Source organism: Corythoichthys intestinalis, chromosome 13 (genome assembly GCF_030265065.1).
Source record: "Corythoichthys intestinalis isolate RoL2023-P3 chromosome 13, ASM3026506v1, whole genome shotgun sequence".
Lineage (NCBI taxonomy): Eukaryota > Metazoa > Chordata > Actinopteri > Syngnathiformes > Syngnathidae > Corythoichthys > Corythoichthys intestinalis.
The window spans coordinates 20,596,348-20,668,436 of NC_080407.1; the positions used below are offsets into that span (position 1 = coordinate 20,596,348).

Consider the following 72,089-nt stretch of genomic DNA (forward strand, 5'->3'; position numbering starts at 1 on the left):
TCGTAGTAACAGAACGACTATAATCTCATCGTCCTCTTTTCTTTATTTTGCCCTTACACTTTGTCGTACAAATCGGACATTGATGATTAAAATTGTTTGAGCTTTTAATCACTCCAACCCCCGTCGATGGAAAATCTCTCGACTCTGCTTCAAATTTTAAAGTGCTTGTACTTCACTGTGCTTGTTAATTAAAACTGGCAGTGACATGTGCATTTACGTCTTTTTTCTTTTTCTTTTTTTAGTTGAACCCTTTAACACCTAAGCCTATTTTTTCCCCCAAATCTACATACCTTTGATGTTGCCTTTATATTTCAAAGAAAAAAAATCTAAATTGCCATATTGGGTCCCTTTTTAAGACACCATAACTATCCAAACTATTGTTTTCATCAACCACTTATAATCAACATGTTGGACCCAAAAAGACAACAAAAAAAATCAAAACATTTTTGTCAAAATTTGTAATATTGATGTCCAATTGACAACCAAACATGCTTGACGAAACGTTTTTAAGCGTGATATTCATTCAACTTGTTAGGATAAAACATTCAACAGAAAAAAATGAGGCTGAATAGTTTTATATTTGAAAATTCAACAAAAAAAGCGTATGGTCAAAGGCAAGCGTGCAAAATAGTGGCTACATACAGTACAGTGGGGAGAACAAGTACTTGATACACTGCCAATGGGTTTTATTGGCAGTGTATCAAATACTTTTTCTCCCCACTGTATATATATGTGTATATATATATATAAATATATATTATACACAGTATGTAATACATTATATATTTATATATAAACTACAATATTAAATTTCTTAGATACTTTTCCTTTCAATGTGCAAAACAGGCCATAAAATGAAAACTATATTCAATTTTTAGTCTTTGATTCCTCCGAAGCCTTGGTAGAACTTCCAGTGGCAGTTCCACTCTGGGTGGAGACACAGGCCCACATTGCATGTCTCACACATCCAGCTAGTGCTCCTCTGCAGATTTGGCGCCCCATGCTGGCTCTCTACGATTTCGGTCTATCACCACACTGGAATCTCCACAGTCCTCTCCAGGACATACAGTAGGTCAGGTAGAAGACAAGTACTTATTTCATTGTCATTTCACAGCACATAAACAGTATATCTATTCCTCATCACGACACAAACTGTAGCAAAGTAGTAGCAGGGGTGAGAGTGGCTAGAAATTTCTTGCCGGAACTCCCTGACATTAAGGTCGCCACGGAGCCAGAATCTTTTTTTTTATCGGGGGGGGGATCAAACCTAGGAAAACCACTTAAATGCAAATAAAACAGCTTTTGGCACAGTTATTCCTATAACACAAACACATGTTCATTCAAAATTGTATTTTTTTTTTCAATGGTTTACAAAAACTTAACAGAACAAGCAGTAACCCCACCCCCAAATCTGATGTTTCCCCACACATTCGCTAAATGCAAAACCTCAATTTTAACGACTTAAGAACATTGGATGTTCATTAAAATAGCGTACCGTACGTAACACGTCACCTTTGCTCATTAAAATTCATGACCTTAGCAACTGTTGTTGGGGCAAGTGTCAAACATGCATTTGTCTCTCAAGCTAGAAGTTGCATGTTGTTTTTGTTGTTATACAATATTTTACGATAGTATTCTTTCCTACATACCCTTATGATATTGGTCAGTTTTTTAAAAAAAAAAGTTGTCTTTGTAATTTTTTGTTTTATGAATTGTCTATAAAGCATATATATCTTCTTACAAGCGTTTTGTAATCCCTTCGTGAACCATAGTCGATCTTTGTACTTTTGTTTTCTGCTGTACCGTTGTATTTGAGAGTTTTTATCATATAATGATGTGAATATATTAAATGTTTCATATACACAATCAATGTCAATTCCATTACATACATTTTCCCAATTCTGTGCCAATACATTCTTTTTAAATGAGTTCCTCACTTGCCTGTACTTGACATTCTGCTCTGGCAAATTTCACAGCTGGGTGTCGTTATAAACTGTAAAAACTGGTAGGTGATAACTAACATCATTAATTAACAGTCCGCTTACTGTATTAATGTACTTTAAATGTCATTGGTCAATGTATTATCTATTAAAGGAGCACTGTGGGTTGTGGTTTGACTCGTTTTGGTGATTTTTGGATACAAAGTCATACTGTACATGGAATTGATAAATTCACCAACCGACTGGTGCTTGTTCGAGTTGAGCGAATCAATATTGAAATCCCCACAAATGAACACAACTTTTTGAATGGCTTTTGAAAACATTTCTCCTAGAGAGCCGGGTGCTCTATAGACCCTACTCACCTACGTCACAAAATGACGTGGCGCTGTATCCGGCCGCCATATTGTCCGTCATTTTTTAGCCCTATTCTCAATGGTTTCAATTAGTCGTGCAATTTATAGAGCAATTCATGGAAGCCCCGGTGTTATCTGACGCTGTAAACTCATTGGATGCGTTGCATAAAAGGCGTTATGTGGAAAAGCTTCAGTTTATCCATTCGCCAGATCCATATTTGATGCCTAAATCGATGTTTTTCGACCTGCTGTCTTCGCCGTCTCTGCCTGACATCTGCTACCCTGATATTTACAACTATCTTGTCCACACAAAATCAGCCTATTCTCACGAAAGTTTGAAAAACTGTTAAGAGCTTGGAGGCTTATAGATACTTCATTGCTGGTTGGGTGAAACAGGTCTTCGTCCACGAAAATTCGGCAGGAATCTATCTTGTGCTCGGGAAGGTGAGTTAGGAAATTTTCAATTTAAAATCTTTTGTTCTTGCTAACATCCACTGTCAAGTCTAATGTATTTCATGTCATTTGTCAATGGAGCTAGGGCTTTTAATGTTTATATGATTTAGCGATAGCACTCTCACTACATACATATATAATATGTAATAAATATGAAGTGCGATAGCACTACTCCAGATTGTCCCTAGTTGAATTTTTTTTTTGGCTTTTGACCTCAATAGTGAAATTGTAAATTAATTGTATGACAACTGTCTGATTATCCCCTTATAATTATATATTTTCAGGTAGTTCATTCACAACGTCTGAGTGTATGTTGTCGGCGATTAGCCTAGCAATGATCTTAATTGTGGTTGTCAGCCCAAAACCCTCTAAATATATATTCAATGCATCTTACCAGATATAAAATGACTACTGCATAATCTGTGGTAATCGTTTGGAGCCCAGTTTTCTCGTCGAATTGCAGCAGCCCATCTCGCTCTCCTCTCCGGGTCTCTCGGTTTCCGGTAGAACTTCAAGTCTCTCCGTCTATCTTCTCTGTTATTGCAACCGATCGCCACACAGCACACACGCCTTCACCATTTTGATTATTAATGTTAACGAGCAGAAAAACGCCATAATAAGAGGAATTTACGTAGCGGTAATGCATCAACAGTGACGAGTTGACGGACAATATGGCGCGGGGGCGTGGTTGTGACATCATGTGAGTAGGGTCTATATACTGTATATAACTGATTATGACATTAAACTTTCGGTTTAAACCGTTAAATTCATAACCATCCAGTTCAAAATCCATTCCTTTATCTGCTTAGATCCATGTTTCAGATATGGCAATTATTTTGAATGGTTTTATAAAGTGATTCAGATATTCTCTCATATTACTGAAGTTAGAATACATACGTCTGCTGTATTACTGATAATCTAATGTTCATTTTAATGTTAGAGTTGTACTGTTCCTCCATGTAATAGCCGCAGTTGATGTTAGTATTAAAAAAGAAATTATCGTCTGGATCTATATACTCCAGATCTAGTGATTTATGTTTGGTATATAGAAATGATCTGAGCTCGAGTTACCCATGATCAGCAATCCTTTGGAATACATTCCTGTTGTCTCTAGATGGTGATGGGTGTGTCATGATGGTGTGTGTCTTCATACCTCACAGTCCAGGTTGCTCATTCATACCTGACCCCTTCCATAATCCAGACGACTAATGTTTTGGCTCTTTCTGGTGTCCCATTTAGTTGATGAATATTTTACAGTTTGACGTCCATGTGTGCTTAATTTTCCCTTGTATTTTCATTAGTCGTGCTTTTCTAGCGATATCAGCGTTTTGCTTAGTCAAATGCTCGTTCATGAACGCGTTGGTTCCCTTCAGCTTCCTTCCTTATTTTAACAGTGCTGTTTTGTGCTTTCTGTGGACAAACCTGATGATAACACCTCGTTTGTCGTTGTCGTCTCTCCGGGGTAGAAGGTGGCTGGCCTCGATGTTATTCCAACCCATCTCAATCCCTTTGGACTAGAAAAATACAGCTACCTGTTGCTCAAAAGAGCCGACCTCCTGCTCGCTGGGCTCCCCAACGATATCGGTCACAGCCCGGGCGTATGACCACAGCTTGATCCGGAGCTGGGCTACGATCACATCGTTGATCATTGTTTGCTGCTCCAATTCTGTCACTCGTCCCTCCAACTGCGCCAGACGCTGGTCTTTCTCGGCATTCTGGATTCAGGGAGCCTTCACCTCAACCAGGTTAAGGATGGATTTCCACTGTAGCTTAATCACAGAGATCTCCTTTGATAGGAAGTCAAGAGATTTCTTTATATCGCTGCCCTTTTTGACAGTCAGTGCCTTCTTTGGGCCCATTTTGCTAGGTGACACTGATTAGCTTCAACGTAGCCGTCGGCTAACTTTTAGTTCCAACTTCCATGCAAAAAAACCCGAACAAAGCTGGCGAAAACGTGACATCAAACTCCTGAAATTCCTTCAAGGATTTTAAAAAGTCACAAGAAATTTTCGATTCTAATTGCAAAGATCTGCTTTCACAAACTGTCAAACGACTCTCAAGCTACTGTCAAATTACGATAAATTGGAAAACTAAGGTGTGCCCCAAACCCAAAAAGAGGGCATTACTATTCTTCACTGGTTTGGGTCCGAAGCTCAAATGACTTCAGAGACATTGAAGATTGAAGCTAATAATTAATTTAAAAAAAAAAAAAAAACATTTAAAAATTATGTACAGTACAGTACTTTGACACTCTACTGGTTTGGGGTCAAAAGGTAAAGTGACCTCAGATGCAGAGCTATTGAAGTTTGAAGCTAGTCAGTCAATTAAAAAATGGAGATACATTGGAAAACTACGAGGTGTGCCTTGATCTCCAAGTGCAGTGCTTTGAACCTGCACTGGTTTGTGGTCAAATGGCCTCAGAGCTATTGAAGTTTGAAGCTAGTCAATTAATTTAAAAACTCTTTTAAAAAATTATGAATGAATAAATTAGAAAACTATAAGGTGTGCCTTGATCTCCAAGTACAGTACTCTGAAGCTCAGGGTGTCAAATGAATGGAACCATTTTGTGTGGCCATTGCACATGCAAAGAAGGTTGGTCTGAATTAGATTATTTCTTACAAAGAATATTTCCAGATTCTGACTTCTTTACAGAAGCAGTGCAAAAGTTGAAATTTTCTATCAATCAGCTATTTTACACGAACTACTGGCAAATAGGTGTACATATGCCCAGAAAAACTACTGTCAGATACCACACAGCCCTTGGAATCAGGGGAGTGAAGAAACAGTCACAACAACATGGAACAATTTTGTTATGCTGTGCTTTACTAGTACACTGTACTTACAAATACGCTGTTATTTAGTTGTTTCATTTAAACACTGTTTAATTGTGTGAATTTGCAAATAAAGAACGTTTGTGAAGATGAGTACGCGCTTATATTTTACAGTATTGACATATTGGAGTGAAAAGTTTCTTGATGACTGCGGACGCTTTTTTTCCCCACCACCGCCCATTTCTTGCCTGCTGCCATATTTCTGAAGCATATACAGGTCACGTTTTTTAGCAGGGGACTTTGTGTGGGCACGTAATCAGGTGATGGTGGATCCTGGCTCTTCTTTCCTTGTAAAATAAATCAGTTCTGTGAAGTTTTTTTCAGTAACTGTATGCAAAATTTTGCTCACCCAGAGTCATACCAGCATGTGTAACTGAATGAAATAATGGTAAAAGCAAATAGGTCCGCTGAATTCATGCAAAGACCCCTATACAGGTTGTTTCATAAAACAAATATCAATTGCTAAACACCAATAACCATTTTTAAAATGCGCTGACACTAGCAACTTGCTAGAACTACAGCTGTCTTTGCAGTACAGTACACGCAGTGTTTTTGTCGTCCGTCGTGGCGGCGGGGGCGTGTTGACGAAGAGCGTGACGTCAACATGCGAAAGGGCAAGGGGGACATCCGGTGACGTCAATACGGTCAGTGACAGCGGCGTGGGAGGGTTTTCCCGAAAGATCCGTCCAAGTCGCGGTACTGGGGGCGCTCCTCTGATTCCGGTGAATGGGGGGATACTGCGAGTAAGGGGAGATGAGCAAACTGGCCGTGGCCGTGAAAGCATTTCCAAACGCACGTCCCACGCTGCACAGAGCGGGGCAGACGAACCACTTGCCTTTCACATGTGGATGGAAAGCGTTGTAAGTGATTGTGTGGCACTCGGTCCGTTCGGCGTTGCAACGTTAAGGTCTGATCTCGCTCGGTGTGTTGTCATGTCAATTCTTCCAATGCAGCGTCCGTCCGCTAAGCGTCCTGTCGTCATCATGAAACTCAATTATATCATAGGATTGGGTCATCAATGTCTAGTTATAATCACATCAGTTCAAGAAAATACTGCAAAGGTAAATTTGCATTAATGTATCTTTAATTATTGACTAAGCATCTTACAAGATTTTATACACCCAATAGTAAAACTGATAAAGTGAACCACATGATTCACATGAAATACAATTTACACAGATGCTTCAATTGTTTACTTTCACGCTTGCTTCAGACGTGACTTGACGTCTCCGCTCAGTCAATGGCAGCCAGGGGCGTCACTAACTTTTAAGAACGGGGGAGGGCTTAGCCCCCAGGAGTTACATAGGATGTAGAGTGCCTTGCAAAAGTATTCGGCCACATTTCAGGCTTCAAACATAAAGATATAAAATTTTAATTTTTTGTCAAGAATCAACAACAAGTGGGACACAATCGTGAAGTGGAACAAAATTTATTGGATAATTTAAACTTTTTTAACAAATAAAAAACTGAAAAGTGGGGCGTGCAATATTATTCGGCCCCCTTGCGTTAATACTTTGTAGCGCCACCTTTTGCTCCAATTACAGTTGCAAGTCGCTTGGGGTATGTTTCTATCAGTTTTGCACATCGAGAGACTGACATTCTTGCCCGTTCTTCCTTGCAAAACAGCTCGAGCTCAGTGAGGTTGGATGGAGAGTGTTTGTGAACAGCAGTCTTCAGCTCTTTCCACAGATTCTCGATTGGATTCAGGTCTGGACTTTGACTTGGCCATTCTAACACCTGGATACGTTTATTTTTGAACCATTCCATTGTAGATTTGGCTTTATGTTTTGGATCATTGTCCTGTTGGAAGATAAATCTCCGTCCCAGTCTCAGGTCTTGTGCAGATACCAACAGGTTTTCTTCCAGAATGTTCCTGTATTTGGCTGCATCCATCTTCCCGTCAATTTTAACCATCTTCCCTGTCCCTGCTGAAGAAAAGCAGGCCCAAACCATGATGCTGCCACCACCATGTTTGACAGTGGGGATGGTGTGTTCAGGGTGATGAGCTGTGTTGCTTTTACGCCAAACATATCGTTTTACATTGTGGCCAAAAAGTTCAATTTTGCTTTCATCTGACCAGAGCACCTTCTTCCACATGTTTGGTGTGTCTCCCAGGTGGCTTGTGGCAAACTTTAAACGAGACTTTTTATGGATATCTTTGAGAAATGGCTTTCTTCTTGCCACTCTTCCATAAAGGCTAGATTTGTGCAGTGTACGACTGATTGTTGTCCTATGGACAGACTCTCCCTCAGCTGTAGATCTCTGCACTTCATCCAGAGTGATCATGGGCCTCTTGGCTGCATCTCTGATCAGTTTTCTTCTTGTTTAAGAAGAAAGTTTGGAAGGACGGCCGGGTCTTGGTAGATTTGCAGTGGTCTGATGCTCCTTCCATTTCAATATGATGGCTTGCACAGTGCTCCTTGAGATGTTTAAAGCTTGGGAAATCTTTTTGTATCCAAATCCGGCTTTAAACTTCTCCACAACAGTATCTCGGACCTGCCTGGTGTGTTCCTTGGTTTTCATAATGCTCTCTGCACTTTAAACAGAACCCTGAGACTATCACAGAGCAGGTGCATTTATACGGAGACTTGATTACACACAGGTGGATTCTATTTATCATCATCGGTCATTTAGGACAACATTGGATCATTCAGAGATCCTCACTGAACTTCTGGAGTGAGTTTGCTGCACTGAAAGTAAAGGGACCGAATAATATTGCACGCCCCACTTTTCAGTTTTTTATTTGTAAAAAAAGTTTAAATCATCCAATAAATGTTGTTCCACTTCACGATTGTGTCCCACTTGTTGATTCTTGACAAAAAAATTAAATTTCATATCTTTGTTTGAAGCCTGAAATGTGGCGAAAGGTTGCAAGATTCAAGGGGGCCGAATACTTTTGCAAGGCACTGTATTTCCATTTATTCTCATATCCATATATTTAACCAGTCATATAACCTTTTCCCACACTAACATTTCCCACACACGCAATTCCTTCCTTCCTCACAACAGAACATCTGGCCACAGTACGTCTTTGTGAGGTCCGAGGTCGTACACGGACATCTTCAACTCCCTAAATTAAGCCTCAGATGTTTATGCACGGTCTTATGTAGGGAGGCGGGACAAGGCTGCCCATTTTTCACTGTTTGTTACGTAAATATAAACTGTATGATATCGAGGGTCGAGAGACTTCTACTCGAGACACCTCGGCAGACTCCCTTTCCCACTCCGGATTTGTGTGTCGTCGTCTCCTGTTCGTTAAAAGAATTAACCTGTAAAAAGGAAAATCGACTCGCTTTTCCTTCAATTGATCATATATAAATGCTTTTTCATGGGAATTGAATTAATCCACAACTTTTAAAGCAACAATTTGATGTTGGACTATTTCTGCAGAAATACTGTCATCTCTGCAGAGGTTTTATGAACTTACATGTAACTAGAGCTCTCCATGATCATTTTGTTTTAAACAGAGCATCGGAATCAGGTGAAAAAGATGGCGCTCTCAAAATGTATATGTATTACTAATCACTTCTCAATTTGGTCAACGGGTGATGTCTTTGTCAAGAATTGGGCTTTGATACAACAAATATAAATAAAGATTTATAATTATAAGATTCTTACGAGTCCAAGTATGTGTGTTGAAACAGCCTTTATTGTGAACATTTTCCAGAAATGGAAAAACATGTTTCAAACAAGGAGACTTTATTCTCCTACCAGTGCAAAATTTCAGAACTATTCTCAATACAATAAATTAACATTAACAATTGGTCTACTGACGACATAGCAATACTAACCGCGGGTCCACCCAAATAAGGCAAATTATCCCAAAAAATAACAATAAAAAGGGATGAGAGGCATTTAGTTCCACTGCACAACAAACAGAAAAATACTAAGTTTTTTTAAATAAGTAGAATAACTAGGTTGCCTGGTTCATCCAACCATCCAACATAAATTTAATCTCTAATGTCGTGTTACGTCAGTTATGTATTGTTACACTGGGGGGAGATAAAATTACTAGTTTGAAGTCTTCTAGGACCCCATGATACTGAGCTCAAAGGCTCACCAAGATAATTATGCATGAATTCTAAAAATTCTTAAAAAGTATCTTTAAGGAGCACAAAGTCCATGAATTATGCTTAATTTTTAAGGGGGGGGGGGGGGGGGGGGCGTAACAAAACCTTTACCGCTTTCCTGTTTCAATATACAAAATGTCAGTGTAACAAGAGGTCTTGTCTTGATCATACTCAAGAGTGGAGTGGTGCCAATGGGGATTAGCAGTCTTTTTTTCCCCCCTTCGTTCTTGACATTTCTTCAATGTGACAATGAGGTAAGTATGCAGGCTTTGTAAATTTGAGGGGGGGCTGATGACACCAAAATGAATACGCGAAAACAAAAAATAAAAGGCCAGGTGGAGCCCAGCAATAACAACAATTGAAAAGTAAAGTCACGTCTGTTAATATTAAGTCTGCACAGACACATTCTCATGTTCAAAGGATGTCCATTTCTAAATAATTACTAGCAAGGATGTTGTCAAACTCGACGGAATATTAGTACGACTGAGTATTAGGGCCAAATAACGAGGGGAAAAAAGGACTGCGTGATTCAAGCCGTACTGTTACTACAAGAAAAAAAAAGTCGTACAATTACTACGAGAAGAAAAGTATTATTATGTAAGGCCAATGTAGCTGAATAAACTTCACCCAAAACCCAAACTGTGTCATTTGTTTTGGCGTCCTGCCCTTGGCCAATGTCTGTTTCTCTAATGGCTGTTTGGGTTGAAAAAGAGGGTTGGGATTTTTCTTCCCAATTTGCTCTCCCAGTCTCAGAAATTCCTCTTGGTTTTTTAAATCTTGATTTCAGATGCATATTCTGAAACAAAATTAACACAAATTATTGTCAGCAGTAGTTTAAGGTCATGAGTTGGTAAAACATTTTATCTGAATTAAATGTCATGAACACAATATAGATTAGGATTTCCTGCAAAAAATATATATGTAAGTGTAAGGTTATTAGAGTATCTTCAACCTTCCATCAGTCTTTGCGATGCACCACAACAAACACGCTTGTGAGTGAATGAAAAAGAATGTGAAGAAGATGGCCTGTGCCATTTGGTTATCAGCATGCTTGACTTATTACAAAAAAAACCATGGCAACTGTGAACTTTTCCATTCCAATAGCGCCTTATTCAATGCGACCCCTGTAGGTGTCAGGTGGTGGTGACCATGTTATGAACAGACAACATTTTCATCACAAAACATATAATCTGCAAAGTTAAATACAGAAATGATTCCGAGTGTTTTATTTATTTAGATATTTTTAAAAAAAAAAAAAAGAAGAAGAAAATTAGATACCAAAACTTGCTACAGGAATTTAAAAAAAATTCTTGTTGTAAGAACACGACTTTACTGCCATAGTGCTTTGTTTTTCTTCATTTTTCTTTATTTGGCCCTCATACTCTGTCAATCACGAGTCGAAATAAAAAGAAAATTATATTTGCATTTACCCCCACACAAAAAAACTAATTTCTGAGCCAGTATTTTTTTCAAATTATTTTTGCAATATTGAACAATGCATTCTAAATTTTCACATTTATTTAATGACAATATTTATGAATAATTTTGAATTTTTGGAATTTGGGGTCTGCGGTTTCAAATATTAAATGTGAAAAGTGTAGTTATGTGAAAAGTGTAGTTTGAATGGGAGATTAAAATATAAATAATGCCAATCGGCGAGAGAACCAAGGGAAAGACGTAGATGGCAAGAAATAATAAAAAACACAAAATTGCAAAGGCCAAACAAAAATGCAATCACAAAAATAAAGTGCACCACGAATACGAACGTAACCTCCAACCCTAACCTAACCTGCGTGCATAATCTGATGGAGCTAGCATGGTTGACAGGCAAAAGTCATTGGCCACTGCTTTTCACACCAACACACACGTGTCTCTTCATCCGATCCCTCTGAGCAAATCTTTGACCACAAACTGAACAGGAAAAAGGTTTCTCGCCAGTGTGAAGTCTTGTGTGTGCTTGCAAGTATTGCTTTTGAGCAGACATGTCCAAAGTCCGGCCCGGGGGCCAAATGCGGCCCGTGGTCAAATTTCATCCGGCCCCTAGCCTCTGCCATAAAATCAATAATGTCTGGCCTGCACACAGACTTAATAAATTGGCCAGCATATTAAGTAGCTTACACACGAAATGCTGCTCCTCATTTACCCACTAAAAGGCAGCAGCACTTTAACCCTTTATTGCCTAATGTATCACATTTGATACACCTAAAATTTAAGGATTTTGAGACTAATTTAGAATTTTGACATTTCTTTTTGGGGAAAAAAAATGATGGATGCAAGTCAACTCATGCATCTGCAGTTTCCATGAGAAAAAAACATGATTTAGCATGGGTTATAGATATTAGAGCGCTTATTACCAGTGTTGTTAATAACGGCGTTACAATATAACGGCGTTACTAACGGCGTTATTTTTTTCAGTAGTGGGTAATCTAATTAATTACTTTTCTCATCTTGGCAACGCCGTTACTGTTACTGAGGACGGAAAGGCATGCGTTACTATGCGTTACTATATTGGTTGAAAAGTCTGAGGGAGACGGACTCACCGAGACGACATAGCAGAGCAGGAGTAGGGAGGGGGCAAGAAAGTTGTGACGCCGAGCAAACGCGATGCTAGGTAGCTCCAATAATACATGTTGTAGCCGATAGCTAGTACAAACTACGCCCGCATGTTATGGTAGATATGGTAGAAATCACATATACTGTATATAGATATAACTAGATGCAAAATGACAGACACGGCACTAGATGCGTTAGTAAACAGCCGCCATCTTAAACCAGTAGACTTTTTAGGACGGCTCTGCTGTAGTGAACCTTCCTAGCGAACCTAAGTAACTTTTTATCTAAAATACTTCTAAATCGGCAAAATCTTGACTTGAATCTATCTTTAAATGATGAAACAGTTTTAAAACTTTCATATGTCGAAAGTAGAGAGAAGGGAACTAATGCAATAATGGGAGCAATTTTAACAACTTTTAACAGTTGATTCAGGGTAAAGGGTAAATTAGGGTAAAGAATTAGGCTCGGCCCAATTGTACCAAAAACCTTCACAAAAAACTTCACATAGTGTGGCCAATGGTTTTTTTTGTTGTTTTTTTTATTTTTGAGGAAAAACAAAGTAATTATCACCAATTACTTTGTAAAGTAACTAATTACTCTTACATTCAGGTAATTGAGTTACTAACGCAATTACTTTTTGGGAGAAGTAATTTGTAACTATAATTAATTACTTTTTTTCAGTAAGATTAACAAAACTGCTTATTACACATATTCATTTTGACTTTTCTTTTTACAAATTTGAGAAAAAGGTTTCATTAGGACCTTATTTTTCAAATTTTGGGATTCTCTGATAATTGCTTCATGTTGCGGGTATTTAAGGGCTAAGCAACACTACCCCATGTGACCCATTACTTCCATTTTCTAAAATAGCGAAAATCAACAAAAAAAAGAAAGTTGACTGTGACGGCCGACGCTTCAAGGACAGGTGGAAATTGGACTATTTCTTCACTAAAATACGCAACAACTGTGTCTGCCTCATTTGCAAAGAGACCGTTGCTGTTTTTAAAGATTTCAATGTTAGGCGATAATACCAAACAAGACTATCTGACATGTACGACAAGATGGAAGGGAAGATACGCAGCGAGAAATTGAAGCAACTTGAAGCTAGTTTGATTTCACAGCAGCAGTATTTCGCAAATGCCCGAGAGTCGAAAGAGAACGCCACAAAGGCTAGTTGCCAGATTGTTGAAATTATTCATTAAAAAAAATAATAAAGCAAATGTGCCACACTGAATGGCTGGCTAAAATTTGCTTAAATATATTGTTCTACGTAAACGACGTCAGCCAAGGTCGGCCCCCCACATTTTTACCACACCAACTCTGGCCCCCTTTGCAAAAAGTTTGGACACTCTTGCTTTTGAGCGAATCTTTGACCACAAACTGAGCGGGAAGAAGGGTTTTCGCCAGTGTGGGTTCTTGTGTGTCGTTTTAAGGTCCTCTTGCAACTAAATCTTTGTCCACAAACTGAGCAGGAAAAAGGTTTTTCGCCAGTGTGGGTTCTTGTGTGTTCTTTCAAGTATGACTTGTGAGCGAATCTTTGACCACAAACTGAACAGGGAAAAGGTTTTTCGCCAGTGTGGGTTCTTTTGTGAATCTGTAAATGTTGCTTTCGGGAGAATCCTTGATCACAAACTGAGCAGGAAAAAGGTTTTTCGCCAGTGTGGGCTCTTGTGTGTCGTTTTAAGTTGCTCTTGTCACTGAATCTTTGACCACAAACCGGGCAGGCAAAAGGTTTTTCGCCAGTGTGGGTTCTTTCGTGACTTTGTAAGAGTTGCTTTTGAGAGAATCCTTGACCACAAATTGAGCAGGAAAAAGGATTTTCGCCAGTGTGGGTTCTTGTGTGTCGTTTTAAGGATCCCTTGTCACTGAATCTTTGACCACAAACTGAGCAGGGAAAAGGTTTTTCACCAGTGTGGGTTCTTTCGTGACTTTGTAAGTGTTGCTTTCGAGAGAATCCTTGATCACAAACTGAGCAGGAAAAAGGTTTTTCGCCAGTGTGGGCTCTTGTGTGTCGTTTTAAGATGCTCTTGTGACTGAATCGTTGATCACAAACTAAGCAGGAAAAAGGTTTTTCACCAGTGTGGGTTCTTTCGTGACTTTGTAAGTTTTGCTTTTGAGCGAATCTTTGACCACAAACTGAGCAGGCATAAGGTTTTTCGCCAGTGTGGGTTCTTTCGTGGGATATCAAGTGGGTTTTGTGCCTGAATCTTTTCTCACAAATTGAGCAGGCAAAAGGCTTTTCACCAGTGTGGCTCCTTATATGCATTCGACAAGTATACTTATTAGCAAAGGTTTTCCCACATTGAGAGCATTTGCAGAGTTTGTCGTCACTGTGAGATGTTTTATGACCATCATCATTGTAAGGTGAGTGTGACGTGTCGGCATCTGTGTCTGATATAGCGATGAAAATGTCTGCTTGCAATCCTTCTGTTGAGCTGCTGCCGCTTGGAGTCTCCGCCCCTCTGCCGGCCTCACTCTGACCGTCTTCACTCTTCAAGGGATCACCAGTCCACCTGGTGATATGCTCCTCCTCCTCTTTACCATATGGCAGCTCCTCCTCCTCCTTTTTGATTGGAAGTTGCTTCTGTTGACAGGGCTCTGTCACCTCCTCCTGTTTGATTTGGGGGAGCTCAACATCCTCTGTTACACCAGGAGATTGTAGCTCAGCACCAAGATATTTTCTGAAACCTGCAAGACACAAGAAAACCGATATATTTTATGGACCACCACCGTTTCATCTTTTCTTTGTGCAAAACTTGGAGAAGATGAGTATATATAATATATATTAATTAGAAAATATGGTATATATTAATTAGTATATATAATATTCATCAAAAAACAAAAGTGAAGAAGAGACACAAGAGACATTGTTTCGCATAGAGATGCGACCGAAAATTTGGTGTCCAATGTTATAATTGTTGTCATAAGTTTGTCCATGAATGATCAACGAAGTGATAAGAACAATCATCCAATCTCATCTACCTCCCATCTACGTCGTGCAGAATCCATTTTTGGAGATTCCGTTGGTTCCTGACTTGATTTCGCAGTTTTAACTTCATCAACACTTTGCTAACTTCAACTGCAACTGATGAGGTTTTTTTTCCTAAACCGGAAGTTTGAGGCAGACACTGTCCAAGATGGCGTCGCCCATATTTCGTTCAGGAAACTTGTCTATAGTTTTTTTTTGTGTGTAAATATTGGATCAGAATTAGCTGCAGGAATTCCGGCCCAGGAGCCTGACCAATACTATGAAAGAAAAATAGACAAACACTTCAAGCACTGTCAAAATATCCAAAATTGTTGTATAATGGTCTGGTCACAATGTAATGACATTTATTGACAATTTTTTATGCTGTTCTTGGAGAATTGGTTTATATATATTGAGAACTATTATTCATGAGCCAACTCTGTTGGTCTACTTGGTTGTCTATCGGTTTAGTTGTTTTCGTCTTCTTGTTGTTTCTTTCTTTCCTGTCTATTCATTGTGTGGATTTAAAGTCAAAGGACAGGAGTATCCCACGAAATAAGACTGCTGGACGATGAGCTCAGGGGTGGGATGAAATTAGTTTTTCCTTCTTCCAGTCTCTGTCGAGCGCAAATAATTATTTTGAGTTATATTGTATTTCTATTTCTTTTGCATGCTTGAAATAAAAAGCTTCATCATCATCAAAGCGATATTTCGATTCTTGGTGAGAGCATATCGATAACCTTTTGGGCTACAAAGTTATCACAATATATCGCCATTTTGATATATTTTCACTAGAGGTGGGAATCTTTGGGCACTTCACGATTCGATTACGATTCAGAGAATACGATTCTATTATAAATCGATTATTCATGCACAACGCCTCCCTGCAGCCCAGCTATTAGCTGCTTTTATTGTTTCGTACATTAGTTACAAAAATAGTACAAAAGTCCTCTCGGGCTTAAAAAAACTACTATTTAAGTATCAAGTTAACTGTTCAAAACAGTAAATAAAATACTCAAGTCCCCATTCTGTATCAGCAGCTTTAAACTACATTTAATTAATTTAATGTTGTCAATTAACCATTAAAGTTGTTAAAATTGCTCCCGTTATTGCATTAGTTCCTTTCTGTCTACTTTCGACATGTGAAAGCTTTAAAATTGCTTCATCATTTAAAGATATATTCTCGTCAAGATTTTGCCGATTTAGGAGTATTTTCAATAAAAAGTTAATTAGGTTCGCTACAACAGAGCCTTCCTGAGAAGTCTACTGCTTTAAGATGGCAACGGTTTGCTAACGCCACCAAGTCTGTCATTTCGCATCTAGTTCTATATACATGTGATATCTACCGTAGCATTATGCGGGTGTAATTTGTAGCAACGTGGGCTTGTAGTAGGGCTGCAGCTATCCAATATTTTAGTAATCGAGTAATCGACTGAAAATTCTATCGATTAATCGAGTAATCGGATAAAACAAATATATTTTTAGGTGAAGAGCAATTATACATATACATGAGAAAACAAGACATTTCATCTAATCTTGAACCATTTTCAGTCAATCAATGTCTTTATTTTCGATGTATATTGTTGAAAACAGCCAACAATTGCATCTCAGATGTAACTAGAATTTTAAAAAAAAGACTAATTCACTGCTTTCACTCAAAAAACGTTTAGATCTTATTTTAAAAAAAAAAAATATATATATATATATATATCTTACCTAAAAATGCCGTTACGCTTGATAACACACATCACTTAAAAGTTAGGATTTTTTCCCCCACGTGTTTCAATTGAATTTCTCTTTGTGTCAAGCCATTTTTAAGTTCTAGTTAAGTTTTAAGTTAGTCTAAACTGTAAGTCCTGATAGGATTTTGAGTTTTTGCAGTGTTCAAAATAAATGTATGATACAGGCTGTATTGGAGCACATTAGGGACCAGTGCTACTTGGTGTTTTATCCAGCAATGACTACTGAGCTAAAATTTATAGTTAGCATGATTAAGTTTTTATTTTACACCCTCATCACTCCACAATGCTGTTATGTTAAAGCCTGTATGTAAGACACGTTAGCCACGCATCGACAGTGGTCATAATTAATTGAAACCTAGCCCTCCGCAGGGCTAACGTTATGTGAGGTAGTAGCGACAGTAACGTTAATCTTATTTATTAGCGCTTAGCGCCCTTTATTAGCGCTTAGCACTGTACTGCTTTAAGATGGCGGCTGTTTACAAACGCTGCCAAGACACGGCCGAGTCTGTCATTTGCATCTAGTTCAACATACATGTGATCTCTATGAGACGCATCAGACGCTGTTACCAATGTAGCATTGTGCGGGCTAGTATTTAGCAACGTCGGCGTTGTTTGTGGCGGCTGTCGGCTGCAGTAAGTTCCCCCCCCCCCCCCCCCCCTTCTTCCTCTCCGCACGTGACAGCGCGTTGTCCCGCATTAAAAGTAGTCCAAGCAAAACGTGATGCTTAGAGCTGTCAAAATAAACGATTACTCGAGGTGAATAAAATTACTCGGATCAGTTTTTAAACTCGAGTTACTCGAGTTGCTCGAGTACTCGTTTCAGCAAATAATCGCAAATAATCTACGAATCAGAAATTTCACATACCTTTAACTGTCACATCCCTATGAATAAATGGTCCATTTGATTTGGTGTGGTTGTTTGCGCTACTCAGTGTGTCTGTTCCACACTTGTAATTGCGCGTAATATATCTACCTCATGTAATTACTTCAAACAAAGCAAATTTGTTTACATAGAAAGAAATCTTTCTATCTGCAAACAACAGTCAAGTCAATGCCATGGCGCAAACCTTACGTCGGTTCACTAGTCAATTGCACGGATACTAAGAAAGCAAATCCACTGTATTAGACTGAAAGACATTTTCGTACTTATGAGAAGGATTCCTTTCTCATTTTAAGAAAAAAAAAATGCCTGGGATGACCTTTAATGGGAACGGACTCTTCCTCCTCCTTGATGTATGGCGACTCTTCCTCCTCCGCCTTGACGCAAGAAGACTCCTGGTGCTCAAGACGATGGGCTTGGCTGACACATTGATCTGCAAGATGGCAAACAAATCTTATTTCTTCATTTGTAAACTTGTGTCCCCAAAGTTGTTTTCTGTTGGAGAAAATTCCTCCTCGCCCATTTTTTTGTTTATTCGTGTTTTGTTGTCATCCAATCCAACACAAATAAATTTAAAGTGCTTGACATTATATCAAAATCAGGAAGACATCAACAAAAACAGTCTCATAAAATAAATTAAAAAGGAATAAAAGCATAAAAGAGCCCAAGCCTAACCCTGTTGCAGGGTTCTTGCACTATTTTAAAAGTCAAATTGAATGCTTTTTTAGACCTTCAAAATATAATTGAAGACCAAAACATGTCGCAACAATTTGGGATGAAGAAAAGAACTCATTTTATTTCACTCTAAACACAGAGGTGCTGGAGGGTTACTCCTCTCATGTGTGACTCGACGGCTTTGTATGGAGGTCCAGATGAGCAAATATTCAATGATTGAATATGTCATTAAAATGCTTGTATTTCAATATTTTTTGAGAATGAATGAGAATGCTTTATTTTGGACATGAGAAAAATAAAATAAACAAACAAACAAAATAAAACCAAAAAATCAGACAAACAACAGCAACAATATTTAAGACAATAATAATAATAAATATTAGAATTTATTCATTGTGTCCAAAAAGGAGTAGGATGAAGCATTTGCTTATTAGAACCTACCCCCCTTTTCTATTCCTCAATAATATCAGTCCGCCCTATATAATTAGGCCTCATATCAACAAAGAAATAATCCAACCATATACATAAGATGCAAGATAAAATAAAAATAAATGAAATAAAAAGTAGCAGCCAATAACAGATACTGTATGTGAAAAACCCCTATATTAAAACCCTTCCTCTTCCCTCTACCCTGTGAAAACCATGTGTTTGTACCACTTCCTAAACTGGGTCATGCTTGGACATTGCTTGAGCCCCTCATCTAACTTATTCCACAGCCTTACTCCACGAACAGAAACACAAAACCTTTTTAATAGGGATGTCCCGATCCAGGTTTTTGCACTTCCGATCCGATACTGATATTGTTTTGCACTTCCGATCCGATAACGATACTGGCCGATACCGATACCGGCCTATCTGAGCATGTATTAAAGTTTAAAGTTATTTAGCCTCCTTACTTAGTTGTCAGACTCATGTTGAAAAGGGTTTTAGTACTCTTGATAACAACTAGCCAGCTGAATTAGGTGAGTTTGAATAACACAACGGTTGGTAACAAGAAACTGACCTCTTTATTCAGTGACAAACACAAAACATAATAAATAACAAACAGAAATGGCATTGTCAGTCAGTAAAACGTGCAAATAACATTGTAAACTGTCTTGAAAAAGCAAAACACAAACAACCTCAGAGGAAAATCCCACAAACCCCCCAAGCTATTAGATGTTTTTAATGTTTCGTGCATTAGTTACAATAATTGTATAAAAAGTCTCTCAGGTTTAGATAAACGACTATTTCAGTATCAAGTTAACATTTTAAAACAGTAAATAAAATACTCAAGTCCCCATTCTGTATCAGCAGCTTTAAACTACATTCAATATATTTAATTTTGCGAATCAACTGTTAAAGTTGTTAAAATTCCTCCCGTTATTCCATAATTTCCTTTCTGTCTACTTTCGACATGTGAAAGTTTTAAAACTGTTTTGAAGATATTCAAGTCAAGATTTTGCCGATTTAGGAGTATTTTAGATAAAAAGTTAATTAGGTTCGCTTGGAAGGTTTACAAAAGCCTACTAGGGAAGTCTCCTACTTTAAGATGGCGGCTGTTTACTAACGCATCTAGTTTTCCATACTTCAATGTTTCTAACGCCGTCGAGTCTTGTACGTTTGCATCTAGTTCTATATACATATGATATCTATTATCTTCAGTAAAACGATGTTGACGTATTTTGTAGCGGCTGTCAGCAGCAGTCAAGTATTCTTGTGTTTTTTTTTTTAATCCAGTGGCATTAGTTGAGCTAAAGCCGTGAGTTGAGCATTGGCATTACCCGGGTCTATGAAAAGCATGATGTTTACTCTCGGGACGCAATGCGGTGCGTTTCTCATTGCGTCCCAAAGACCGAGCTGTGTATTAGTTCCGCTTTACTTGACATATTTCAATAATCAGAATTTGGATGTTTGTGAATCGTTCTCGAATCTTCCACGGCCAAATCGCTCAAGGATGTAATGACGGCTGGGCATGTTGTACCGTGGTTCTAAGCGTTGGATGGTGCGTCTTTACTCAGCAGAGATAATGGCTCGTCATCCAGAATGAATTCTTCGGCAATGACTCTTAGTATTCCTTGGGCTTTGGGACTGTCAAGTGCCAGTTTGTCACGCATAGCAAAAGTTTCTGCCAGTGTTAGTTACGTAGGACCTTTCTTTTGATCTTCAGTTGTCTTAACATACTCCTGATATTGTTTGTGGTGGTATTTCGCTCAATGCTTGATTAGGTTGGTTTTATTAAAACTTCTTACAGCTTTACCACCACGCTTGACTTGATTGTGGCATATGTTGCACTCTGCCTCGTCTTTGTCGTCCTTTAAGGTGAAATGATCCCACACAGCTGACATTTTTACCGATAAAGTCTCTCGGTAAATTGGGAGACGGTAATGTAGTGTGTTGAAGGTGTGCCGTATAATGCGGACCGGATTTTAAGGAAACCGAAGCAAAAACTGGAATGGATTATGTAAATCCGTGCGCTGGAAAACCTGGACTGGACTTTAAAAAAAAACTGGATCGGAAGTCTGGATCGGAATTTTTCCGTGTAGGCCGATCTGATACCGATGTTCATTTTTTTGCCCATATCGGCGTTAATCCGATCCAAATATCGGATCGGGACATGTCTACTCTCAATCCACTTAAAGTGGAAGAATAAACAGGAAGTGAGTCAAAAAGGCCCCAAAATGAACAACAATTGACCTAAAATGCCCCCAAATTAAGCTAATTGGTTGCCATTGATTGCTCTAGATGTCTGATCAGTTTAAAGTGTGAGGGATGGCAGCGAATGAACATTCGTTCACACTCCCAGTTCAAATGGATGACGTCTACCAGTGATAAACACACAGCCGAGGATGAGAATAGCTTTTTTTCATGTTTATTAGTTGTTTTGTAGAACGATTTCCTGAACAATGCATCAATAGTTGTTGTATCGCCATTTCGTGAGATCATCGTTATCGTGAGCTTTACATCGTAAATAGTATCGTTTAATGAGGGAGCAAGAGGTTCCCACCCCGATTCATAATTTGAATTATTTTAAACAAGAATAACAAAGAAAAAATGCTTGTCTTTATTAAAGGCTTCACTGAGTGCCTGACAACAGCCTCTCACTTGAATAAATTGCAACAGACTGGTGTGAAACAAATTAAACGATGATTGGCACATTTGAAGCCTTCGATTGTAAAGCTACCGAAACGTCTCTCGCTAGGTCAAAGCTACAAACCTAACCAAACCCATACCAGTAACTTTGTTTTCTTCGATGAGGGAAAACGTTGGAGTGTTTCACCTCCTGCAGCCATCATGTAGCCCAGCTGACACGCTGAGCAACAACCGGAGTGGGAGGGGAGGGGTGAGCCCTACCTGCAGCTGCGAGGAATTTCTCCCTGCATTTTTGGGACACAAAGAATAGCTAATACTGGAGGAATGGTATGACGGAAAGTCTTAGTGATTTTGAAACTGTGACGCTTTCATACCGCGTTATGCCTTCAAGCCGGTACCCGGCACATGTTTATATACCGCAATTTTTTGTAAACCATGGAGGCAAACAGTACAGACGAGACATTTCTGCAACTCGTTTTACACATGGGAGCGTTTGTAAACCTTACCCTTGAATACTTCCTGAGTACAAAATGCTCAATTGCTGGAAGATGGGCTACAAAACGACAAAGACTGCAAAAAAATTATGTTAGGCGGCAGTTTGGAATAACGTCAGTCTGGTGGGACATGGACGGCAGACAGTTTCAGCCCCCAAGTATCAATTTTGCGAGAGGAAACAATGAAATGCATGATGATGACAATGGCTTCTTGGTGCATTACCTCAAGAAGCCTCAATACATACGGCAGTGATGAAGACGTTGGAATCATCCGAGATGGGCCACCTGATTACTACAGATGGGTAGTCCTTACTCCTGCTAACTATGAAATTACAAAAAGGGGGGACTTCTCTTCAAGATGTAGTTGTTGATTTTGTTTCCCTGATTTAAAAAAAAAAAACTTCCCCTGCACCAAAATTACCTAATTATCTCCCCTTTTTTTATTTTAATGAATTTTCTGTTGCAAAATGTGACTTGAAGTGTTTGTTATTTAATATGTACTTGTACGGATGTCCAAAACTTGTTTTTAAAATGAGAAACTCGATTTTTAGCTTACATGATTTGACCAACTTTTAGGGTGTCAAAAATTCCCTCCTGCTCAGAAAAAAATTGATCCTGTATCTTAAATTTTCCAATGATGTATTACACATACATGTTGACATTTTTTAAATATGGTTGAATTGGGGGTCTCAGAACAGAAACTCAAGCCACATGAGTGTTTTCTGTCATGTATTCGTCTTTCACACAATCATGGTGCACATGCTTGTTTTGCAGACGATTACATGCGCTTCCGTTTCTAAAGTTTACAACAGTGTTGCACCTTAAACACGCGCTGATGTGTCGATGTCAAAATGAATCAGTCATATTTCGTAAAACAACAAGGATTGTACACACTATCGCATAAAGACTAAACGGATTGAACGAATGCCAACAAATGACAGTTCTGGCTTCTTCTTCAGACAGAGCCCGGCACTCCCCTCAAGCTGTGTAATGTGATACTCACAGAACACGGAGTGTGATGTGAAATCGTCACTCTCTGATGGTCGAGCGATGAGGTTGTCTGCTTGGGATCCTTCTTTTGAACTGCTGTTGCTGCCATTCTGAGGCTCCGTCCCTCTGCTGGGCTCACTCACACCGCCATCTTCACCCTTAAAGGGCTCATCAGTCCAAATGGGGATGTCCACCACCTCCACTTTAACATATGGAGGGTCCTCCTCCTCCTTTTTGAGGGGATGAGGTTGCTGCTGCTCCTCAATGTGGGGGTTCACCACTCTAATGAAATACTCCTCCTGCTCCTCTTTAATGCGGATGAATTCTTCCTCCACCTTCTTGATGTATGGCGACTCTTCCTCCATGCGAGGAGACTCCTGGCGTTCAGGACGATGCGCTTGACTGACATCTGTAAGACAAAGGCTATAATCACACATGGGCCAAATTTTATGTCTTCATTTGCCATAATAGGTCCCCCCAAAAATTTACTGCTTCAGAAGTAAACCTCTGTGATGATTTTGTATTTATTTGTATCTTGTTGTCATCCACTACGACCCAATGTAATAGAGCCGTCTAGACTTGAAGTTGTTGGGATAGTCGATGAAGTAAATGTGTTGACAAGCACAATATCTCGTCGACGGTTCAAAGCAAGTCAAAAATAAATAAAATACATGCGTGGAAAGTTGAGAATGTCAGATGCTCGGGATGCAAGCGAGGAAAGCGGCACAAAGCCAAAAAAGCAGACCACAGTGGCCAAAGCGTGGACTTAATTCAACGGATAAAAGGAGGGTGTCACTGTTGTGTGCAGTCTCTCGTAAATCCAGATTAGGGATGGGCGATATGGCCTTAGGTAAAAAAGAACGACGAGAATAAAGTTGTACTATTGCTACGAGGAAAAAAAGTCATTATTACGTAGGGGTAATGCAGCTGTAAACTGCTACACACTTTACCTTAGCTGGGAGCTACGACAAAGCATTAGATTATACATCTTTCAATTGATCATCATTTGATGGAGATGAGTCAAAATATTCAGGATTTCCTTTTTTGTAAAACCAATTCTAAAACACAAGATGCCTTCAATATTGTTGATTTTAACGGAGATGGCATGGCACTACGTAAAGCACGTAGCTGCTTATTCAGCTACGTAATAATTTTTCTGTTGTCATTCTTGTGTTGAGGTGGAAAAGGGAGAAAAATTGGTAAAAAGTAACTGATAGATTACTTTTAAAGTAACTTAGTTACTTTGATAATGAAGTAATCCGTAAAGCAACTAGATTACTTTTTTGAGGCGTAATCAGTAAATGAATTAATTTGTCAAGTAATCTGTGACAACACTGCATGTGATATTCACAGCATTGTTATCGCCAACCAGACCAAAATTTGGAGACAAATGAATCCTGCAGTTCGAAAGGGATGAGAGTTCCTTCATTACCCGCAGCCAGACCGGTTGTACAGGTTCACACCAGAGCCCGAAACCCGATATGGGCAAAAAAATGCACATCGGTATCAGATCGGCCGACACGGAAAAATTCCGATCCAGACTTCCGAGTTGTTTTTTTTTTGAAAGTCCGGTCCGGGTTTTCCAGTTTGGAGGTAGATTTGTGTCTTTATTATTCAATCCAAAAAAAAGTTGCTTCAATCAAATAAAAAGTTGCTTCAATCAAAATATATATTTTCAATCGAAGAAAACGTCTCTTCAATCAAAAAAAAAAAGTGTTTTAATGCAAAAATAAATTTGAAACTCAAAAAAATATATTTGAAAACTAATTTTCTTTGATTGAAATTTTTTTTTTTTAATTTAAGTCAAGTTTTTTTTTGATTGAAACACCATTTTTGATTGAAGTCATGTCATTTTGCGTTTGGACCACATTTTGGCTAGGACATTTGTGTCTTTATTATTCAATCAAAAATTAAGTCGCTTCAAACAAAAAATATATATATTTTGAAAAGAAAATCACTTCAATCAAAAATTTTAAAAATATTCAATCGTAGAAAAAAAGGTTTGAATGTGAAAAATATTTGAGACTCAGAAATTCGCATTTGAACACTTTATTTTTCATTTAAACCGTTTTCTTTGATTGAAGCAATCCTTTTTGTGTTTGAGCCTTATTAGGGGAAGGACATTTGTGTCAAAATCATTCAATCGCAATAAAAGTTGCTTTAATCAAAAAACTATTTTTAATCAAAGAAAAAAATCATTTGCAAAAATATTTTTTTTTGAAAATATATTTTTTTATTTGAATTTTTTTTTTTTTTTTTTTTGAAGTATCACTTTTTTTGAAAAGCAAAACGTTTTAAACTTTTTTTTTCAAAGTGGAAAAAGTTTTGAACACACTTTTTTTTTTGAAGTGGGAAAAGTTTTGAAGGCACTTTTTTTTCCGATTGAATCATTTTGACACAAAGATTCAACTTCAACGCTCGTTCCGGTGTGTTTGAGTGGCAGCTGATTGCGCCAATGGCATAAAAGTATGAAGCAAGAATAATGGCCACCAGGGCTCCATCCAGCCATCGGAGTCTCCTGGAATCCAAGCCGAATATATACCCTACCCACCGACGTCACAAAACCACGTGCTCGCTGTGTGGTTCCGCCCACTTGTCCGTCATTTTTTTCTCTGTATTAGCATTGTTTTCAATTGATCGAGGAATTTAAAATGCATTTCATGGAAGACCCGGTGCTTTCTGATGCCGTAAACTCACTGGATGTGTTGCATAAAAGGCGTTATGTGGAAAAGCTTCGTTCTATACAGTCGCCAGATCCATATTTGATGCCCAAATCGATGTTTTTCGACCCACTGTCTTCGCCCTGTCTGCCTGACATCTGCGACGCTGATATTTACAATTATCTTGTCCACACAAAATCAGCCTATTCTCACGAAAATTTGAAAAACTTCAAGAGCTTGGAGGCTTATAAATACTTCGTTGCTGGTTGGGTGAAACAGGTCCTCGTCCACGAAAATTCGGCAGGAATCTATCTTGTGCTTGGAAAGGTGAGTTACGAAATTTTCAATTCAAAATCTTTTGTTATTGCTAACATCCACTGTCAAGTCTAATGTATTTCATGTCGTTTGTCAATGGAGTTAAGGCTTTTAATGTTTATATGGTTTAGCGATAGCACTCTCACTACATACATACGTGTATGTTGTCGGCGATTAGCCTAGCAATGATCTTAATTGTGGTTATTTGTCAGCCCCGTAGACGAGGCCAGTTTCTTTCACTTGGTACCAGCTAAATATTATTCAAAAAATAACGATGGTGGAAGAAAGGGAAGTCACAAACATCTTGAATTTGAAACTATGTCGTACTACGTCGTATGTTGTCGGCGATTAGCCTCGCAATGATCTTAATTGTGGTTATTTGTCAGCCCCGTAGACGAGGCCAGTTTCTTTCACTTGGTACCAGCTAAATATTATTCAAAAAATAACGATGGTGGAAGAAAGGGAAGTCACAAACATCTTGAATTTGAAACTATGTCGTACTACGTCGGCGATTAGCCTCGCAATGATCTTAATTGTGGTTATTTGTCAGCCCAAAACCCTCTAAGTATATCTTAAATGCATCTTACCGGATATAAAATGACTACTACATAGTCTGTGGTGATTTTTTGGTGCCCAGTTTTCACGTCGAATTGCAGCCGTCCATTTCGCTCTCCTCTTTGGATCCCTCGGAATACGGTAAAACCATCTTCTCTGTTAGTGCAACCAATAGCCACACACGCCTTCACCATTTTGATTATTAATGTTAAGGAGCAGAAAAACACGCCGTAAATAGGAGAAATGTACGTAGCCGTAACAGGTTAACACTATGTTTTGACGGACAAGTGGGCGGTACCATTCAGGAGAGCGGAGTTGTGACGTCACGTGGGTAGGGTCTATAGGGCACCGGTACAGGGGTGTGACATCGGCATTTCACCGGAGTACGGTGCCCTGCTGCTTAATGTGATTCAACACTGCGAACTTCACCCGCTGCCCTGACGTGACAGTTGGCAATTCGTTCCAACCGGAGTGTCCGCGACGCGCCGGTACAAGAGTGGTCGGCGAGTGGCCCGACACTAGCCTGCCCAGTTAGCGAGTGGACTACCGGCGAGTCGCCGGCGTCCACGCCTGGAGCCCCGTCGCTTCAACTTTGAATGAGTGTCGTGTCATTTGCGGACCGTCCACTCGACAGCCGGCCTCCGCACCTGGTGTGTGATATCGGGGTCCGACCAGTGTGCCGCGACAGGGCAACATGCCGTTGCGGGTACTCCGGTGAAATGCCGATGTCACACGCCTGTACCGGTGCCCTATATTCGGCTTAGACTCCAACAGACTCCGATGGCTGGATGGAGCCCTGGTGGCCATTATGCTTGCTTCATACTTTTATGTAATTGGCGTAGCCACCTGCCAATCAAACACACCTGAACTAGCATTGAAGTTGAATCTTTGTGTCAAAATGATTCAATCGAAAAAAAGTGCCTTGAAAACTTTTTCCACTTCAAAAAAAAAATAAATGTGTGTTCAAAACTTTTTCCACTTTGGAAAAAAAAAAAAAAAGAGTTTAAAACTTTTTGCTTTTCAAAAAAAGTGACACTTCAATAAAAATATATATTTCAAATAAAAAATATATTTAAAAAAAAAACGTTTTTGCAAATGATTTTTTTAAAAATTAAAAATAGTTTTTTGATTAAAGCAACTTTTATTGCGATTGAATGATTTTGACACAAATGTCCTACCCCTAATATGGCTCAAACACAAAAAGGATTGCTTCAATCAAAGAAAACAGTTTGAATGAAAAATAAAGTGTTCAAATGCGAATTTCTGAGTCTCAAATATTTTTTCACATTCAAACCTTTTTTTTACGATTGATTTTTTTTTTTTTAAATTTGATTGAAGTGATTTTTCTTTTGAAAATATATATTTTTTTGTTTGAAGCAATTTATTTTTTGATTGAATGATAAAGACACAAATGTCCTAGCCAAAATGTGGTCCAAACGGAAAATTACATGACTTCAATCAAAAATGGTGTTTCAATTAAAAAAAACTTGACTTTAATCAAAAAAATAAAATTCAATCAAAGAAAAATAGTTTTCAAATATATTTTTTTGAGTTTCAAATTTATTTTTGCATTCAAACACATTTTTTTTGATTGAAGTGACGTTTTCTTCGATTGAAAATATATATTTTGATTGAAGCAACTTATTATTTGATTGAAGCAACTTTTTTTTTGATTGAATAATAAAGACACAAATCTACCTCCATATTCCAGCGCACCGATTTACATAATCCATTCCAGTTTTTGCTTCGGTTTCCCTAAAATCCGGTCCGCATTATATGGCACACCTTCAACAAACTACATTACCGTCTCCCAATTTACCGAGAGACTTTACCGGTAAAAATGTCAGCTGTGTGGGATCATTTCACCTTAAAGGACGACAAAGACGAAAAGGCAGAGTGCAACATATGCCACAATAAAGTCAAGCGTGGTGGTAAAGCTGTAAGAAGTTTTAATAAAACCAACCTAATCAAGCATTTAGCGAAATACCGCTACAAACAATATAAGGGGTATGTTGAGAAAACCGGAGACAAAAATAAAGGTCCTACGCAACTAACACTGGCAGAAACCTTTGCTATGCGTGACAAACTGGCACTCGACAGTCCCAAAGCCCAGGGATTAACAAGAGTCATTGCCGAAGAATTCATTCTGGATGACGAGCCATTATCTCTCATGAGTAAAGACGCACCATCCACCACTTAGACCCACGGTACAACATGCCCAGCCGTCATTACATCCTTGAGCGATTCGGCCGTGGAAGATTCGAGAACGATTCACAAACATCCAAATTCCGATTAATGAAATATGTCAAGTAAAGCGGAACTAATACACAGCGCGGTCTTCGGGACGCAATGAGAAACTGACCGCATTGCTTCCCGAAAGTAAACATAATGCTTGTCATAGACCCGGGTAATGCCAATGCTCTACTCACGGCTTTAGCTCAACTCATGCAGCTGGATAAAAAAACACAAGAATATCTGACTGCTGCTGACAGCCGCTACGAACTACGTCAACGTCGTTTTACTGGAGATAATAGATATCATATGTATATAGAACTAGATGCAAAACGACAGACTCGACTGCGTTAGCAACTTTGAAGTATTGAAAACTAGATGCGTTAGTAAACAGCCGCCATCTTAAAGCAGAAGACTTCCCTAGTAGGCTGTTGTGAACCTTCCAAGCCAACCTAATTAACTTTTTATCTAAAATACTCCTAAATCGGCAAAATCTTGACTTGAATCTATCTTCAAAACAGTTTTAAAACATTCACATGTCGAAAGTAGACAGAAGGGAAATTATGGAATAACGGGAGCAATTTCAACAACTTTAACAGTTGATTCGCAAAATTAAATGAATTGAATGTAGTTTAAAGCTGCTGATACAGAATGAGGACTTAAGTATTTTATTTACTGTTTTAAAATGTTAAAAGCATCTAATAGCTTGGGGGTTTTGTGGGATTTTAACTGAGGTTGTTTGTGTGTTTCGCTTTTTTAAGACAGTTTACAATATTATTTGTAGAGCTGTCCTGACTAGTCGACATTGTCGACGTCATCGATGACGTAAATGTGTCGACCGGCAAAACATACCGTCGACGGGTAATGACGGGTTAAAAAAAATACATGCGGATAAACTTTACAATGGCGGACGCTCGACATGCAAGCGATGAAAGCAGCATATAGCCAAAAAAGCGGGCCAGAGTAGCCATATTTGAATGAAAATATGGAGGGTGCCACTGTGTGCGCTCTTTGCCGAGCTGAGCTCGCATACCATGGTAGCACATCGGCAATGAACGAACACTTGAAGCGCCGTCACCCAGGTGTGATAATGGAAGACGAGAAGGCAAGGCAAGGCAAGGCAAGGCAAATTTATTTATATAGCACAATTCAACACAAAGCAATTCAAAGTGCTTTACATCACATGAAGATCATAAAAATCAGAAGAAACACCAAGCTAGCGGAACATAAGTCCATACAACTTTCTGATGATTTTTTTTTATTGAAGCTGCCTTTATGTGCATCGTATCGACGTGCATCATTAAGTTTTTTTTCCCTGACGTACTTTACGTTTTTAATCTACTATGCTGCTGCTTCCGAAAGCTGTAGCTCTCGACATCTCTGCATAGCATGCAGATTGTATTTATTAGGATCATGGAAGCTCCCACTTGGGGAAAAAAAACAAACAATATATATATATATATATATATATATATATATATATATACATACACATACAGTGCCTTGCAAAAGTATTCGGCCCCCTTGAACCTTGCAACCTTTCGCCACATTTCAGGCTTCAAACATAAAGATATAAAATTTTAATTTTTTTGTCAAGAATCAACAACAAGTGGGACACAATCGTGAAGTGGAACAAAATTTATTGGATAATTTAAACTTTTTTAACAAATAAAAAACTGAAAAGTGGGGGGTGCAATATTATTCGGCCCCCTTGCGTTAATACTTTGTAGCGCCACCTTTTGCTCCAATTACAGCTGCAAGTCGCTTGGGGTATGTTTCTATCAGTTTTGCACATCGAGAGACTGACATTCTTGCCCATTCTTCCTTGCAAAACAGCTCGAGCTCAGTGAGGTTGGATGGAGAGTGTTTGTGAACAGCAGTCTTCAGCTCTTTCCACAGATTCTCGATTGGATTCAGGTCTGGACTTTGACTTGGCCATTCTATCACCTGGATACGTTTATTTTTGAACCATTCCATTGTAGATTTGGCTTTATGTTTTGGATCATTGTCCTGTTGAGAGATAAATCTCCGTCCCAGTCTCAGGTCTTGTGCAGATACCAACAGGTTTTCTTCCAGAATGTTCCTGTATTTGGGTGCATCCATCTTCCCGTCAATTTTAACCATCTTCCCTGTCCCTGCTGAAGAAAAGCAGGCCCAAACCATGATGCTGCCACCACCATGTTTGACAGTGGGGATGGTGTGTTCAGGGTGATGAGCTGTGTTGCTTTTACGCCAAACATATCGTTTTGCATTGTGGCCAAAAAGTTCCATTTTGGTTTCATCTGACCAGAGCACCTTCTTCCACATGTTTGGTGTGTCTCCCAGGTAGCTTGTGGCAAACTTTAAACGAGACTTTTTATGGCTATCTTTGAGAAATGGCTTTCTTCTTGCCACTCTTCCATAAAGGCCAGATTTGTGCAGTGTACGACTGATTGTTGTCCTATGGACAGACTCTCCCACCTCAACTGTAGATCTCTGCAGTTCATCCAGAGTGATCATGGGCCTCTTGGCTGCATCTCTGATCAGTTTTCTCCTTGTTTGAGAAGAAAGTTTGGAAAGATGGCCGGGTCTTGGTAGATTTGCAGTGGTCTGATGCTCCTTCCATTTCAATATGATGGCTTGCACAGTGCTCCTTGAGATGTTTAAAGCTTGGGAAATCTTTTTGTATCCAAATCCGGCTTTAAACTTCTCCACAACACTATCTGGGACCTGCCTGGTGTGTTCATAATGCTCTCTGCACTTTAAACAGAACCCTGAGACTATCACAGAGCAGGTGCATTTATACGGAGACTTGATTACACACAGGTGGATTCTATTTATCATCATCGGTCATTTAGGACAACATTGGATCATTCAGAGATCCTCACTGAACTTCTGGAGTGAGTTTGCTGCACTGAAAGTAAAGGGGCCGAATATAATTGCACGCCCCACTTTTTAGTTTTTTATTTGTTAAAAAAGTTTAAATTATCCAATAAATGTTGTTCCACTTCACGTTTGTGTCCCAATTGTTGTTGATTCTTGACAAAAAAATTAAATTTCATATCTTTATGTTTGAAGCCTGAAATGTGGCGAAAGGTTGCAAGATTCAAGGGGGTCGAATACTGGAAACACAGCACTGGCCTGCTTACTATAATCCATGACTGCACTAATGTTAGTTACTTTATATTATAAAGTATTATTGTGTATATACGTACATATAGTAGTATAATATAAAATTAATACTATATATTTAATTGTTGTTACTATGATTATGTGTGTCTTTCATTCAAAATAATTGTGGTAATATTTCAGTTTGACTTCTGCTTTATCTATTTTCAGGTTCAAACAAACAAAAGTTGAATAGTTTTTCCCCTCCCCAAAAAATGCAGCATGCACACCGGAAAGAGCATCTGAGCTCACTCAAAGTATTATGAAAATGATTATCCGGGACATGAGGCCCATTGCAATTGTGGAGGGTGATGGATTCCGAGAAATGATTAAAACCTTTCACCCAGGCTACCCGGTGCCTTCCAGACACAACTTCATCGTCATGATCGAAGAAAAATATAAAGCTACTCTTGAAACAGTAAGAGCTGGAATAAAAAATGCCAACACAAAAATCACACTCACCACTGACTGCTGGACAAGTGTCGCCACAGAGGCGTGCTTGGGCGTAACTTGCCATTTTCTTAATGAGGAATGGAGGTTTATGTCATACATCCTTGCCACCATGCCACTGGAGGAGCGCCATGAAGCTGAAAATATTGCTTCTTGGTTAGAAAAGGCAGTGGAAAAGACGGGCATCTCCTTCAGTAGTGATATTCTGGCTGTTGTTCATGACAATGCTGCCAATATTGTGGCAGCACTGCGGATCCTTAATGGGCGGCATGGAGTTGCCTCACACAGGTGCGCTGGCCATAAACTTCAATTGGTGGTAGGACATGCCCTAAAGAAAGATTCCCAAATAAATAAGACTATTGGGGTTGCAAGGTCACTTTCGAGCACTTCAAGAAAAGTGAGCTAGCCAGCAGCACACTAAAGAGTAAACAAAAGTCCATGGGTGTTAGAGAGAACAGACTAATTCAAGATGTCTCCACCCGTTGGAATAGTACATATTACATGGTGAGTCGCCTTCTGGAGCAGCAGTGGCCGGTGACTGCAGTCCTGTCAGACCCAGACATCACAAAAAGGGGAAAGCATTTCTTGGATTTGAAGGGTGTCCAGTGGGCCCTTCTGGAGGAACTTGAGGTAGCTCTCAAACCTTTTGAAGAAGCCACAACCTATCTAAGTGCAGAGAGCTATGTGACAGTCTCCACACTACCTCGACTAATTAGGGGTCTCCAGAAATCAACACAGAATAGATCCTTTGAGAATGCTGCAGAAGAGCAGATAGCTTCAAGGTGGACCAGAGAAACCACATTCAATGAGGAGGGTGGTCCAAATGTGTGTGTCCTTGCTACTGCACTTGACCCCAGGTTTGTGTACTTCGACTTTATAGTGTTATTACGTTGTATGTATATAACCTTATCTACCCTTTGTTATTATCAGTACTACCATCTGCGTATTTTCCTCTCTCTCGCTCTTTTTTTCTTCCCCCTTTTAAGTGTTTAGCCTCTTTGTTCATGGAACCTGGAAAATGTTTCAACATATTTACTAATGTTGTGTTTTATTTGTTTTCATTAAAGGTACTGCAAGCTTAGTTTCCTGTCACCGAGTGAGATCCAAAAAGTGCAAGCTGATCTTTTTGTTCTTGCACGCGAAGCAAGAAAAAGGCAGAGGGAACGGCTTCAGGCACATAAGGAGCTGGGTGCCTCAAGCTCAGCCAGTGATCAGCCAGGAGAAAAGGTGCCAATCAACGGTAAGAAGTCTCTGTTGGACACACTAATGGACTCTGACTCAGAACACAGCTGCAATGACGATGATGATGGCCAAGAACATGAGGGGGTAATGTTGAGAAAGGAGATACAGATGTACTTTGAACAGTCACATAAAAAGAAGTCATTCACCCCACTGCAGTGGTGGAGAGACAATGAAGCAAAGTTCCCAAACCTTGCTCTCCTGGCCAGATCATACCAGGCAGTGCCTGCAACATCAACACCATCTGAGCGTCTTTTCTCAGCTGCTGGGAACATCGTTACAAAAAAAAGGGCAAGCTTGACACCTGAGCATGTAGACATGCTCACCTTCCTTCATTTTAACATTTAGAACACTGTAGACATACCCCCAAAAAAGAATTGTTTTTTGACTCATGTTGAAAAGGTGAAGTCACAGTGTTTCAGTTTACATTTTTTTGCACTAGTTAATGCCAGCAGCATTTGATCTTACTGTTTTTGATTTATTATTGATATTTATGTCTATTATTTATACGTCATGTACACATGCTCACCTTCCTTCAAATTTAACATTTAGAACAATGTAGACATACCCCAAAAAGAGAATTGTTTTGACTCATGTTGAAAAGGTGAAGTCACAGTGTTTCCGTTTACATTTTTTTGCACTAGTTAATACCAGCAGCATTTGACCTCATTGTTTTTTATTTATTATTGATATTTATGTTTATTATTTATACGTCAATAAAGAATTTAAGTGTTCCAAAAAGTTTTTTTGTGAATTAATAAGCTTCAACAAAAATTTCATGACTAAATTAGTAAAAAAAAATAAAAAATAGATATTATATTATATTAGTCGACTAATCGTAAAAATAGTCGGCTGACTAATCGGGAGAAAATTAGTCGTTTGGGACAGCCCTAATTATTTGCACGTTTTACTGACTGACTATGCCATTTCTGTTTGTTATTTATAATGTTTTTCTTTTGTCACTGAATAAACAGGTCCGTTTCTTGTTACCAACCGTTGTGTTATTCAAACTCACCTAATTCAGCTGGCTAGTTGTTATCAAGAGTACTAAAACCCTTTTCAAAATGAGTCTGACAACTAAGTAAGGAGGCTAAATAACTTTAAACTTTAATACATGCTCAGATAGGCCAATATCGGTATCGGCATCGGATCGGAAGTGCAAAACAATATCGGTATCGGATCGGAGGTGCAAAAACCTGGTTCGGGACATCCCTAGTTCACACTGCCAAATAGGATGCAAATATGTATCTGGAGTATTCTCCTTACAGTTTGGACATTTACTGGATTGGGAAAAACCCATTTTGTACGAATTAAATTAAGTTCTATGCCATCTATGCAGTATTTTAAAATGGATAAATTGTAGATTGCTATTCGTAGTCGAGGTAAATGTATTTTTACAGATTTGTGTCCAGCAACTTTTATCGGATGTCACTGAAAAGTCGTTTCTCCATTTACCGATTGGTAAACATGTAGAATTGTTACATGAGAATATTTTAATTCAAGTATTCTACATCACATTAAAATTAGAAAGAGACAAACAAAAACAGTGACGATCGCAGCACTAATCAGACATTTTGTGTCTTTAAACAATTCGAATTGCAATGTATAGTATTTGCGAGTCAAAAGTTAACTTACTCACCTGACATTTTGGGACTTGATGTTTGCTTGCTCGGCGACGTGTTTATCCGAGGCGCGTTGTTTCTCTTTGTTAGCTGCTAAACTAGGATAGGCTAACAAAGCAGGCCTCGAAGTTTCAACGTGCACCCAAACGACTCGAAGCAGTAGCGAGATTGAACGGATTCCTGTCCCAAAATATCTGACACCTTTCAGTCGTTTACATTGCGTAGTGGGGCTAAGTGGATTGTCTTCAAAGCACCGCTTTTCCAAAGCAATCGAGAAGTTGGAGAGAAGCAATCGGACGGCGACTCCAGCCACTCACATCCACGACGTCATGACGCATGACGCGCACGTACACCACACCGCTTGCTTTTTTGTTGTTGTTGTTGTTGTGTCCCTCGTACTTTTCATTGTCCAACGGAGCCCCTAGTTTGCATGTCGATAGAAATTAAACACGCCGAGTTTTGGCCTAAAGAAAACTTATTCTTCTTCAATTGTTCCTATGAATGCAACGTTAAGCTGCAACCACCTCAACATGTTTCATAATATAATGAATATATAGACCGTTAAATATTATTGTATTTCTTGAAATAAAAATAATACCGCCACAGGGCGGTGCTGAACGCACTGAATGATTCCTGTGAAGAACTACACCTCCCATGATCCTTATAGACCCTACCCACCGACGTCACAAAATCACGTGATCGCTGTATTGTTCCGCCCCATTGTCCGTCATTTTGTGTCTGTATTATCAATGGTCTCAATTGATCGAGCAATTTATAATGCATTTCATGGAAGACCCGGTGCTTTCGGATGCCGTAAACTCACTAGATGCGTTGCATAAAAGGCGTTATGTGGAAAAGCTTCAGTTTATCCATTCGCCAGATCCATATTTGATGCCTAAATCGATGTTTTTCGACCCGCTGTCTTCGCCGTCTTTGCCTGACATCTGCTAGCTACCCTGATATTTACAACTACAGTGATACCTCAGCTCACGAACATAATTGGTTCCCAGAAAGTGTGTGTAAGGCGAAAAGTTCGTCTTCTGAACATTTATTTCCCATAAGAAACCATTAAAATGAGAATAATCAGTTCCCAGGTCCCCATAAAACATAATTTTCTACTAAATAAGCATAAGAAACCATTAAAATGAGAATAATCCGTTCCCAGGTCCCCATAAAACATAATTTTCTACTAAATAAGCCTTAAAACTACACAAAAATATACCTTATTTTATGTATAATAAATGTGCTATTGTATTATAATTAAAGAAATAAACTGTACTGTATAATAAAGTCGTTTTATTTACCTTTGTGATGGTAGTTGATGGCTTGATGGAATGGAGTGGGAGGAGGAGGGAGGGAGGGAGGGAGTTACCGTAGACTCCAGTGCTGTGTCCCCCACATGCTTTTGGTTGTTAATATAAGTGCCCACAAAAAGCCATCCGACGCCTCTGGGTGTTTGTATGCACGCCGCCACATTTCTGGAGAGGAAATCGGGCGAACCGAAGACAACCGACGACAACGAGCCAACGTGACTCGCCGGTCCACTTCTCACTACGGTGGGAAGCTGAAAGCACCGCCAATTACCAGTCGAGGGAGAATTGGTAACACGAGTCACCTTCCATAAGGACTGTAGGTAACTCTTTTTCGGTCCCATAATAGCAAAAGTACACTCAATATGGTCCAAAATGTCTATCAAACACAAACCACGTCCACACTCAACGAAAGGGAGGGGACGAACTGGGACGCCATGAGCGTGCGTCAGCTTCTCATGGCGCTGTTCGACCGCGTGGTTTGGTTCGTCCGCCGAAAACTAGTTCGTCAGCAGAGACTATATGCTCGCGAATTTAGTGTTCTTGAGGCGAAAAGTTTGTGAGCTTAAGCGTTCGTGAGCTGAGGTATCACTGTATCTTGTCCACACAAAATCAGACTATTCTCACGAAAGTTTGAAAAACTTTAAGAGCTTGGAGGCTTACAAATACTTCGTTGCTGGTTGGGTGAAACAGGTCCTCGTCCACGAAAATTCGGCAGGAATCTATCTTGTGCTTGGAAAGGTGAGTTACGAAATTTTTAATTAAAAATCTTTTGTTCTTGCAAACATCCACTGTCAAGTCTAATGTATTTCATGTCATTTGTCAATGGAGCTAGGGCTTTTAATGTTTATATGGTTTAGCGATAGCACTCTCACTACATACATACGTGTATGTTGTCGGCGATTAGCCTAGCAATGATCTTAATTGTGGTTGTCAGCCCAAAACCCTCTAAATATATATTAACCCTTTAACACCTAAGCCTATTTTGGCCGAATTTGCATGCATTTGATGTTGCCTTTATATTTCAAAGAAAAAAATGTTCACAATGGCCAAGTCGGGTCCCTTTTTTCAGGACACCTTGAACTTCATGTCCAAACTGTTGTTTTCTTCACTGACCAATTATAATCCGCATTTTGGACCCAAAAAGACAACAAAATCCCAAAATATTTTTTCAAAATTTGTAATGTTGGTGTCCCATTGACAACCAAACATGCTCGACCAACCGTTTTGAAGCTTGATAATATTTATTCAACTTGTTAGGATAAACATTCAATAGAAAAAAATAAGATTGAATAGTTTTATGTTTGATTATTCAACACAAACAGCGGGTATGGTCATAGGCGTTTTTGGCCTTCACACATACTATGGTCAAAACAGGTTATATACAGTGCAAAATAGTGAGAAAAAAATTATATATATCATCTAACACAAAAAAGGTTTGGAGGATATCTCTTTGTGAAGTTAGGTATTACACCCATCACCTTATCTAAAGTATACGTACATGCAATCAAGATTCTCGAACACACATCTATATAAAAATTGAAAAGATTCATAGAGAGGAAAAAAATATATATAACATTGAAAAAAAGTATTTTCAAAAATATTGACAAGTAGTTCAGTTCAATTCAATTTTTTCAGGCATGCGACCCAATAAAGTTTTTTTTTTTTTTTTTTTTGCGCACTCAATAAAGTTTGTTTTGAGCAGGTCACTGAGCTGCGTCACATACAACGTCACACAGCCTACTCTTCTGCCGTTTGAGCGCTGCTGTCACTTCTACTCGCCGAGACGCCGACTAATCCGAGGAAAACAACGACAAATGCAGCTAATCCTATTCCATGAGTTGATGAAAAAATGCATTAGGTTGCGCTAAATTTAGTTTTCAAATCATTCTGCACGTTTCAAAGTCGCTCGCGCAATCCAACCGGTGTTCATGCCCCCTTTTCCTTAGTTGGCGCCTAGCTCGGCAATTTATTAAAAATGTTCACATTTGGTTCGTCCTTCCTGACATCACAACGGATCTTGGGATATGTAGTCTTTTGTGCTGCTTTCGGTTTTGAAAAAGGACAAGAAATAATGGAAATATGGAGATAGATACATGGTACATGCAGCGTTTTAATGCATAGTTATGAGTGCAATAAAACTATAAAACTCAAATGACATTATCTCCCGTTTTTCTTGGTCGATTGACTTCAAATAAAAACTGGCGTGGACATCAACTTCCGCACTTTCAAATGAGAACCATCCAGCGGCACGTGGGTGACGTAATTACAGCGTGACGAAGCTTCAAAGACGACATGCATAAACGCGTCGCTAACGACACGTTTGGTGTTAAAGGGTTAAATGCATCTTACCAGATATAAAATGACTACTACATAATCTGTGATAATCGTTTGGAGCCCAGTTTTCTGGTCGAATTGCAGCAGCCCATCTAGCTCTCCTCTCCGGGTCTCTCGGAATCCGGTAGAACTTCAAGTCTCTCCGTCTATCTTCTCTGTTATTGCAACCGACCGCCACACACACCTTCACCATTTTGATTATTAATGTTAACGAGCAGAAAAACACGCCGCAAATAGGAGGACTGTATGTAGCCGTAACAGGTAAACACGATGTGTTGACGGACAATTGGGCGGCACCAGTCAGGAGGGCGGAGTTGTGACGTCACGTGGTTAGGGTCAATAGACCCCACTCGCCAACGTCACACAATGACGTGTCGCTGTATCCGGCCGCCATATTGTCCGTCAATGTTGATCCGTATTCTCAATGGTTTCAATTTGTCGTGCAATTTATAGTGCAATTCATGGAAGCCCTGGTACTTTCAGATGCTTTAAACTCGTTGGATGCGTTGCATAAAAGGCATTATGTGGAAAAGCTTCAGTCTATCCATTCGCCAGATCCATATTTGATGCCTAAATCGATATTTTTCGACCCGCTGTCTTCGCCGTCTCTGCCTGACATCTGCTACCCTGATATTTACAACTATCTTGTCCACAGAAACTCAGCCTATTCTCACGAAACTTTGAAAAACTTTAAGAGCAGCACTCTAGGCAACATTACCCCGTATCACCCTTTACTTCCAATTTTCTAAAATGGCGACAATCAATCAAAAAAAAAGTTGACTGCGATGGCTGACGCTTCAAGGATAGGTGGATATTGGACTATTTCTTCAATAAAATATGCAACAACTGTGTCTGCCTCATTTGCAAAGAGACAGTCGCTGTTTTCAAAGAGTTCGATGTGACGCGATATTACCAAACAAGACACGCTGACATGTACGACATTACAGGGAAGATACGCAGCGAGAAATGAAAGCAACTTGAAGGTAGTTTAATTTCACAGCAGCAGTATTTCGCAAGAGCCCGAGTGTCGAAAGAGAACGCCACAAAGGCGAGATTGAAATTATGAATTAAAAAAAAAATAATAAAGCAAATGTGACACACAGAAGGGCTTGCTAAAATTTGTTTAAATATATTGTTCTACGTAAATCAGCCAAGGTAGCCCCCACATTTTTGCCACACCAAATCTGGCCTCCTTTGCAAAAAGTTTGGACGCCCCTGTTTAACTGATGATCCGTAGACGAGGCCAGCTTCTTTCACTTGTTACCAGCTAAATATTATTCAAAAAATAATGATGGCGGAAGAAATAAGCATATTGAATTTGAAACTGTATGTTGTCGGCGATTAGCCCCGCAATGATCTTAATTGTGGTTGTCAGCCCAAAATCTTCTAAATATATATTAAATGCATCTTACCAGATATAAAATGACTACTACAAAATCTGTGGTGATCGTTTGGTGCCCAGTTTTCTCGTCGAATTGCAGCAGTCCATCTTGCTCTCATATCCGGGTCTCTCGGAATACGGTAGAACTTCAAGTCTCTTCGTCTATCTTCTCTGTTACTGCAACCAACCGCCACACACGCATTCACCATTTTGATTATTAATGTTAACCAGCAGAAAAACACGCCATAATAGGAGGAATTTACGTAGCGGTAATGCGTAAACACGACGAGCTGACGGACAATATGGCGCGGAGGCGTGGTTGTGACGTCATGTGAGTGGGGTCTATAGTACCTACGCACCCTCATAAAAGGCATGTGATGGGTTCCAGCTGCGAAATTGACATCAGAGCACTCATGAGCGCCATTGCAGCCTTTCCCATTTTGAACTCCCGAAGAGTTTCGTAAGAGCGACTTCATCCTGTGAGCTGATTGGGTGTGTACAATCGCAGCCTTTCCTAAAATAGTCGATTCTTTCTTTTTACAGGTTCTTCATTTCTTTTAATGAAGAGGAGATGACGATACACAATTCAGGAGCAAAAAGAAAGAAATAATTACATAAGATATATACATTTATTGAGGGAAAAATCATTTAAAACCGGCCGGCCGCAAGACATCTCTCCCAAAGGACAACGAGGTGCTTCCCAGAATAAAAAAACTTCAAACAGTTTATATATGCCGCCTACACAAACAGTGAAAAAAAATGGGCAAATCAAGGAGCAGTATCTCGCTCCCCTATTCTTTTAGAGAAGCCTAATCCTTGTCCCGGACTTCAGAAAATAGACAAAATGCAGTATTATGGGATAACAAATGATTATGAGTGACAATGTGAAATGAACAGATACAGTGGGGAGAACAAGTATTTGATACAAGTATTTGATACACTGCCAATGGGAAACCCATTGGCAGTGTATCAAATATATTTGTGTGAATAAATGGATATTGATTAGAGCTCTCACGACTAGTCGACGTCATCGATGACGTAAACGCGTCGACGAGCGCACCTTTCCTTCGACGGTTAATGAAGGGTTGAAAAAATATATGCGTGGAAAGTTGAGAGTGGCGGACACTCAGTACGCAAGTGGCAAAAAAGCAAACCAGAGTGGCCAAAGCATGGACTTATTTCAACGAAACAAAGGAGGGTCTCTGCAGTGTCAAGCTTGCATACCACGGCAGCACATCGGCCGTGAATGAACACCTGAAGCACCGTCACCCGGTTGTAATTTTGGAAGACGACACGAAATAATAAGCTGGCAGATCGCAAGACCATATAACTAACTAACTGTAGCGTGCAACGACAGGAGTCTGGGGTGGAACATTGAACCACGGAGCCGATCCGAGCCGTTTTAATGACATTGAAAATCACACAAAGAAACGACTTAGACTCGTATGTAACTTGTTGGAGGAAGCCTCATGCATCCGACTTTTTCCTAACTAAACCCTTCTCCCCTGGTAACTATATAACTCGCTAGCATTAGTTCCGTGGGTGAATTCTGTAAAACTCGCTCCATAACTAATTTTGAGCCCCGAGCCTTGTTGTACTGTTAGCTCCATGTGTTAATAAACAAATTTGTCAGCACGTCGTGTGTTCGATACATTTGTAAACAAAAAGCTCATAACAAGACACTATGCACGATCCGTTTAAGAGACGCAGGAGTAGTAGGAGACGAGGAGGAGATCAGCGAGAAGCAAAACTTCACGGTCGAATGTGGCGGCAGTCCGCTAATACTATGTTGTCTTATTGTTGCCACAATAAAGTGGAGAAAGTCATCAACGACTCATCTCCTTCTTTCCCCCCAACGTTTTTATATTATTATTTTATATGCACGACAGCTGCCGGATCTGCCAAAATGAACATGAAGTCTGATTACTATTATTTTTTTTAACAATGTCATCAGATAGACAAAAACATAAAATTATATGCAAATGCCTGCATTTTCAAATCATGAAAATAATAACAGCCTATATTTTACCAATCTTGTAATCTCGATGGGTCTTGTATCCATTCCATGTCAGGTAGTCTAGGCACATTGTTTGCATCCTGATTAGCGTCTGGCTAATACATGTTAGGTCCAACATAAAATTCCAACCTCTCTTCTTCCTCCAACTCTTCAAAAACTTGGATCTCCTCCAGGGGTCGCGTTAACCGAATATTTTCCGTCGTTGACCGTTTTTTTAAAACGGTGACGGAAAAAACTGAAGTCCGTCCGTCATTTTGACAGGTTGCAATTCACACCCCAGACCACAGGGTGGCGAGTGAGCATATTAATTAGCTATTGTCTCTCTTAATGCATGACGTCGTTGGCTATTCTGTCAGAATATTGTAGCGTCACCGGGGTCTGGCGGCGGCACCGTGATTGACACATCAACGCGAGGTTCTTATTGGTGCACCCGGTGTGCCAGCGCGTCATCCAATTGGTGGACTAGATTGCCGCCTGTGTATAGACCCCAATCACATGACGTCACCCCCCCCCCCCCCCCCGACTGGAGCCGCCATATTGTGTGTCAGCTCGTCGTGTGTACACATTACCGCTACGTACATGCCTCCTATTACGGCGTTTTTCTGCTCGTTAACATTAATAATCAAAATGGTGAAGGCGTGTGTGGCGGTTGGTTGCAGTAACAGAGAAGATAGACGGAGAGACTTGAAGTTCTAGCGTATTCTGAGAGACCGAAGAGGAGAGCGGGATGGACTGCTGTAATTCGACAAGAAATCTGGGCACCAAACGATCACCACAGACTATGTAGTAGTCATTTTATATCTGGTAAGATGCATTTAATATATATTTAGAAGATTTTGGGCTGACAACCACAATTAAGATCATTGTGTGACGTTGGTGATTGGGGTCTATATAGTTGCCTCTTTTTCTTTGGGGGCGGAGTTGTTGTTTTGTTTGTTGTTGTTGGCGGTAAGCAGAGTAAAAAGGAGGAGAAAAATACCACGATTTCCGTGTCTAATTTTTCGCCGCCAAGCAAGCATTACAATATTAATTAAAAATGAATGAAAACTAAATACTATTGAATATGTCATTATTATCATTTTAAAATTTTAAGTGACGGGTAAAAATAGATTATGACCGGATTTTTATGACCCTGTCAGTCAAAATGACAGACAACGAAAATGTCTAGCGCAACCTCTGATCTCCTCCCTCGCGCTCGATCTATCGCTTATATCGCTGTTTGAAGGGCTTGCTTTGTATGGTGGCCGTATGTATGGAGCTGCCATCGCTGTACCTGGTGTGACGTATCACTTCCGCGTTCGTCCCCTTTCAAGCTCGAACTTCGGAAACGCGATTATTTTGTCAAATATATAACATATAAATTATTTTTTCATGCTTTATTTGTTGGACAATGTTTAATTACTTTAATTGTGACCCTATTTGGCATGTTATGAAATTACTTTACATTACTGATTTAAATACTATATTACCCATAATTGAAAGTGTCAGCACATATTAGGTGTTTTTGTATGAAGTGTTGATGATTTGTTAAAAGTAAATAGTAGCCTATTGCTAGAATGAGCAACGGTCTCATGGTTTGTAACCACGTCGTATTAGTATTCCATGATTAGGGCTGTCAAACGATTAAAATTTTTAATCGAGTTAATTACAGCTTAAAAATTAATTAATCGTAATTAATCGCAATTCAAACCATCTATAAAATATGCCATATTTTTCTGTAAATTATATATACAGTGGGGAGAACAAGTATTTGATACACAGTCAATAGGAAAACCCATTGGCAGTGTATCAAATACTTGTTCTCCTCACTGTATATTCTGTAAAATAAATTGTTGGAATGGAAAGATAAGACACAAGATGGATATATACATTCAACATACGGTACATAAGGACTGTATTTGTTTATTATAACAATAAATCAACAAGATGGCATTAACATTATAAACATTGTTAAAGTGATCCATGGATAGAAAGACTTATAGAAATTTTATCTGAAAACCCCTCTTAATGTTTTCATTTTAATAAAATTTGTAAAATTTTCAATCAAAAAATAAACTAGTAGCCCGCCATTGTTGATGTCAATAATTACTTACACAATGCTCATGGGTGCTGAAGCCTATAAAATTAGTCGCACCCAAGCGCCAGCAAAGGGCGGCAAAACTCCATAAAACACAATTTACAAGTGGGCATTTCACTCTACTGACATTTAAATCTGTCTGAGCGGGACATGTGCGTTAATTGCGTCAAATATTTTAACGTGATTAATTTTAAAAATTAATTACCGCCCGTTAACGCGAAAATTTTGACAGCCCTATCCATCATATACTGTAAACTTATGAGCTCCATAAGAAGACATACAGAGCATTTTTCTTGACCCTTCACGATGCATGCTATAACCTAATTTACATCACAGACACAACGGTAGCGGCACCATATGAGGTGTCCATGTCCATGCTGCTGTTTTGACATCGATAATGTTGACTGTGCGAATACGCACCTTGTCTCTTTTCATGCACGTAATATCCACGTGAGGGATATCTCTTTACCGTAAGAACCGTTCCAAGTCGTCTTCTATGTCGTCCGGCTTCAACTTCCAAAACTCAAACGAACTGACCTGGAGGCACAATTAGCCCCCAAGATTTTTTCTTTGGCTTCAATGTAAAATAAAAATGTTTGCTTCGACTTCAAAATTTTTTTTCGACGTGCATGTTTTTTTTCTGATTTGACAGAAAAAAAATCTTCCGTGTGCCTTAAGGGCCACTTTAAAAAAAAAAAAAAAAATCCTCTCTGCCTTTGTTTTTTCTTTTTCCATTTCTACTTAGGGGCACCATATACTATACTTATAATGATAACAGTTAATGTAGATGAAGTTGTGCTGAAACAAAAAATGTTTACCAAATACCATAAATCTATTAATACCATTATTTAAAAAAAAAAAAAAATCGGACTTTGTAAGCAGAAACTCTCAATGTTACTCAATACTTGAGTATTCTTTTCAACAAATACTTTTTTTTTTTTTTTTTTTTAACTTGAGTACATTTCTGGAGGACTACTTTTTCTTAAAGTAACATCATTGATAGGAAACGCTACTCTTACCTGATTTAAAATTTTGGCTACTCTACCCACCTCTGAATATTATCATGGACACTATTATAGAACTATCATCATAATCATGTTCATTTTCGACCTCCAATTGAATTTTAGATATTTCACTTATTTTGTTTAGTGAAAATTCTTTTTTGCACCATGGTAACGTTAATCCCCCCCACAAAAAACTCATTTATGAGCCAGAATTGATTTTTTAATAATTAGTATTTTTGCAATATTGAACAATATATTCTAATTTTCCATATTAATTTAATGACAGTATTTTGAATAATTTTGAATTTTTGGAATTTGGGGTCTGCTGTTTCAAATATTAAATGTGAAAAGTGTAGTTTGAAAGGGAGAGTATGACATAAATAATGCCACTTTGTAATGAAACGGTGAGCCGTATGATATGGATTCAACACACACACGAGGAAGTTTGTGTAGAATTTATTACAAACCATAGCAACAGTGAACTTTTCCGTTCCAATAGCGCCTTATTCAATGCGACCCCTGTAGCAAGCAAGGTGTCAGGTGGTGACCATGTTATTAAAAAATACAAAAACATTTTCAACACAAAACATATATAATCTGCAAAGTTAAATACAGAAATGACTCCGTGTGTTTTATTTAATTATTTTTAACAAAAATTATATACATAACTTGACTTGCTACAAGAAAAAAAAACATTTATTGTAGTAAGAACACGACTTTACTGTCATAGTCCTTTTTTCTTGTTTTTCTTTATTTGGCCCTCATAATCTGTAAATCAAGAGGAATTATAGAAATTGTTAAAAAAAATACATACATTTACATTAACCCCCACACAAAACACTCATTTGTGAGCCAGTATTTTTTTAAAAATTATTTTTGCAATATTGAACAATACATTCTAAATTTGCATATTTATTTAACGACAATATTTATGAATGATTTTGAATTTTTGGAATTTGGGGTCTGCAGTTTCAAATATTAAATGTGAAAAGTGTAGTTTGAATGGGAGATTATGATATAAATTATGCCCGTCTGCGAGAGAACCAAGGGAAAGATGTTGATGGCCAGAAAAGGTAAAACACATAATGGCAAAGTCCAAACAAAACTGCAATCACAAAAATAAAGTGTACCACGAATACAAACGTAACCCCTAACCCTAACCTCACCTGCGTGCAAAATCTGATGAAGCCAACATGGATGACAGGCAAAAAAGTCATTGGCCACTGCTTCTCACACCAACACACACGTGTCTCTTCATCCGATCCTTCCGAGCAAATCTTTGACCACAAACTGAGCAGGAAAAAGGTTTTTCGCCAGTGTGGGTTCTTTCGTGACTTAGCAAGTTTTGCTTTTGAAAGAATCCTTGACCACAAACTGAGCAGGAAAAAGGTGTTTCGCCAGTGTGGGTTCTTGTGTGTTTTTTTAAGTTGCTCTTGCTACTGAATCTTTGACCACAAACTGAGCAGGAAAAAGGTTTTTCGCCAGTGTGGGTTCTTGTGTGTTCTGTTAGGACTCCCTTCTGAACAAAACTTTTTCCACAAACTGAGCAGGAAAAAGGTTTTTCGCCAGTGTGGGTTCTTATGTGGACTTTTAAGTATTGCATTTGAGCGAATCTTTGATCACAAACTGAGCAGGAAAAAGGTGTTTCGCCAGTGTGGGTTCTTGTGTGTTGTTTTAAGTTGCTCTTGCTACTGAATCTTTGACCACAAACTGAGCAGGAAAAAGGTTTTTCGCCAGTGTGGGTTCTTGTGTGTTTTGTTAGGACTCCCTTCTGAACAAAACTTTTTCCACAAACTGAGCAGGAAAAAGGTTTTTCACCACTGTGGGTTCTTTCGTGATTTTGTAGGATTTGCTTTTGAAAGAATCCTTGACCACAAACTGAGCATGAAAAAGGTTTTTTGCCAGTGTGGGTTATTGTGTGTCTTTTTAAGGTTCTCTTGTAACTGAATCTTTGATCACACACTGGGCAGGAAAAAGGTTTTTCGCCAGTGTGGGTTCTTTCGTGATTTTGTAAGTTTTGCTTTTGAAAGAATCCTTGACCACAAACTGAGCACGAAAAAGGTTTTTCGCCAGTGTGGGTTCTTGTGTGTAGTTTTAAGTTGCTCTTGCTACTTAATCTTTGACCACAAACTGAGCAGGAAAAAGGTTTTTGGCCAGTGTGGGTTCTTGTGTGTTTTTTTTGGTTGCCCTTGCTACTGAATCTTTGGCCACAAACTGAGCAGGAAAAAGGTTTTTCGCCAGTGTGGGTTCTTATGTGTTGTTTTAAGTTGCTCTTGCTCCTGAATCTTTGACCACAAACTGAGCAGGAAAAAAGTTTTTCGCCAGTGTGGGTTCTTGTGTGTTTTGTTAGGTTTCCCTTCTGAACAAAACTTTTTCCACAAACAAGGCAGAAAAAAGGTTTTTCGCCAGTGTGGGTTCTTATGTGGACTTTTAAGTATTGCATTTGAGCGAATCTTTGATCACAAACTGAGCAGGAAAAAGGTTTTTCTCCAGTGTGGGTTCTTGTGTGTTTTGTTAGGTCTCCCTTCTGAACAAAACCTTTTCCACAAACTGAGCAGGAAAAAGCTTTTTCGCCAGTATGCCTCTTCATATGCGCATGACAAGTTTGCTTGTTAGCAAAGGTTTTCCCACACTGAGAGCATTTGCAGAGTTTGTCGTCACTGTGAGATTTCTTATGACCATCACCATTGTAAGGTGAGTGTGATATGGTGCCATTTCTGTTGGTTGGAGCGATGAAAATGTCTGCCTGCAATCCCTCTGTTGACCTGCTGCGGCAGCCGCCTGGAGGCTCCGCCCCTCTACCAGCCTCACTCGGACCATCTTCACTCTTCAAGGGCTCACCATTTGACCAATGGATATGCTCCTCCTCGTCCTCCTCTTTAACGCATGGCAGCTCTTCCTCCTCCTTTTTGATTGGAAGTTGCTTCTGTTGAAAGGGCTCTGGCTGCTCCTCCTCTTTGATTTGGGGGAGCTCAACATCCTCTTTAACGCCAGGAGATTCTGGCTCCTGCCGCTCAGCACCAAGATATCTTCTGAAATCTGCCAGCACAAGAAAACAATTGATATATTTTATGAACTACCACCGAGTCTGAAACAAGTACAGTGATCCCTTGCAGTTTTGTGGATTCAGTGCATGGTGCGGTTTTAAAAAGTATTTATTAAAAAATATGCGGTTTAATTTTGAGGCGCAAGAGACATTGTTTCGCATCGAGATGCTTCCGAAAATTCGGCGCCGAAAACTATCGGTCAAAAATAGCTAAAAGTGGAAATTCGGTTGAAATGTTTTGAAGACGAATCGTGTGAAGAACCATAGTCCTCTTGTGATCACGTCATTAAAACAGCGTATAGACCCTACTCACCTACGTAACAAAATGGGCATGTCGCTGTTTCCGGCCGCCATATTGTACCTCTTTTTCAGACCTATTCTCATTGTTTTCAATTAGTCGAGCAAGTTATAGAGCAATTCATGGAAGCCCCGGTGTTATCTGACGCTGTAAACTCATTGGATCCGTTGCATAAAAGGCGTTACGTGGAAAAGCTTCAGTTTATCCATTCGCCAGATCCGTATTTGATGCCTAAATCGATGTTTTTCAACCCGCTGGCTTCGCCTGACATCTGATATCCTGATATTTACAACTATCTTGTCCACACAAAATCAGCCTATTCTCACGAAAGTTTGAAAAACTTTAAGAGCTTGGAGGCTTATAAATGCTACGTTGCTGGTTGGGTGAAACACGTCCTCGTACACGAAAATTCGGCAGGAATCTTGTGCTCGGAAGGTGAGTTACGAAATTTTCAATTCAAAATCTTTTGTTCTTGCTAACATCCACTCTCAAGTCTAATGTATTTCATGTCATTTGTCAATGGAGCTAGGGCTTTTAATGTTTATATGGTTTAGCGATAGCACTCACTACATACATACGTGTATGTTGTCGGCGATTAGCCTAGCAATGATCTTAATTGTGGTTGTCAGCCCAAAACCCTCGAAATATATATTAAATGCATCTTACCAGATATAAAATGACTACTACATAATCTGTGGTAGTCGTTTGGAGCCCAGTTTTCTCGTCGAATTGCAGCAGTCAATCGCGGTCTCCTCTTCGGGTCTCTCGGAATACGGTAAAAATTCAAGTCTCTCCGTCTATCTTCTCTGTTTTTGCAACCGACCGCCACACACGACTTCACCATTTTGATTGTTTAATGTTAACGAGCAGAAAAACACGCCATAATAGGAGGAATTTACGAAGCGCTAATGCATTAACATGGCTAGTATCCGGACAACATGGCGCGGGGGCGTGGCTGTGACGTCACGTGAGTAGGGTCTATTGCAAGCATGATTGAAGCAGAGATTCATTCTTGCATTCGTGTTCGTATATTTTAAAAATTGTCCTCATATTTACACATTCGTGTTAGTATTTAGGCATTTGAATCTGTAACCACCAAATTCTGATGTCAGATTTTTTTTGCGGGTGCGTGAATACAACTCTCTTTTCGACGACTATGCATCTTTTCTGTGGACTAATTCAAATTTACTGTTACAAATCAAAATAAATGAAATAACGTCACGTTGGTCTCAGGAAAACTAATTCATCCTTTAACGGCACATACGCCGAAAAACAAAACTGGCTGACTGCAGTGTTGTGCAGTGGGCTAACCTTTCAATTGGAAGCAATGCATCACTGGTAAAGTCAAAAACGTGCTTGTCTTATAGTTATTGGTTGAATATAAGCATTTTATTATGATTGTAATATGTACTTGTTAGTATGTTGATAAAATATTTTTAAATGATTACACTCATCACCCAATTACCGAAATGTTCGGACTATAAGACGCACTTGACTATGAGCTGCCACCCACCAAATTTGACTCAAAAATGGCATCTGTTCATAGGTAAGCCGCACTAGACTATAAGTCGCAGCTGTCCTCACTGTAATATGGGGTATTTATACCAAAAGATATAAACACTTTATTTGACAGCGGCATCATAAGACCAAATGAACCACCACGAAGCTTTGAACCAATTGGCTACAAAGCTTCATTGCTTCAAGAAGCTTCATTTAGCCATCACTGCTCCCTTGAGAGAGACAGCCAACTTCTGCTGCCACCTGCTGTCAACACTGTTGTCGTCCAACTTGCCTAGCACTCATTGCAGCGCTACAGATGTACTAAATGAGGATCAAAATTCATGTTCTGAGCTAATTATTTCTTCAGTTACTGTTTCAGTTGTTACATTAATTGCTAGTCATAGTATTTGCTAACATCTTATTTAACAGTGTTGCCATAAGACTGTCCTAAGACCATAATTATGACATGATACTGCCATGAGCATGAATCAATGCTTATGACAGATATCATTTTGTGTCATCCGGCAAATTATCACACTTTTGAATGGATGTAAAGAATCAGAGCACTTAATGACACCTGTTCTATCCGTTCATTAATGCCCATGATAGGGTCATGACATACTTATGACAGTCTTACGGCAGTCTTATGACGCCGCCATCAAATAAAGCACAGGTGTCAAACAGATTCCAGAAAGGGCCAAGTGGGTGCAGGTTTGCTTTCCAACCAATGAAGAGGACACCTTTTCACCAATTAGATCTTTTACATGTGTAATCAGTTAAACTTTTTCAGATGCTGCTTGTTTTAGCAGGAAGTTCATTGGTTAAACTCTCTGCGCGTTATCGGTTGGAACAAAATCCAGCACCCACTTGGCCCTTTCTGGAATCGGTTTGACACCTGTGAAACAAAAGTGTTACCTATTAATAGATATGTCCCGACTAATCGACTTCGTCGAACGTAAATGCGTCAACGAGCACAAAATCCCGTCGACAGTTAATAAAGGGTTAGAAAAAATATATGTGTGTTATACAATATATCATGTTATTATAATATATATACGTATATATGTGTGTTGATTAATTATTCAAATTTGGTGAATTTAGCTCAGTTGTGATGGTTAAACAAATACCGTATTGGCCCGAATATAAGACGGTGTTTTTTGCATTAAAATAAGACTCAAAAAGTGGGGGTCGTCTTATATTCGCGGTCTAGAAATTATACCCATTCACGACGTTAGATGGCGCCAGATATCATTGAAGCGATATTCTGTCATGACAGATCTCAGCTACTTCAGTATTTTACATACTGAATGCATGACTGACTGGCTGACTAAGTTTTCTGCGTCTTTAAATTATTTACGCTTGCTTACTTGACATCACTTGTCCAAATGTCCGTGGTGAAACTGATGTGATTGGCATGTTTTTCATGAAGAATGGTGGTCGTATAAATTGCATTATTTTTTTTATCCGGGGCTTTGGCTCTCGGGTCATTTCGGTAAAAAAAAAAAAAAAAAAAAAAAAAAAGTCTCTCAGCTACGTTCGTACCGGACAATTTGCCTGCCCCGGCCGGTTCACCCCAGCTTATTCGGGGCCTGGCTCTGCTCCGGACGGAGGCGCACACCTCGTGTCCCGCACGCCATGGGGGAACGCTCGAGAAACTGGGGTGTTCGGCGTTCGGCACAACCAGCCAGAGCGGCGGGCTCCGTCGGAAGACGGCTACTTGTCGACTATCGGTCTCGTGCCGGTGTTTAGCCTTAGATGCGAGTTTACCACCCGCTTTGGGCTGCATTCCCAAACAGCCCGACTCCGGGAAGGCTGCAGCGTCTCTGTATAGTCACAAGCCCCATATCTTAGCTTAGTTCGTGTTTACAATAGCTTTAGCATTCCCGCTAGCAGCAGCCTCGTATTCGTTCCAAAAATCTTTGTGATGCAGTTTTAAATGGCTGTTGGGTTGGGTTGCACTTCCCCAGTGCATGTTTTGCAGATGGCGTGAGCGTCGTTTTTTTCCCACACACGATAAATCCAGCAAAGCTAGTAACAACCGCCATAGTCTACAACTGCTTCTTGTAGTGTTACTCCACCTCCTCAACTCCTTCTCCCTCAGGGGGTTCAGAGAGGGGAGGGGTTGAGGAGGCGGCGTGCTGAATTCTTCGGTTGCGCACATTTGGAGGCTAAATCAAGTATATAATTATCGGATTGCATTATCGGTTGAATTGTTTTATTATCTGGATTATCTGTGTGATGTCATAATTGCCATTATCGGCCGATAATTATCAGTGACCAGTGTTGGGCACGTTACTTTAAAAAAGTAATTCGTTATAGTTACTCACTACTTCTTCCAAAAAGTAACTGAGTAAGTAACTGAATTACTCTATCGTAAAAATAACTAGTTACCAGGGATAGTAACTATTTTCGCTACTTTAAAAAGAAGTTGTTGTATGTCAAAGAATTTGAAATTTTCTGAGCAGTATTCGAGTCAGTTGAATAGAACAGAGAGAATAAGAACAGACAGGTAGTTGTGTTATAGAACCACAGATGTCGACAAAAGCTTTGCCCCGGGACACAGTGGCACCACCAGGGGGTGGCCACGCCCCCCCCTATAAATTTCTTGGCCACCCCACTTGCCAGTATATCGTTAGATTGTTGTAGCATCAGTTATGCATTTCATCCCAAATGCACAGCCAGGACTATGGATTATGGACTATGCACATTAAATCATTAGTAACATCCAATATTAAACAATACACCAAAGTATATCAGTAGCCGTGTCCTTAAGTCTTTCTGATAGTTTTCCCCTGACCTTTTTACTGCAATAATATAATGAACACCTGAAATTATGGCATTTTGTTTTGGTGTGCCACCCCAAGATGTTAAGTGGCCCCATCTGGCCACCGCTATGAAAATTTCTGGAGGCGCCACTGCCGGGACATAAATTACACTTTACATGCACGTTCTTTCCTTTAATTTCGACCAACTTGAAATAGTGTTTATATGTCCCCCTCGTAAAGGACAAATTTTCCTCTGACTGCTCTGCCATCATATCCCTCTGCACCTGTTTTGCGTGTGTGTGTTTGCCGCACGCGCTGTTCCGGTTTGTGTGTGAAAACACCGGCTCTGAAGTACGTGCGCTATTAGGCTGGAGCGTTTACGTCACAGAATGGGGGATCACGTAAGATTTGACAACAACGCAGCCATATTAGAAGCAGGCCTGGCTTGCGGGACATTAAACTTTAACTTGCCAGTTCGATAAAGAGACAAACTCGTTACAAAGGGGAAGAACAGAATGTGATCAAACTTAAGGATGTGAACAATGTTGACCCTTACGAGCAAGCCGAAGACAAATGGAGTAAAGATGTCGACGGGCTTCTACAATTACGCGAAATGGACATTCTGCTAAATTTATTGTTTGGTGTATGTTACTAAACTCATCAGCGATTCCGAAATTACAAATCGCTACAACGCTACGAACAGCTTTGCTGCGGATGGGTGCAGGACCTGCACATTATGACCGTATCAAACGGCAACTCCATCGTTCTTGCAAACATAGGCTATGTGTGTTTACTATTTTCCCTTGACCACAAACTGAGCAGGAAAAAGGGTTTTCGCCAGTGTGGGTTCTTGTGTGTTGTTTTAAGTGTTGCCTCCGAGCAAATCTTTAATCACAAACTGAGCAGGGAAAAGGTTTTTCACCAGTGTGAATTCTTCAGTGTATTTTCAAGCTATTTTTGTTAGTGAATCTTTGACCACAAACAGAGCAGGAAAAAGGTTTAAAGGTTCAATCGTTCTCTTCTGTCTACTTTCAACATGTGAAAGTTTTAAAACTGTTTCATCATTTAAAGATAGATTTAAGTCAAGATTTTGCAGATTTAGGAGTATTTTAGCTAAAAAGTTAATTAGGTTCGCAACAACAGAGCCTTCCTGAGAAGTCTACTGCTTTAAGATGGCAACTGTTTATTAACGCCGACGAGTCTGTCATTTTGCATCTAGTTCTATATACAGTACATGTGACATCGACCGTAGCATTATGTGGGCGTAGTTTGTAGCAACGTGCGCGAAGTTTGTAGCAACTGGGCGTTGACTGTAGCGGCTGTCAGCGTTTTTTTATCTTGCGGCAAGTGTTATGGTGGATGTTAACTCTTGGTCCATTCCCCATTGCGTCCTGAAGACCGCACTGACTGTGTTTTATTCCCACTTTGCTTAGCATATTTAAATAATCGGAATATGGATGTTTGTAAATCGTTCTCTAATCTTCAGCGGCCGAATCGTGAATATTCTAAGAACCAGAAATTTTACACACCTTTGTCAGACCCCTATGAGTAAATGTTCCACTTGTTTTGGTAGTGTTGGAGTGACCAGATGTTTGCCGTCAGTGTGTTTGATACAGCGTTACGCACTTGTTTGCGCTACTCAGTGGCTGTAATGTAATTACTTCAAACAAAGCAAATTTGTTTACATAGAAAGACATCTTTCTATCTGCAAACAATAGTTAAGGCTTTGCCGTGGCGCAAACCTTACGTCGGTTCACGAGTCTATTGCACAGCTACTAAGGCAAGGCAAGGCAAATTTATTTATATAGCACAATTCAACACAAGGCAATTCAAAGTGCTTTACATCACATGAAGATCAAAGGAAATCCACTGTATGAGACAAAGACATTTTCGTACTTATGAGAAGGTACCATATTTGATTTCTGCCTCATATAAAGAAAAAAAAACAATGCTTGGGATGACCTTTAATGTGAACGGACTTTTCCTCCTCCTTGATGTATGGCGACTCTTCATCCTCGCCCTTGACGCAAGAAGACTCCTGATGCTCAAGACGATGGGCTTGGCTGACATATTGAGCTGCAAGACCACAAACACAGGGACCAAATCTTATTTCTTCATTTGCAAACTTGTGTCCCCAAAGTTGTTTCTGTTGGAAAAAATTCCTCCTAGCCCATTTTTTTGTTTATTCATGTTTTGTTGTCATCCAATCCAACACAAACTAATTCAAAGTGATTGACACCACATTAACCCTTTAAGGTCTGGGCCTATTTTGCCTGATTTTGCATGCCTTTGAAGTTGCCTTTATACTTCAAAGAAAGAATTGTTTACGATGGCCTGGTTTGGTCCCTTTTTTTGTGATACCTTGAACTTCATGTCCAAACTGTTGTTTCATTCACTGACCAATTATAAATCATCATTTTGGGCCCAAAAAGACCAAAAATTCCAAAATCGTTTTGTCAAATTTTTTAATATTGATGTCCAATTGACAACCAAACATGCGTAACGAACCGTTTGGAAACTTTGTAATATTTATTCAACATGTTAGGATGAACATTCAACCAAAAAATGTTAGAATAAATAGTCTTATATTTGACAATTCAACATAAACAACAGGTATAGCCATTGGCGTTTTTTGCCTTTATACATGCTCTAATCAAAACAGGTTATATACAGCAGACCGAACAGTGAAAAAATATATACCATCTAACACAAAAAGTGTTTAGAGGCAATCTCATTATGAGTTTAGGTATTGCGGCCCATCACCTGATGAAAACTATGTACACACAATCAAGCTTCTTGAACACACATTTATATAGACAAATTGAAAAGACTGATTGTGGGGAAAAAATATATATACAACATTGGGAAAAAAAGTATTTTCAAAAATATTTACAATAAAAAAGTTAAATTTTTTCAGGCATGCCACTCCGAAAAGCAGTTTCGTCCTGGAATTCGACACAGGGCGACATCACACAGCCCACACTTCCATGGGGTGTCGGTCCTCTTTCCACCCTTCCATTTTCATTTCACTTTACTTTCATTGTCACTATAAATGTACATGAAAAAAAGTCAGTATTTATGAAAATAATAAAGTATAAAATAAAAATATATACAGCAATAAATAATAATGGAAATCTATATGTATGACAATAGAAAGAATACTATAGCTGAATATGTGCTACATCCCTAATCTTCATATAGAAAGAAGATCATCACAATTATAAATTCCTGCCTTGGATACACACAGTGCACGTACGACTTTGATCTGATATGCACATTTTATTATTATATACACAAACACACACTTATATTGCATCAAAATTAACTTTGTCTTGCAATATCAAAAGAAACTTTCAAAAGAAACTTTTTCAGCATCAAAAAAAAAAAAAGTGAGTTTGCTTACCTCTGCTCGTCGATGGCGTCACCCACGTGTTCAAATCCGTCACTATCTTCACTCGAGGACTCTTCCGAAGAAGACGATGATGACGAATTTGGACCATCCTCTTCCTCAAGTTGATCAAAAAGCACAATTGCCTGCGCTAAATTTAGTTTTCCGTTCATTCTCAAAGTCACACAAAGTCGCTGCTCGAGCCACACGGCCGTCGCTCGCCCCCTCGCTGCTTCAGAACACTCCTCCCTCTCGTTCGGTGGAACCTCGCACGGCAGTTATATTTATTTAAAAAACGCATTTTGTGCTTCCACTGTGACTTCGAAAGGGTTCGTTTGATTTGTGTTTTTTTCATGGAGCTTCCGTTTTGAAAAAGGACAAGAAATGATGGAAATATAGACATAAAGAAATGATCCATGCAGCGTTTTAATGTTTTTTTGAGAGGACAATAAAACTATAAAACTTAAATGACAATATCTCACGTTTTAGTTGGTCGATTGACTTCAAATAATAACGAGAGTAAACCGCAACTTCCGCACTTTAAAACGAGACCAACCAACGGCATGTGGGTGACGTAATTAAAACGTGAGGGCGCTTCAAAGACGACGTGCGCTGAGGACGCGCCGGCGCGTCCTTCGACTCTCAAGGGTTAAAATCAGGAAAACATCAACAAAAACAGTCTCATAAAACACATTAAAAAGGAATAAAAGCATAAAAGAGGCCAAGCCATATATTGCGTATGTGCGTAGGGCAGCAAATGAATGGCTTTTACGTTCAGAAATAAATGCCTAAAACATTGCAAAACTTGACTCGACGCAGTTTCCATTTTGAATGTTATCCACGGAAAGTGAAAATAAATCTGAAAAGGGTTCTCAACTTTAACCCATTGAGCTGAAGCCTGCAACAACTAATTAATGATTAAATCTGTTGCAGGGTGATAGCACCATTTTAAAAGTCAAATTGAATGCTTTTTAAGACCCTCAAAATATAATTTAAGACCAAAACATGTTGCAACGCCGAGATGCTGGCGTTTCTCTCATCTCATGTGCGACTCGACGGCTTTGTGTGGCGGTCCAGATGTGCAAAAAAATGGTTATTAAAATGGTTCTATTTCAATATTCATTTTTTCATTTCAATATTTATGTATTTATTTCAATTTTTATTCATGTATTTCACGTTTTATTTATTTCCATTTTGTTTATTTCAGCATTTATTTATTCCAACATGTATATTTATTTATTTCAACATTTATTCATTTCACTTTCTATTTATTTCATTCTTGCACTCTTGTTACCCTACACGGTGTAAAATAAAATCATTTTTTATTTTACCTTCTTTACCTTTTCCAAATGGCAGGGATTGGTGAGGTTCTGCATGAGCTCTCTCGTGATTTATTAGACTTAGCAGAACACGCTGACGCAGAAAATTCGGACCCTGAGCATCATTTACAAACTTGTTCAAACTGATAAACTCAAACCTTGTCCATTGAGTTTGAGAAAATTATTTTATGCAGTTAGAAGGGGGACGAGAGTGAGAGAACGAAATAAATGTTGAAATAAATGAACAAATATTGGAATACAAATTGAAATAAATGAATAAATGTTAAAACAAATGAATCATCAGACTAGTGATTTGTGTATGTCGTCCTCTAGTGGTTGCCCGCAATTTTTAGACCGTGACGTCGCATCGCAAAGCGGAAGTAAAGCCGAAGTGGGACATTGTAGACCCGCCTTCGCATAGACACAGCGTAATTTGTGCTACTTTTCTCCAGTAATCTTTCAAAAACGAACATGGCGATCACGCATTGCTTTTTTGGAACTTGTAGAAATGACTCTAGACATTACGACACATGAAGGATGTTTTCTTCATACGTTTCCGGAAACCAAAAACTCGGGAGGAAAAAATGTGAAGACCGAATGAACTTGCGGGGACTTTAACACCAGCTCGGTGAATCCATTCACATTTCATATGCAGTAAACATTATGTTGGGTTGGCATGGTCTTTCAGAGGACAAAGAGGTAAGCCATTTTTATATTTTTAACTTATTTTTTTAGCGTAACGTTGTGCCGTACTGCTTCTGTCTGACAATGAATGACCTGATATTACAATGGTATCTGACTGCCACTGTTACCGTTTCTGTTATATATATATATATATATATATATAAAACTTTAGTAAGGGGGAAGTGTAAATAAATTATAGAATTAAGATGTGTTATCAATGAAAAAATTAAAAGTGTTCGTTGGCTGTCACTAAGTAGCATTTGCGATCGCTACACAATGTTAACTAAATTACCCCCAAGAACGGTAAGAGAGTAGGACAACCAGAGGATATATAAGAAAGACCAGGCTGATGGTAAAGGATAGCTTGTTGAAACAGGAGAATTTCATTGTCAGTCGCGTCGATAAAAAAGCTAACGCTATGCTTAGGTCGGCTCGTTTTTTCGTCTTTTTCAGACTTCGACACTAAAGCCATCTCTTCAACTGAATATTTTTATGTTCTTCCACATCTTTGCCAGTCAATTTGGCACCAGGCACATCATTTTCGGAGAGAACTGTTAGGTTTAGCTCTGTAAACATCTCCTTCGTACACGATTTCCATTCATTTCCTATTAGGGACAAACGGTTTCTTGTCCCTACTTAGCAACAGTAACTAATATCATGAATATTAATGAGCGGAAGTGACGTGTTGCTTGCGGTACGCCATTAAAGAGGTGTTGCACACCTATACCACTCCAACGTCAGTCAATTAAGTCACCACCACACCATAATAAAAGCCAAATGCAAATGAGATGGTTGTTCATTCTAGATTTATAAGATATTCTAATTAATCATTTTTAATTTGTATCATTTAACATGACATCTATCTGAATATATTTAGCTCATTATTTATGCACTAGTTGCCGGAAGTTGTCTGAAATAGCACATCAAATACAATACTTATTATTGACATTGACATAACGTTTAAGTTCTTTATGGCTTGTCTTTAACCCGAATCGTCGCGTGCTAGCAAAGCATTTGTTCGTTGCCGACGTCCCTGGTTGTAATTTCAGATGAGTATTTTGGAAAGATTAAAGTTGTCAACGTACGAGGGTCTGTTAACAGAAGGACTATTATTGTTGTGGTGATATAGTATGACACAGTATTAGGGCCAAATAAATAAATTTAAAAAAAAAAGAACGACAAGATTAAAGTCGTACTATTGCTACCACAAAAAAAGTTGTGTTATTATGTAAGGGTAATGTAGCTGTAAGCCGCCACTCACTTTGCATACATGTACCTTAGCTGAGAGCTATGACGAAGCATTAGTATAAATCCGTCTTGATTATAATTTGATTTAAATGAGGCAAAATATTAGACATTTCCTTATTTGAAAATCCGATTCTAAACTGCAAAATGCTTTCGACTTTTATTCTCGTACTATTAATTCGACATTTATTCTCGTAGTAATAGTTCGACTTTTTTCTCGTACTATTGCTAGGAGAATTTTAAAAAATCGCATTATGGATGTAGGGCTAATGTCGCTGAATAAGCAGCTACGTCCTTTATGTAGCGCGTTGCTGCCTTCGTTAAAATCAGCAATATTGAAGGTCGATGTGTTTTCGAGTCAGTTTTACAAATAAGGAAATCCTTCATATTTTGACTTTGCCTATAAATGGACCACCTATTTCCCTAATGAACGAGCCCTCAAATTGTTTTTTTTTTTAAATCCAGGAAAATCAAGTGTTTCCAGGCAGAATGAAACTTTGCAAATCTTTTTTATGGTTCTTATTGGGTGTTGAGGTAATTATCGGGGTTTGATTGATTAAATGTTTGCTTGGTTGGTTGATTGAATATTTGCTTGTGCTCATATATACCATAAATAATACATACTGCCAATTTTTTCTTACTTATATATTTGCTTGTGCTCATATAAACCATAAATAATACATATTGCCATATTTTTCTTACTTATATAACCAGTAAATGATTATTGCTTGCTATACCAGGTTGTAGTATAATGCTTAAGTGTTACAAAGGGTAAAAGAGGGTCGGGATGACAACTATTTTGCCTCATGGCCGCATCATTGCGTAACTAGACCTTCTGAGGCATCCTCAGCACCTGGCGTCTGGACTTTCGTCTAGACCTCCGAGGGCAATTTTCCATCCGAGGACATCTTCCATGGCCGCAGCGTTGCATAACTAAAGTGTCTGGATTATTTTGACTGTTTATATGATTATTTTGACTGTTTACATGTTTGGTTACATAAACTCTTGCTTCCACACGTTGTATTCACTTAGTTCCACCTACATGCACACACATATCCAATCGAAAACCACATGGGTGTCGCCAGCTTGCTTCTCCCCTCCCTCAGGACGGCATCCATCTTTGTTTAGGGAAAACCCCTAAATAAAATACCAAGGAGGATTTTTGTCCTTTAGATCAATTTTGGTGACTCACGAGTCACATCTTGCTCTCCTTGGCCAAGAAAACTGAGTGTCTTCTCTCCTTATTTTTGGGTAATTTTACAATGTCTACCTACGGATCTATTTTTGAACTTGACATTGGGGGAAAAAAATAATGTTGTTAATAAAAAAATTCTCATTTGTCATGAAATGAAACCATTTTGCCGCGGCACGACCTAATGGAGCTGACCGCCTCCGATGCAGCCTACCACTACCACCACAGCTTGAAAACTTCCTAGGGGAGACCCTTCAATGTAAACAGTAACGTTAGCTGCTCTTGGCTCTGTGCTGCAGGCGACGACACCCTTGGACAGCTTTTTTACGGGGAAAGAGCCAGAAGAGGAGCCTACAACAGAGTCCATTCTGCATAATATGAGGCTAAAAGCTAGCAAACGAGGCAACAAAACCGAATGCACTGAGAGCATCATGCCTGCGACAAAGGTTGATTCCGGGTATGGAGGGCTTCATTTTCCCTGCACTTACTTTTCGTTTTCTGCCCCTTTGTGTTTATTTTACTGTCATTTTCTGCCACACCAGGAAAATAAGGCCCACATCACACTGGTCCGGAGCGCAAAAAGCGTGGGGAACACTGGTGTACAGTATACGTGTCATCGAAAGTGAACCAACCTTCGTGTCCGTGAAGAACAAGCTTTGCGTGCATTATTTTGCACACAGTCGAATCTTGGTGACGTGGGGGCTCCTCTTTTACTCCACAAAGTTCCTCCTGGAACTTTACTGCAGCCGTCGTCGCTCTCGCTGACATTTTCCTGACTTAATTTCTGAACGCTTGACAACGTGCCTTGCAGCTTTGTTAGCAGTTGGTCAGCTAGGCTAGGCTAAATTAGATCGCAAAACTTCAACGCGTGGTAAGACTCGAAAACTGATGTTTGAGTCCGTAATGTGGCTAATGCTGGACACGTCGTTCGAGGCTTCGGTTCAGTTGTGTTAAGTGACTAAAATCGAGGAAAAACAAGCCACAAAGAAAAATACATTCCATCTTGGCCAGTCTTTATCTTTTTCATTTCCGACCAGCATTGCATGATGGGTAAGACAGTCTCCAGCCCAATCACACCTAAAACCCGCCTATTTCAATAATAAAAATAAAAACAGCCCAAATTACAACTTCCCTTTCAAAGTAAAAATTGTTCTTTTATACAACTCAATCTATATTTTGAAAATGATAGGGAAAAAAATCAACAGTAGCATCGTAGCGTTATCATTTCGCCTCTAAGGATCCTGGGAGGTGCAGTTCTTCACAGGAATCATTCGGTGCGTTCAGCAACGCCCTCTGGCGGTCATATTTTCAATTCAAGACATACAATAATATTTGACGGTCTATTTATTCATGATTAAATATCTAAATCAGGTGTCCCCACACCTTTTTTGCACCACGGACCGGTGTGATTTGGGTCTTTTTTTCACGTTCTGATAAAATTTTGTTCCCAAAGCTTTTGTGGTGGTGAAAAAAGCCCTCTTTTATATTCAGTTGGACTCTCACTGTTATCCAATGGTGCTAAAAAACTATTTACAATTTTACATCATAAACATATGTAATGGGGTGTAGCACGTGAACCGGCATGCAGGCTGAATGTTGACTCCGGCCAACAGGAGGCGCTACAAGCCCATTTAGGCTGAATTTAGTACCCCCGTGGAAGCGTGTGGGAGTGGTGAGAAAGGGAAGTGCATAAAAGAGCATGCCACTAGTTTAAATGGACGCGTGCTTTGAAGAAGTTGTGCGCACGGCCGTGCAGGGACATTAAAGACGGTGATCTCGGCAGTAACGGCAGTGCGTGAATTTTGAGTGCTGCGGATGCCGATGACTCATCGCGTGTGTGATTACAACTTTAATCAATGGTAAGCACATATTTAAACGGGTCGGCAGGTGGGACAAATTATCCGTTATGTGTGATTCATGTTGAACTACCTTTATGATACAGAGCCCCACGTTGTTGACGGCGATCTGTTGTGAAAACTATCAAAAGCACGACGACCAAAAATAGACAGCGCAAGGTATCAGCTACTCACTACAATTACACACACCTGACACTTCATGATTGACAATAATTTGGAGGAAGTTTGAAAAGAATGTTTTATTTTGTGTTATAATGAATTGTTGTGGTGTATTTCAGAACTGTTTTCTCGAGTGTATGTGCCGCTTTATCCTCCTTCTTCTCCATTATACACCTCCAAGCCAGATTAGCAGTTTATGAATCCGTTTGTGCGTTTTATATTTTTTTTATGATTGGTATAACAGCGAGAATTACGGTATTGGAAAAACGATAGTCGCCCTTACCGTCTGTGCCCAATAGAGCCTATAAAAAGAAGGGGGGGGGGTTCTATGGTGGATCATTTTCGTTTACATCATTGTTTGATGTTTGCTGTGCAGTAACTCGTTGTACTGGAGTGCAGTGAATTATTTTATTGGAGTGCTGTGTTTTAATTGATGTAAAGTGATCTTTGCCCATATTGTTAAAGGCAAGTTGAACCCTAGAGTGGGCTATTATTGGGTGTCCGGGACGACTTTTGGGGAAGCCATTACTTTAATGCCGCTTGTTTAATTTCATTTTTTTTGCTCAATAAATTGTTATTTCTACTACACCAGTCCTTTCTTGTGAATTTTGTGAACCATTGTGAGGGCGAATTCAGGGCTACACCCTCACCATATTACACATACATGTGCAACACGGAAATGGCGTAAATTAATGCTTAACGACACGGCGAAGGCGTTAAGTGAGAGAGCTACGTGCAGTTGTTGTGTGCACCACACATGGCAAACGTAAGTTAATATTTATATTAACTTACTTTCAAATTAATATATTTGCAGCGTGTACTTTGGAATCGCTGCATTTTTAATGTTACGCGCATGCCAAATTTGTCAGAACACCGGCAATGTGCGGCAGAAAAATACAGCAAATTTAAAATAACATCTGTTTTTAGCCCCGTCGTGTTAAGTGCAGGGAAAAAATACAACTCACCCGCTGAATCAGTGGGAGGCCTGAGTTTGTTTCGTTGAGACGAGATGGTCCCAAGATGGGAGAGTGAGAGAAGCTAGCATCACAAATACACGATGTTGTAAATTGTAGCACAGTTTTCAGTGCGCTCCTAGCAATGTCAGGATATTCCGAAATGACTTTAATCCAGAACTTCGGGAGAGTTGTTGTCTCAAATGTACGTTTAAGGTCGCCGTGATTTGCGATCTCTACAAGCTGTTGCACAGACATGCTCGAATCACTCTGTTTATTCACATACGGGTCACAAATTCACTCCTTCGCAGTTCGTGGGTCTTTAGTGATTGGGAAGTAGCATAAATTTTGTTTTCTTTGAGGTTGTAGGCACATCTTCTGGCTCGTCAGGTTCCCTTTTCCCCGTAAAAAGTCTGTCCAAAGACGTCGGTTTTTCAGTCAGTCTAGTGTGGGGGTTAATTATTTCCGGGAAGAAATGTGATTGGCGAAGACCTACATCATACGTTATTATCGAGGCCAGGCGCACATAGATATACAAAACAAGATTTAGTGCTAACAGCCCAATCAATGCATTTCTATGACGACCTCCTATCCTGTAGTTGTATATACCGGTACTGGTCCGCGGCCCGGTCGTTGGGGACCCCTGATCTAAATTACATGTTTGTCAATACAAATCACTGAAGAAGTACAATTTTGCCAATACTTTCCAGAGCCAAGTGTATTTTGAGAACATTTTTTCTAAAGATTGGTCTCAAAAGATGAAGCAAATCTACCTGTCACGAGTCAATGCTTCAAAAAACAAATCACATATTGCAATAAATAAATAAATAAATACAAACACTGCATCTCACACAAATGTAATGTTATTTTTAGAATTATTTTGTTGAATTTGACGTTGTACCTAAAAATGCAAAATAACAAGCAGTTTACAGCTCACGCAATGTGAGGCTCCAAATGAAAGTTCAGCTCATATGAGTGAAGATGCTGCTGGAAGCGTTCCACGTAGCTGAACTTTAATATGTGGACATACAAGAACGGGTATGGTGGGACTCTAAAGTGCTCTCATATAAATCCGATGAGGCACTAAATAAAGTACTCTGATGTGACTAATATGACTGTTATTTAGCCTATTTTCAAGTATTATTGAAACATGTGAGATACACAACTTATCTCTATATATTGAGTATTGGCAGGTGACCGGTGTTTTGACTCGAGAGCTTGACTTTGCAAGCTGGGATTGTATTACCCTCATCCAGGAGTAAGTAGAATCAGTGTATGGCAACCTGTATACTTTACATTATAACGTTTGATATATTTACATTGGTATTTGTTGTGACATATTTTTCATGATCTGTATTTCTTGTGCACTGAAGTGTTAAACCTATGCAGCCCCTAGTTTGGAGCATGATGGAAGTTCAAAGCGAAATGAGAAACCTGCCAACTGTAATGACCTTGTTAAAGAATAAAACAGTTGATGGTGCAAAGTAGACAACATAATCATAATCACATCTCAGAGCTGGTAAGCTAGAGCAAGAATTCATTTCTGGTGTACCTTTTTCCTCATATGGCATCTTCGGGGATGGCTATATCGATCACAACGGCCGTCCTCTGCTGCTCGTCCATGATCACGATGTCCGGTTGGTTGGCCACGACCACCTTATCCCTCTGTTCCACAGGATCTTAGCCCTTCTTTTCCCACCACTTTGGGAGAGTGTATAATATATACGCATATTACATTTTTGCATCAGGAGAAAACACTTTTACTTTTTACTTGTAAATTTTAAAGCAGATACTTTTGTAATTTTACGTGGTCCATGTCACGTGGATAATTATATATCATACGTACCCATTACTTAAGTACTCGAGTAATTGTTATTACTCGAGTACTCAAAACTTAAGTACTCGAGTACTCATTACCTCTTTTAATTTATTCTTTATCTTTTTTATTTTAAACCTGTCCTTTTCAGCTGTTTGACACGGAGAATGGAAGTCTAAGTGCCCGGATAGTCTGAACAGTTTTAACGTTTCACATTGAGAGTCTGACATAATCCCATTGTGATCATTCAACATACCTCGTTTATTATCACAAAGCAGCGAACAGGAAGGGGTTATGGGGGAACAGAAGAAAGGAAACACAAGAAAGAAAAGAAACACAAACAAGAAATACATTGAACGCCTAACTACACTAACTACTAATTTGTTGGTGCTATCATCAGCTAAATGTATCTCCGGTTGACACCATGTGGGGGGCCTGTTGACCAGGGAAAAATGGGAAAGGAGGTGGGGGAGTCTATAAGCTACAGGCCCTAAACACAAGATCAATAGAGGCCGGGGTCTATCACACTAGACAGGACCCCAGGTGCAAGCAATGCAAAGAGGCCCCCGAGACAGTCCATCACATCACAGCAGGGTGTAAGATGCTGGCAGGCAAGGCATACATGGAACGACATAACCAGGTAGCAGTCATAGTGTACAGGAACATCTGTGCCGAGTACGGACTGAAGACTGGTGAGTCAAGGTGGGCGACACCTCCAAAGGTGGTCGAGAACAACCAAGCCAAGATCCTGTGGGGCTTCCAGATCCAGACAGACAAACTGGTGATGGCCAACCAGTGGTGGATAAACATCAGAAGACAGCAGTAGTGATAGATGTAGCAATCCTGAGCGATAGCAACATCAGGAAAAAAGAACACGAAAAGCTGGAGAAATACCAAGGGTTGAAGGAAGAGTTGGAGAAAATGTGAAGAGTGAAGGCAACAGTGGTGCCAGTAGTGATCGGGACACTAGGGGCAGTAACCCCCAAGCTGGGTGCATAGCTCCAACAGATACCTGGAACAACGACCAACATCTCCGTTCAGAAGAGCGCAAACCTAGGGACAGCTAAGATCCTGCGCAGAACCCTCAAGCTCCCAGGCCTCTGGTAGAGGACCCGAGCTTGAGAGAGGAGGGACCATACCGCCCGGGTGGGCGAGACAACGATTAAAAAAATATATATATATCGTTTTTTTTTTTTCTACTGGCGGAAATGGGCTTCTTGTCGTGTTTGCTGGCGGGAATGGGCTTGTGTGTATGAATGGATAAATGGGGGGGTGTATATTAACAGATTTTTAAACCACCCCAAAATCAGAAAATAAGTCATAATAAATAATTAACTTTCACGGAGTTTTTTGTTGTTGTTGTCAAGACCTGTTTTATTGAATTTATTTTAAATGTGTTATTCATGGTATTAAAGTCTAGAAATTTAAGACCCCCACCCATCCCATCCGTATTCATAACCACTGATTTCAATGAAAAAATATCAGAAAAAATTAAATTCATTTAAATAATGAAATAAATTCAGAAAAACGGTAAAGTCTGTCACCTTGTGGTGAAAATTGTGCACAACAAAATCTCTGCTTTCAACGTCCCAAATGATTGTGGATAGAAGGAAAACATATCGTGAAAAATACAAATCACATTTTCTTCACATGGACTTTTTTTCTGGCAATGTCTAATTATGACGTGAAGTGAACACTCCGCATTGAATGATTTTGTCATTGCATAATACAACAAAATGGAAGAGGTGCTCCAGTCATGTCTTATCACATGACCGAGCATATCAATGATAGGCTGAACACAACAAATAAAAATAAATCCAATAAATCATGTCAAAAAGAAAATTATTCAGATCATATTATCCAAGAAATCAAGCCGTGTCAACAAGACCATTAACTCATTGGAGTCGTAACACAAAGCGACAAGGGGATTATTTTCAGAGGACTTTTACTTGTTGTGTGAAAATAAGGAAATATTTTGGTGATACCGTACAACTCTAGCCAATCGGATATATTCTTTTGGCTGCACAATTCAGTGTTTGTGAGAGGTTGAGAGAATGAAACTGACCTTTCATTCCTGTCCACATCAACTCGGAACCTCCGGTCTTTGACAGGCAGATTCCATGCTCAGTCTGTTGCAGAAGGATTTGTGTATTTACCATCGCGAAATTCGATGCGCCAAGTGAGTATTTTATCTGGAAAACAAGGGTCCTCCCACGCAACGCCCACCTGCCAATCATTGTTGTCTCCCACCTCAACGTCCCAGATGTGTCTTTGCGAGTCCAAAGCACAACCCAGCACTAAATGCCAATTACTCCACTCTGGATTTTTTTGGACGCTGCTGTGCTTCTTCTGCCGTACTCAGACTAGTCAAATCTTTGGTCAGACTGTATACAGGATGAGCCGTGTTGGGGTCTAGAATGACGGAACTGTAGGAGAGTGTCTCCTTCATCCGTTCCAACACGTTGAACTTGAGGTTGCCCACGTGTTTGGCTTCGTCCAACAGAGCTCCTCGGAGCAGCTCCGGTTCATTGGGCGGCTCTTGAATTCTGTTCATCGCAGTCCAGACATTCTTCAAGAAGGAAACGTCATGAGATGGTAACTGCTCTGCTGTGCTTCTGATCACGTCCAAGAGAGCGGCCATTTGTATGTCGAGAGCCACAATCTTCTCCGTTATGGTCTGAGTTTTCATCTTCTCTTCCTCCCAGACATCAGCCAACCTGGTCTCCTCCTGAATGTCAAGGAAGCGACGAAGCTCCTCAAAATCCTTCTTAATCTTGCATTCTGCTTTTTCATTGCAGGTCTCGCTACAGTTATTATAGTCTTTGAGTCTTTCCTTGGCATTCTGTAGGCCAGCGTGGATTTTTGTGTCTCTGCAGACGAGGCACACGAGCTGCTGCTGGTCCAAACAAAAGAGTTTGAGTTCCTCCTGGTGCAAGCTGCAGATGTCTTCTGACTCGACTGAGGCGGGTGTCATGTTTTCACACAGATTCTTCAGTGCCAAATTCAAATATGGATCCATCGACCTAAATTGTGTCCTAAAGACTGGACATGATCGCTCTCCTTGTCCTTCCATTGCTGCAGACACTCATGGCAGAAGCTGTGACTGCACGGCAGAATGACAGGATCTTTGAAGACGTCCAGACAGGTCGGACATTGAAGATGGTCCTCCAGTCTTCCGGCCATGGTTTTCGAGAAGACGCCGTCTCTCCGTATAAGTTTTTAATGTGGATTTGAAGCAGTCCAGAATGCCTTCTCATTTGGTTTCGTTCTCGTGTTCTTTTTTTGGAATCCGGTGATTACATTGGCCGAGCTAACATTCAAGAAGAAGAGGATATTCAAGTTGGTCCAGTTTCCACTTGGCAGGCGGTCAAGTCTAGATGCTCACATTTGAAACAGGGTTCTGTTCTAAAAATATGAAGCCTTATGAGGTTTACTTTCCAAATGTATTGTCTAGTTACTAGCTGTGTCAAACATTGCTGGGTAGATTGTTAGACAGATTGTTTCTGGTGCGCACCACATTGCTTAAATTTATTTTGTTTCTGTCAATGTCCTTTTAGGGGCTCAGTATAATCGCCAAAACTCAGTATTTTTTATCTGCCAAAGAAATTAAATCCATGTGAAAAAGAAGTAAAGCAAAAAGTAAGTTTCTATCTGAATTAAAAGCCCTTATTCCAAAGAAAAAGAAGAAGAAAAAAAAATCACTCGTTCATTGAATGACCCTCGTAACTATATCACATAATATCCGTATGAAATATATAAAGTACATTTAAATGTAGCGGACAAAAGTAGCACAATGACATGAACAATGAAATGTCTCATACATGCAGGCTTTTCTGAACAACAGGAACAGGAGTCTAGAACTGAATGAAAACAAGGTATGTATTACGAATAAAAATAAAGAAGGATGGTGAAGAACAAGCACTTAAGTTTGAAGTAGAGTAAATATTGATGATGAGCAGATTTGATTTTAGCCTGCTAGGTTGTTGTTTAAAATCTTGTAAGTAAAATATGAAGTTTGCTCTGATCATGTTGGCTAGTACAAGGATGTGACTAAATGATGTCAAAACTGTGATTGTGTCAAATGTCCCGAACTACATGAAGTTCATGTCATAAAGGTTATGTACTCAACATTTCATACAAAATTGACTGGGATGTTGCTTAAAACATTTAGAATCCACTATAATTGACGGCATGCGCCGTTGGACCTTGTTTAGCCGTATGAAGGGCCCGAGAGGCCCTTGGCCCTGTCCACGCCCAGGCGCTCTCCTTGCCCAGGTCCTCCTTACGCCCAGGTGAGCCTGTCCCACCTGCCGCACCACTGGGGCGTCAATCATCAGAGCTTTTTTTTTGTGCTTTTAGAACGCTCGCCCAGGATTCGTCGCTTTTGCCCCGGGACCAAGGCCTTAATGGAGATCCGCGAATATCAGAAAAGCACCCGAGTCCTCTTGCCACAGCCGCCCTTCTTACACCTGGTGAGGCCTCACTAGCCCGATGGCGGCCATAGATTGAGATCCTTCCCCGCACGCAGTTCCCTGAGGTGTGCCAGACTGTCAGCAGATGTAAGCTCAAGTGGCAGGTCTTTGCCCTAATGGCACTTCACGAGGTGAGCGTTGACGACGTCAACGTCATGCTGACGACAGCGTTCCTCCCTCAGGCGGCCGAAGCATTGTTGGTGTTGCTGTTTTGGGACGCCAACTTGTGCGCCATCCACGCCAAGCGGGGCAATTTGTTTCCCAAGGACCTCTACGTGGCCCATAGGATTCAATGGTCCAACGCCATCTGACCACGACGACCGTCCGCCATTTTTGTTTGTGTCCAAATTTGTTTTGTATTTTGTCAATAAAGGGCACTAGAACGAAGAAGCGTCTCGTGGCTCGGCCTTGCCCACTTCCTCATCGGGCGACTACTAACCTTTCTGACACACTATCAAAATGCATTTTCTCCCATGCGGGTATGAGCGTTTTTCTTTGTGGGCTTAAACGATCAAAGCAATGAGCATCCTCGCTGTGACATCCTTAGGCCAGCATTGATTTGCGAATGGCACGGTGTCAAAACGTGTTAACTCATCAACGAAACTAGACGTCCGATCTATTTGAAGCAAAAGGGCAGATAGCCCAAAAAAACAAAGGAGCATTCATTTGCCACTTCGAATAGATCGGACACTCAATTAGTGACAGGGATCTCTTATGTTGACACCCAAAAAGTTACCAAAGTTCACCCCAAAACGTTGGTTTTTTAGAGAAAAAGAAGTAACATTTTGAAAACGCTACTTGTTCTACAGTTTTTGTTTAAATCACATAATTTACACAATAAAAAATATGGACACCAAGCGGTACAAAATTTACATATACAGTTTTGTACGTAAGGCCTGAACGATACATCGTATGAACATCGTTATCGCAATGTGCGGATACTCCCACCGCAAGGACGTGCGACATATATATACATTATATATATATTTTTTTTTTTTCAACACGCAATCACACTTCAAGCTTGTCCAGCACCATAGATTCGCTCACGCTTTCATTGTCACGCTGCTGAGAACAGCCTCTGATTTCCACAATTTGATCATTGAGCTACCGAACCGTCTATGGCTAGATCAAAGCTACAGACCTGTCAATCATCGCTATCTTAAGTACCGGCCACACTGCTTAGCAGGAGGAAGATGTGAGAAGCTGAGTGGACTCACTCAATGAAGACAAGGATTTAAAGAAATTATTCTTTTTTTTTTTTTTTTTTTTTTTTTTTTTCAAAACCTGTCCTGTTCAGCTGTTTGACACAGAGAATGGAAGTCTAAGTGCCCGGGTTGTCTGAACAGTTTTAATGTTTCACATTGAGAATCTGGTATACTCCCATTGTGATCATTCAAAATACCCTTTTATTATGACAAAGCAGCGAACAGGAAGGGATTATGGGGGGACAGAAGAAAAGCAACACAAGAGAAGAGAGAAAAGAAACACATTCAAAAACAACAACAAGAAATACATAGAACATCTAGACTAATTATTAATATGCTGGTGCCATCGTCAGCGAGATGTATTTCCGGTTTACACCATGTGGGGGCCTATTGGCCAGTGAAAGAGGGGGACAGGGGTGGGGGTGTCTATAAGCTAAGTGATTGAAAGAGGTAGAGTGTACACAAATCAGTTCTGTGATCTAGAACCCAGTAATCATGTGAATCTCTTAGGAATGTAAGCCCGTTGGCGATCAACCCTACGCCGCCCCATCGCCAATCCCGGCACCAAGACGCCCAACCCGAGCATGCACTACCGCATCCCGCAGCACTCGAGCCCCACCGGACGCGCGACAGCCATGCAGACGGGCGGAGAAGCCGCGCGGGAGCCAACCCAGGGCCACTGCCCCCACCCAGCCAGCCCGGGGAGGGAGGGCGGGCGGGGGGCTCAAGCGCAACCCATCTGATTTTGGCGCTCTCACAAGGCAGCGCTGTGACGTCGCGTGAAACCCTCCTATTCAATGCTTTTTATGTCACCTTTTTGGACT

At 39.7% G+C, this 72,089-nt stretch overlaps 4 protein-coding genes and 1 long non-coding RNA gene across 7 annotated transcripts in view; 2 read left to right on the top strand and 3 right to left on the bottom strand.

The window, feature by feature from the left end:
- Positions 1–628, top strand: part of LOC130927851 (oocyte zinc finger protein XlCOF6-like) — a 21,897-nt gene extending 21,269 nt beyond the window's left edge. The window contains exon 3 of the mRNA XM_057853942.1: positions 1–628. This exon is cut by the window's left edge and continues 2,616 nt beyond it. The gene's annotated coding sequence lies outside the window, so the exon portion shown is untranslated.
- Positions 629–9,031: 8,403 nt separating this feature from the next.
- Positions 9,032–35,552, bottom strand: LOC130927855 (gastrula zinc finger protein XlCGF57.1-like). Its single transcript, XM_057853948.1, has 4 exons — positions 35,259–35,552; positions 23,035–23,430; positions 18,110–18,223; positions 9,032–14,888 (listed from the first exon to the last, which is right to left on the bottom strand). The coding sequence occupies exons 1-4, from the start codon at positions 35,263–35,265 to the stop codon at positions 13,507–13,509; spliced, it is 1,899 nt and encodes a 632-aa protein (XP_057709931.1). The 5' UTR covers positions 35,266–35,552; the 3' UTR covers positions 9,032–13,506.
- A 10,256-nt stretch (positions 35,553–45,808) lies between these two features.
- Positions 45,809–65,500, bottom strand: LOC130927848 (oocyte zinc finger protein XlCOF6-like). 3 transcript variants are annotated; one of them, XM_057853939.1, is made up of 3 exons: positions 65,325–65,500; positions 54,939–55,052; positions 45,809–48,406 (listed from the first exon to the last, which is right to left on the bottom strand). In XM_057853939.1, exons 1-3 carry the CDS (start codon positions 65,341–65,343, stop codon positions 46,581–46,583), a joined length of 1,959 nt encoding a protein of 652 aa, XP_057709922.1. In that variant the 5' UTR covers positions 65,344–65,500; the 3' UTR covers positions 45,809–46,580. The 3 variants fall into 3 exon arrangements, with proteins under 3 accessions (XP_057709922.1, XP_057709920.1, XP_057709921.1); XM_057853937.1 differs by lacking the exon at positions 65,325–65,500 and adding an exon at positions 61,437–61,831; XM_057853938.1 differs by lacking the exons at positions 54,939–55,052; positions 65,325–65,500 and adding an exon at positions 61,437–61,831.
- LOC130927879 (uncharacterized) lies at positions 62,471–70,547 on the top strand. The gene is made up of 6 exons (XR_009066536.1): positions 62,471–62,663; positions 62,747–62,819; positions 69,416–69,463; positions 69,760–69,880; positions 69,948–70,147; positions 70,243–70,547. It is a non-coding gene; the product is annotated as an uncharacterized LOC130927879 (long non-coding RNA).
- LOC130927874 (E3 ubiquitin-protein ligase TRIM35-like) lies at positions 67,414–68,833 on the bottom strand. The gene has a single exon (XM_057853974.1). The coding sequence runs from the start codon at positions 68,659–68,661 to the stop codon at positions 67,897–67,899; it is 765 nt and encodes a 254-aa protein (XP_057709957.1). The 5' UTR covers positions 68,662–68,833; the 3' UTR covers positions 67,414–67,896.
- Positions 70,548–72,089: the final 1,542 nt, after the last annotated feature.

What these genes read in the sequence shown, in the direction of transcription:
- LOC130927874 (XM_057853974.1), bottom strand. Translation starts at nt 68,661, where the DNA reads ATGGAAGGACAAGGAGAGCGATCATGTCCAGTCTTTAGGACACAATTT.
- LOC130927855 (XM_057853948.1), bottom strand. An exon ending in CACATCACACTCCGTGTTCT is followed by an intron (nt 18,224 to 23,034) that starts GTGAGTATCACA and finishes GCCATCTTGCAG; the next exon opens with ATCAATGTGTCAGCCAAGCC. An exon ending in AGAGTCCGTTCCCATTAAAG is followed by an intron (nt 14,889 to 18,109) that starts GTCATCCCAGGC and finishes TGTGTCTTGCAG; the next exon opens with GTTTCAGAAAATATCTTGGT.
- LOC130927848 (XM_057853937.1), bottom strand. Translation starts at nt 61,572, where the DNA reads ATGTCAGCGAGAGCGACGACGGCTGCAGTAAAGTTCCAGGAGGAACTT. An exon ending in TGTTCTTCACGGACACGAAG is followed by an intron (nt 55,053 to 61,436) that starts GTTGGTTCACTT and finishes GTGGTCTTGCAG; the next exon opens with CTCAATATGTCAGCCAAGCC. An exon ending in AAAGTCCGTTCACATTAAAG is followed by an intron (nt 48,407 to 54,938) that starts GTCATCCCAAGC and finishes TTGTGCTGGCAG; the next exon opens with ATTTCAGAAGATATCTTGGT.